Source organism: Natator depressus, chromosome 27 (assembly GCF_965152275.1).
Source record: "Natator depressus isolate rNatDep1 chromosome 27, rNatDep2.hap1, whole genome shotgun sequence".
Taxonomy (NCBI): Eukaryota; Metazoa; Chordata; order Testudines; family Cheloniidae; genus Natator; species Natator depressus.
In genome coordinates, this window is record NC_134260.1 from 695,602 (window position 1) to 749,142 (window position 53,541).

General features: G+C 48.1%; 1 protein-coding gene across 1 annotated transcript; it reads left to right on the plus strand.

The window, feature by feature from the left end:
- The first annotated feature begins 520 nt into the window (after positions 1–520).
- Positions 521–53,259, plus strand: PLEKHM1 (pleckstrin homology and RUN domain containing M1). The gene is made up of 13 exons (XM_074940417.1): positions 521–566; positions 7,618–7,804; positions 21,012–21,104; positions 24,278–24,525; positions 28,602–29,237; positions 31,600–32,047; positions 35,485–35,725; positions 36,367–37,281; positions 39,776–39,921; positions 40,747–40,940; positions 43,075–43,138; positions 46,876–47,033; positions 51,592–53,259. Exons 3-13 carry the CDS (start codon positions 21,051–21,053, stop codon positions 51,719–51,721), a joined length of 3,234 nt encoding a protein of 1,077 aa, XP_074796518.1. The 5' UTR covers positions 521–566; positions 7,618–7,804; positions 21,012–21,050; the 3' UTR covers positions 51,722–53,259.
- The last annotated feature ends 282 nt before the right edge of the window (positions 53,260–53,541 follow it).

Below are 53,541 nucleotides of genomic sequence, written 5' to 3' on the forward strand. Positions count from 1 at the left end.
CCTCCTGCACCCAAACTCCCTCCAGAGCCCGCCCCACCCACTCCTGCACCCCAACCCCTGCCCCAGCCGAGCCCGCCCCCCGCACCCAAACTCCCTCCCAGAGCCCGCCCCCACTCCTGCACCCCAACCCCCTGCCCCAGCCAAGCCCCCTCCTGCACCCAAACTCCCTCCCAGAGCCCGCCCCCACTCCTGCACCCCAACCCCTGCCCCAGCCGAGCCCGCCCCCCGCACCCAAACTCCCTCCCAGAGCCCGCCCCCACTCCTGCACCCCAACCCCCTGCCCCAGCCCCGAGCCTGAGGCGGGAGGGGTGCAGCACCAAATTGCACCAACCCGCCCCCCCCCCGCGGACACTCGCGCCCCCCCGGCGGCCTCCACCCGTTTCCGGGTTGCAGACGCGAGACTCCGACCGACTCCGACTCCGACTCCTCCCCCCGGGGGCGTGTCTCCCCCGCCCCCTGGCCCCGCCCCTCGGGCGACGCGGGTGACGTAGGCGGGGGGGCGGTCGCGCGCTCGGCGGCGCCTGCGCTTCCGGGTTCCCAGTTGGAGCCTCGGGGCCGCGGAGCAGGTGAGCGCACGCCCGCCCCGCCCCAGAGCCCCCGCGCGCCCCCTCCCTCGCCGCCCCCCGCCGCCCCTGGCTGGCCCCGCCCCCACGCCCGCCGCGTGCCCCGCCCCCGCCGCGGCTCGGCCCCCCGCCGGGTCTCCTGGGGCAGGGCTGGACCCCCCCCATACCCCCCCGTGCTGCAGGGTGCGGGGCTCGGACCCCCCCACGCCCCCCCCGTGCTGCGGGGTGCGGGGCTCGGACCCCCCCACGCCCCCCCCCGTGTTGCGGGTGTGAGGCTCGGACCCCCCCACGCCCCCCCCCGTGCTGCGGGGAGCGGGGCTCGGACCCCCCCACACCCCCCCGTGCTGCGGGAGTGGGGCTCAGACCCCCCCCGCGGGGTGCGGGGCTCGGACCCCCCCACGCCCCCCCCGTGCTGCGGGGTGCGGGGCTCGGACCCCCCCACACCCCTCCCCTGCTACGGGTGCTGAGCTCGGACCCCCCCACACCCCCCCGGTGCTGTGGGGAGCGGGGCTCGGAGCCCCCCACGCCTCCCCGTGCTGCGGGGAGCGGGGCTCGGACCCCCCCCCCGTGCTGCGGGGAGCGGGGCTGCCTGGGAACCCCGGGTCTGTCTTTGCTTCCTCATTAACTCCGTCTCAGCTGCTCCGTTTTGGAAGGACACTTTGCGTTGCCTGGGGGGGCAAGAAGCCTCAAGAACTTCCCTGCATGCCCCAGGAGAGGCAGCGCTGCCTGGCTCTCAGTGAGAGGGTGGCAGGTGTGGGGGTCCCGCTGCGGGAAGGGAGAATCGCTGCTTAAGGGCGCACCCGCGAATCCCTCTGAACCCCAACCCCACCAGCCACCTTGTGCACTTGCATCCAGTCCCAGGGCTTTCCGGGCGCAGCTGGCAAAGAGCGCCAGGCAGATTCCTTTGTTGTGTTTGGTTTGCCTGGAGCTGGTATCTCCCTCCTGTAAACTTTGTCAGTTGGGCCCATCTGCTGTTGTGCATTACTTATATTGCAGTAATGCCCCATGGTCCCGCTAAGTATCCGGGTCCCGCTGAGCTAGGTGCGGCGCAGACACAGAGGCATACATCGTCCCTGCCCTGAAAACTAGCAACTTAAGCTTGTTGATGGTCTTGATTAAAGTAAGGTGGCACTGGGTGCCACTGACATCAGCTTTCGAACCTCCCCTAGCTCCTTTCCTTCAACTACTGTTGGCTCTCCGGTCTCTCCTCTCTCCTCTCCTGTCTTGTCCCTGAATTCCGCTCCATGTCCCTTCTCTCCCTGTGTGGTTTGCAGATGCATAATTCAGGTCTTAGAAATTCATCCACTGCATCAAACCTGATTACTAGAGCATATCTTTTAGAAAAGCACCAAACCTTGATTTAGTGACTCCAAGTGATGGAGAATCTGCCTCATATCTCAGTAATCTGTTCAAATGGTTAGTTACCCTCACCGTTAAAAATTATTTTTCTATCTCTTAACTACTGACCACTAGAGCTTGTGACTTTGTTAGAGAACCTACCGGCATCAGAAAGCTCCCCATGTGGTACTTATAGCTGTGATCAAGTCACCTCTTCACCTTCTCTTCAATCAGCTAAATAGACTTAGCCCTTGTCTGCACGACAAACTTATGTCGGTATAGCTACACTCGGGAGTGACGTGGTTATGCCAGTCTAACCCTGGCATAGACAGCGCTGTGTCCACATAGCTACCACCTTGGGGGGCGGGGGGGTGGAGTACCTATGCTGACAGGAGGTGCTGGCAGCGTCTTCACTAAGGCTTTGTCTACACTGCACTTTCATCGGTAAAACTTTTCTCGGTCGGGTATGAAAAAACACACCCCGACCATCAGAAGTTTTGCTGACGAAAAGCATCGGTGTAAACAGTGCGTTGTTGGTAGGAAGACACTCTCCTGCCGACAAAGCTACCGCCCCTTTTTGGGGGTGCTGCTGTAAGGTGTGCAGTGTAGACATAGCCAAAGTGCTGTAAGGCAAGTCTACACTACAAAATGTAGTTGACCTAAGTTACGTCAGTGTACAGCCACTGCAGTAATTAAACTGCTTTTGCAAGTTCGCACTACGGTCCTTGTAGCAGTGGTGCGTGTCCTCACCAGGAGCGCTTGCATCGCTTTAAGTGTCGGTGTTGGGCATTGTGGGAGGGCTTCTGAAAGGCAGTCAATGTAAGCCAGGTTTCAGAGTAGCAGCCGTGTTAGTCTGTATTCGCAAAAAGAAAAGGAGGACTTGTGGCACCTTAGAGACTAACCAATTTATTTGAGCATAAGCTTTCGTGAGCTACAGCTCACTTCATCGGATGCATAAAGTGGAAAATGCAGTGAGGATTTCTTATGCACACAGACCATGAAAAAATGGGTGTTTATCACTTCAAAAGGTTTTCTTTGTAGTAATAAAGCTATTACCAGCAGGAGAGTGGGGTAGGGGGAGAGAAAACGTTTTGAAGTGATAAACACGCATTTTTTCATGGTCTGTGTGTATAAAAAATCCTCACTGCATTTTCCACTTTATGCATCCGATGAAGTGAGCTGTAGCTCACGAAAGCTTATGCTCAAATAAATTGGTTAGTCTCTAAGGTGCCACAAGTCCTCCTGTTCTTAATGTAAGACATGCCGTTTCTACACTGCGGTGACCTAACTACATTGACTTGAGCACTACGCCTCTCGCGGAGGTGGAGTTAAATCGGTGTCGTGGGCAAGTTACGTTGGTGGGAGCTGCAGTTTAGTCATAGAAGTCATAGAATATCAGGGTTGGAAGGGACCTCAGGAGATCATCTAGTCCAACCCCCTGCTCAAAGCAGGGCCAATCCCCAGTTTTTGCCCCAGATCCCTAAATGGGCCCCTCAAGGATTGAACTCACAACCCTGGGTTTAGCAGGCCAATGCTCAAACTACTGAGCTATCCCTCAATGCTTACAGTGGTAGATCAGTGTAAGCTGCCTTATGTGCACCTAACTGTGTAGTGTAGACCAGGCTAAGTGTAGACGAGCTCTGAGCATCCCGAGTCTCTCGTTGTTGTTGTTTTTAAAGTTTTCCAAACTTCAAATCATTCTTGTGGTTCTTAGAATCCTAGAACCATAGGGTTAGAAGGGTCCTCAAGGGCCATCTAACCCCCTGCTAAGATACACGATTTGTTGTGTCTAAAAGCTTCTCTGAAGTGTCTTCATTTTTTCAGCATCCTTTTAAAAATCAGAATAGAGTGCAATATTTCTGTAGTGGTTTCAGCAGTGCTGTATACAGATGTAAAATCACCACCCTCCTCATGCTCAGTAATCCTCTGTTTATACACTGTTCGCCCTTTTTGGCACAGCATTGCATTTGGACCTTGTGTTCTTTGTTAAATACAATGATCTCTAATTCCTTTACAGAGTCACTGCCTTCCAAGATCCAGCCCCCATCCTGTAAGTTACACTTTTTGTTCATAAGTGTATGACCTTGCATTTGGCCATATTAAAACACATGTTGTTTGATTGCATCTGGCTTGCCCAGTGATGCAGATTGCTCTGTCTGTAACTTGTCTGTGTTGTTGTTCACCGCCTGACCAATCCTTTTGTTGTGCGCAAACTTCATTATCAAGGGATTTTATATTTTATTCCAGATCATAGACTCTTGGTATTGGAATCACATCTCCACCTCTTTTATGGAGTACTTTGCAGCATCTCCCAATGGCTGAATGAGAATGCAGTATTTTCTTTTCACAAGTAGCATCTTATTAACAAACTGGAGTTATCAAGTTACAAACCTTGTGCTAACCGTGAACTTTGTCCTCAGGACAAAGCCATGAGATGAAAGTCTGAGTGATAGGGTCAGCTTCTCTTGGTGTTGACTTCTCCTCTAGGTTGCTGATTCCTCTCCCCTTACCCTGCTCCCTCTGCACCACCCCAAGCCATAGTAAGTCCTCTCTTGTCGCTATAACAGGGCTTTGAAATGGTGTTTGATTGAAGATAGTGTTGGGGGTCTTCCATCCCCAGCTGCAGCTGTCCCTTTGGGTTTGAAAGCTGATGCTAAGAGAAGTGCTGAGCAGGTCAGGCAGCATCTCAGGAGAGGAGTAAATTTCCTTTGCAGGGAGGTGACAGATTTCCCTAGGGCTTCAGTGGCGCAGCACCATTCTGAAAATCTGTACAGTGGTGTTTTGCGTGGGGTGCCGTCGCCAGTTGGAGCTGAGGTAGCTAGGGGATGTCAGTAGGCCATGCAGCACCCTGCAGTGTGAGTGGGTGGAGCAGGAGAAGAGTCAGGTTCTCTGCCAGGAGTTGCTTCCTACCCCACTTGGCAGCTACATTAGGTTTGACTCTGCGCTCTCCCAGCAGCTCCCCTCCCCAACCCTCCCAAGAGCAGGAGTCTGGCACAGCTAATTGGACTTTTTCTTCACTCTTTGCTATTGGCACATTCAGTGGAGTGTGGCCTGCCACCTTCATATGGTGTTTCTTGCTGCTGCTCTGACATGAGATCACAGATTGTTTCAAAAGTGACCACACCTTGTGCTGTATTTTCTGCTTCACCCATCTTGCAGCTGGAGCTTCTGCATCACAGTTTAAGGTGCAGGGTGCATGCTCCCCAAAGAACATAGCACATGATTGAGTAGCCCGTGGTTCTCCGTGCCCCTACACAGCTCTGTTCTGACTGCAAATCGTATTGCTCACTGGCTCAGAGATGCTGCCACTCCCAGGGGACAGTCTTGGAGGGGAATCTTTCTAGGGCGGACCTGAAGGGGCACAGAGGTGGGGTTCATGAAATTATCTTCCTGGAGAAGAATTGGATTATAGTGAATTGTGGGCCTCACTGAGACCCCTGCTCACCTGGATAAGTGCTTCAGTGGGGTAGTTGCCTGCATAAGTGCTCATGAATGTGAGGGCCCTTTAGGTGGAGTGTGCCAGTAACTGGAGCCTCCAACCTTTTTGGTGGTCCTGGTCTTTAATCCTGCCCCCTCCCAACCCACTGAGTGCTGCAGGGAGACTCTGAGGTTGCTTCTGCATTCTCCGGGGAACTTGGGTCAGCAGGAGAATCACGGTGGGATTGCTGCTGTTCTGGAAGTCCCCAGGGAGTGAAGATGAGTGCCCCTGGTCTGGGGGAGCAGACTGCACTCTTTACTCTCTGGTTAAGAAGCCGCAGTGGCATTCCTGTCACATACACACTTCACTTCCCCAGGCTGGCAGAGAGATCCGGGCCACCCGTTTTCCATGGGTCAGGCTGCAACATCAGATTTCAGTCATGGCCCTTGCTCCCATTCTTTTGTTGTGGCTGGACAGAGGAAGAGGAGAAGGAGATCATCCCCTTGGAATGCAGGAATGATCACCTGCCAGGCAGGTGACACTGCTGCATTCCAAGGGGATTAGTACCGGGAAGTGATGGGAGCAGGATGCAGTGTCACTGAAATGGATCCCAGCAGATTGGACGAGTCATTCCATTTCTACACAGGTAAAGTTTCACCTTGTCTGAGTTCACTCTGAGGCTGAGTCAGTACTTGGAGCTAGGGGTGTGATTCCCAGCTCTCATGCTAGCTCTTATCGAGCTAGTGTGCTAAAAATAGTGGGGTGGCAGCGTGCTGAGGCCACACCTGCCTGAGCCTCCTGGGCGCTGTCTGTGCAACTCCAGCTACGCTACTGTTTTAGCACGCTAGCTCGAGGAGAGCTGGCACAAGTATGTAGACGGTGCTTGCTGGCAGGCTTCCTGTTTCACTCAGACACGTTGGAATGGGTGTGGTTTATTTGGAGAGGGTGAAGCTGGCTCAGTGATTTAGGCTCTGTGAATTTCTTGTGAAGGCTTAGCTCATACAGTAATGATGTGCAGAGACAGAGAGCAGAGGTGGGATTGAATGTACCTAATGTGGGCTCCATTTTCTGAGTTACGCTTTGTTTCTCCATCTCTCGTAAGTAGTTGCGTAGTCCTTGTCACTGCAGTATGCAGGCTCGGAGAGATTGGATAATGTGCTAGAGGCAGAGGGAACAGACTGCACACACAGGCAAACCTATACATACTCTAGTGACATCTCAGCTAGACCCTCCCTCTGAGTCACGTTACACCAACTTCAGAGGCCAAATCCTAGATATGGACCAGAAGCGGGTGCGTACATGCACTACAGAGCGTCTCAGTCAGACATACTCCATGCACACCACCGTGCCCCAGGCATGGACCCAACATACACATACACTCAATATTTTTGTAACTTCCTTTGTTTATTTGTACTGCTAATTTTTTTAAACGAGAAAATTCCATGCTTATAATAGTGTTTGCCATGGCAAAGCTGAGTAATTTCATATGCACGCCAGGAAATGCAGAGATAGGATTAAACTATCAACCCTAACTGTCTCCTTGTGCTGTGTGCTTTACAGCGCACTCTTAAATTCTGTGATCACTTAGTAGTGTCAGATAATCCAGTTTGAACTTCTCTAGGATGTTAGATAACATGTCACATCATAGAAGAAAATCCCCATCCCAATAGCTGTGGGTTGCACAATGTATTTTTGTCTACAACTCCACCTCACTCTCCAGACAGAGGAAAACTTAATTGAAACACTATGGAATTTTCCAACTTTATCTGATTTCTTCATATCAAATTCTTGTATTGGCTCCACAGTGTCACAGTAAGGGTATGTCTACACTGCAAATTTTTTGTGCAACAAGTTATACCACTTTTATTAAAGCGCTGGAATTAAACCACTGTTGTGCGTGCACACTCTGCTCCTTGTGATGGCGGAGCGCATCCACATTAGCAGCTCTTGCAACGGCCCAGAGAGCAGTGCACTGTGGTAGCTATCCCACTGTGCAGCTGGCCACAGGGTGCTTTGGGAAGGGTTTGCAATGCCTCATGGGGCAGGCACAGCGTCACATGATGCAGGTTTCCCAGTCCCATTGTTCCATGGGCATTCCAGTACCTTGCCAGCCGCTTTTCAACTGAAGTGGAGGGGTGAGAGTGTGTGACAGGGAGTGTGTGTGTGTATGTGGGGGGAGAGACACTGTGTTTTGGGGAACAGAGAGTGTGTCAGCATGCTGTCTTGTAACACACACACACCTGCCGCTGTGTTCACCGGCAGGATCATTCCACAATAATGGTTTGCTTTGTGTCCCAGAGCAGACGAGCACAGCGTGCAAGGGCTGTCAGAAAAGGAGCTTTGAAAGGGGAGAGGCGCATGTCTCCAGGACAGCCGAGTTCAAAACAATGAGCAGAGCGGCCACTTGCGGGATTATGGGACACTTCCGGAGGCCAATTACAGCGCTGAAAGCAATTGATGTGTTTACCCTGGCAATGCAGCGCAGGTGGGTTTTTTGCAGCTGAGGAGTTTCTGCACACCTCAGGAGTTACACCCCCGAAAGCTGCTTTACTGTGCAGAAACTTGCCAGTGTAGACAAGGCCTAAGAACACAGGAGCTCTGAGTTCATAGATGCGTAAGTTCCAAGGTCAGAAGGAACCACCATCATTGTCTAGTCTGAGCTCCTGTATAATACAGGCCACAGAACTTCCCCTTATCTCCAGCACTTGCTAATTACCTGTTACGTGTGTATGCAGGTGAAAACTCTCCTTTTGCTGCATTTGAGAGATATTGTTATGTGATCACATAATTAAAGGCACTGTTGAGCATTCATCGTCAACTCTGCATGTCCTGCCTTTTGTGTGCTTCACTGTGCTGTCCTGAATGAGGAGCGTATGGAGTGCATTGAGCATTTGTGCAAGTAGGTGGGCTCCCTGACTTGGGGTGCAGCTGTGACTGCAGCATTTTAAGCTGAAAATGCTGGTTTCATTAGCAGCTGGAAAAGATTCTTCGTTCACCACCATGCTTGTCGGTCAAGTGCAGTCTGTGTTTTCTGGCCTGTGGTGGTCAAATTGACCTCAGAGGTATGGTGCAAGCATCGGTTACTCAGCTCATGTTCAGTCACTAGCTTCGGAGCTGTTCCAGGGTGTGCTTTCTCATGCTATGGCTTTCCCCCCTGTTCCATTTTTGGTGGGACAGCCTGTGAATCGAAAGGACTGTCCTGTAACCCTCAGTGTTGTACCTCAGGATTGCTCAGGGAGATGGCGGGGGAGGGAGAGAGAGACTTCCCTCACAATACCTTTTAGCCAAGGCTATGCTGGGAGCCAGGAGGCCATGAGTTAGATTTTTGCTTCTTTCTCTGACCAGTGTTGAAATTTCTGTGCACTTCACAACCTCTGCTATTGAGGGAAGTCTTGTACTCCCAGCTATAGGAGGCAGGCAAGTGTCACTTACAAATTCTATAAATAAGTTAGGGCATGTCTACACTATGAAATTAGGTCGATTTTGTAGAAGTCAATCTTTAGCAACCGATTTTATACAGTCAATCGTGCGTGTCCCCATTAAGCGCATTAGGTCGGTAGAGTGCGTCCTCAATACCGTGGCTAGCATCGACTCACGGAGTGGTGCACTGTGGGTAGGTATCCTACAGTCCCCACTGCCCATTGGAATTCTGGGTTAAGCTCTCAATGCCTGATGGGGCAAAAACATTGTCGCGGGTGGTTTTGGGTACATGTTGTCGGTCTCCCCTCCCTCCCCCCTTGAAAGCAACGGCAAACAATCATTTCACGCCTTGTTTCCTGGGTTATCCGTGCGGACGCCATAGCACGGCAAGCATGGAGCCCGCTCAGCTGCGTGCTACTTTTATGAGCTTTGTAAACACCTTGCGCATTATCCTGCAGTATATGCAGAGCCTGGCTAGGAGCTGCCAGCACGAGGAAGATTGTGAGGAGGACAAGGACACAGATGTTCCTGAAAGCACGGGATGTGGCAATTGGGATATCATGGTGGCATTGGAGCATGTTGATACAGTGGAACGCCAATTCTGGGCCCAGCAAACAAGCACAGACTGGTGGGACCGCATAGTGTTGCAGGTATGGGATGATTCCCAGTGGTGGTGAAACTTTCGCATGCGTAAGGCCACTTTCATGGAACTTTGTGAGTTGCTTTCCCCCTGCCCTGAAGCGCAGGAATACCAAGATGAGATCTGCCCTGACAGTTGAGAAGCAAGTGGCGATAGCCCTGTGGAAGCTTTCAACGCCTGACTGCTACTGGTCAGTCGGGAATCAATTCGGAGTGGGCAAATCTACTGTGGGGGCTGCTGTGATCCAAGTAGCAAAGGCAGTTAATAACCTTCTGCTAACAAGGGTAGTGACTCTTGGAAATGTGCATTTCATAGTGGATGGCTTTGCTACAATGGAGTTCCCTAACTGTGGTGGGGAGACAGATGGATTGCACATCCCTATCTTGGCACCGGATCAGCTTGCCAAACAGTACGTAAACCCTAACCCTAAACCGCAAGGATACTTCTCAATGGTGTTGCAAGTATTGGTGTATCACAAAGGCTGTTTCACCGACACCAACGTGGGATGGTCGGGAAAGGTGCGTGACACTCACATCTTTCGGAACTCTGGGCTGTTCGAAAAGCTGCAAGAAGGCACTTTCTTCCCAGACCAGAAAATTACCGTTGGGGATGTTGAAATGCCAATAGTTATCCTTGTGGACCCAGCCTACCCCCTTGCTCCCATGGCTCATAAAGCCATACACAGGCAGCCTGGACAGCAGTAAGGAGCAGTTCAACTATAGGCTGAGCAAGTGCAGAAAGGTGGTAGAATGTGCCTTTGGGCATTTAAAGGGGCGCTGGCGCTATTTGCTGAGTAGGTTAGACCATTGTTATTGCTGCTTGCTGTGTGCTCCAGAATATCTGTGAGAGTAAGGGGGAGACATTTATGGTGGGTTGGGAGGTTGAGGCAAATCACCTGGCAGCCAATTTTGAACAGCCAGACACCAGGGCAATTAAAAGAGCACACCAAGGCGCGCTGCACATCAGAGAGGCTTTGAAAAACAGTTTTATGACTGACCAGGCTACGGTGTGACAGTTGTGTGTTGAGACAAAGCTGCCCCCTTTGGTGAATGTACTTCCCAGTAAGCCAATCCCCCTCCCGCACTTCGACCACAGCTGGCACGGAAAATAAAGTCCCTATTGTTCTGAATCCATTCATTCTTTGTTTATTAAAAAGAACTTCAGATCACTGACAACGCTGACTAGTAAAAGGTAGCCTGGGTGGAGTGGGAGAGGAGGGAAGGACAAGGCCACAGTGCTTATTGTAGCCACACTACAAATCATAGCTGTTTAAATGACAACCTTCTGTTGCTTGGGCCATCCCCTGGAGTGGAGTGGCCGGGTGACTCGAGCCTCCCCCCCGCATTCTGGGCGTCTGGGTGAGGAGGATATGGAACTTGGCGAGGAGGACAGGCGGTTACACAATGGATACAGTGGGGGTCTGAACTCTAGTTGCCTTTCCTGAAGCTCCACCAGATGCCTCATCATGTCCGTTTGCTCCTCCATTAGCCTCAGCATCTCCTCCTGCGTGTTCCAATCACACTCACTGTATGCCTCCCTGGCTTCTGCCACCAAATGCCTCCATGCGTTCAGCTGGGCCCTATCAGTGTGGGAGGACTGCATGAGCTCTGAAAACATGTCATCACGAGTGCTTTTTTTTCTCCTTCTAATATGTGATAACCTCAGGGATGGAGTTGATAGGGGGAGCATAGAAACATTTGCAGCTGCAGGGGGGGGAAAAAGGGAGAGTAGAATTTAAGAAGATACATTTCTGAGAACAAAAGGGAGACTCTTTCACAGTGAATCAAGCAATTCACAGCAGACAGCACATGTGTTTTAGGTACAAGGTCGCATTTTGGCTTTGCATCGCACATGGCTGGGCAACAGAATTCAATTTCCAGGCAGCTGTGGTAAGCCAAAGGGTACACGGGGTTGGCTTCTTCCGCGTTCATAACATGTGGGAATGGTTTCATACTGCAGTGTTTTCCTTTCCCATAGCAACCAATGCCAGCTGGGTTTACCATTTAAAAGGAGGGGCTGCGGTTTTGGAGTGGATGTGCAGGGCACCCCGCCCCCGCTCCCCATATGGCTATTCTCCAGGGTGATCCCTTTTAGCCAAGCGCAAAGAGCCCAGCATGACTGGGGTCTAATAACGCACTGGGGATCACCAAACAGAGGGGATTACTGTTCCCTTACAAAAATTCCCCTATTTCAACCAGGTGACCATGAATGAGATCACTCTCCTGAGGCTGACACAGAAAGATAAAGACCGAATGTTGCATGAATGCGACCATAACCCAGGACCATTCGCTGCCATGCTTTGTGCTGGAATGATTCCAGACTACTTGCTACTGACTTGGGGTGATAAAGTGTCCTACCGTGGAGGATGAAATAAAGCAGCCCTCCCCAGAAATCTTCTGGAAAGGCTTTCAGAGTACCTCCAGGAGAGCTTCATGGAGATGTCCCTGGAGGATTCCTGCTCCATCCCCAGACACGTTAACCGACTTTTCCAGTAGTGGTACTGGCCGCGAATGCATCCCAATTGTTCAGGGCAAATCAAACATTAAACACAATTGCTTTTAACCTCTGTAGTGTAGTTACAAATGTGCACTCACCAGAGGTGCCTTCTCCGCCTTCAGGGTCTGGGAACAATATGCCCTGGGAGGGTATTGGCTCCAGAATGATGAAAAGGTCCTGGCAGCCAGGGAGAACAGATTCTCCACTTGCCTGCTGCGCATTCTCCTCCTCTTCCTCATCCACAAAATCTTCCTCCATGTTGCCTGAGGCTGCCACCTTGCAGGTGTCCACAGACAGTGGTGGGGTAGTGGTAGGGTCCCCCCTAGAATGGCATGCAGCTGATCACAGAAGCGGTATGTCTGGGGCTCTGACCCAGAGCGACTGTTTGCCTCCTTTGTCTTTTGGTAGGCTTGCCTGAGCTCCTTAATTTTCACACGGCACTGCTTTGTGTCCCTAGCCTCTGTCCACCATGCCCTGTGCGATTTTGGCATATATATATATCAGCATTTCTTCTGTGGGATCAGAGATCTGCCTGCAGAGATTCTTCTCCCCATACAGCAATCAGATCCAGTGTCTCCCGTTTGCTCTATGCTGGAGCTTGTGTGCGATTCTGGGACTGCATGGTGTTCTGCTGAGCTCACCACGCTGACCAAACAGGTGAAACACTGGAATGCGTTACCTAGGGAGGTGGTAGAATTTCCTTCCTTGGAAGTTTTTAAGGTCAGCCTTGACAAAGCTCTGGCTGGGATGATTTAATTGGGGATTGGTCCTGCTTTGAGCAGGGGGTTGGACTAGATGACCTCCTGAGGTCCCTTCCAACCCTGATATTCTATGATTCTATGAAATGAAATTCAGAAGTTCCCGGGGCTTTTCCTGTGTACCTGGCTAGTGCATCGGAGTTGAAAGTGCTGTCCTGAGCGGTCACATTGGAGCACTCTGGGATAGCTCTCGGAGACCAACACCATCGAATTGCACAGAGCTGCGTCTACAGTACCCCAAATTCGACCCAGGAAGGTCGATTTTAGTGGTACCCCCCTCATCGGAGAGGAGTACAGCCATCGATTTTAAGAGCCCTTTAGGTTGTTGGAACAGGGTTGGTTGTGTAGACACATTCCTTATAAAATCAACCTAACGCGGCTAAATTCAACCTAACCTCGTAGTGTAGACCAGGCCTTAGAAGTGGGTTTGCACTTCTGGCACAGCTGGGAATAGAGCTCAGGTCTGCCAATTTTGGCAGACCCAAGTCTCAACTGCTTAGCCACAGGTGCTGATAAGGACAAATTTAAACATTTTATTAAAGCTAATGTTAAAAAATATATATAATACATAGGTTGGGGACAGAGTGTACATCTGGGTATAGTGCTTAGATTAGCCACAAAGTTTGTTTTTAAAAGTCATATAATACATCCTTTTCTTTTTGCAGATACAGACTAACACGGCTGCTACTCTGAAACCTGTCATATGATACATAGAGTACATAATCAGCAATAACCCAAATTTAGGTGAATAAATTTAACAATACAGTTTAGATATTAGAATCCGAGTACTCGGATACGTCACTCATGAAAAGTTGTACAGAGATCTGAATGAGAGGAGATTGTCCCTCAGTAATTGAGAATTAGGTAGGTCGTCCATTTAGAAAATACAATCCATGAGGAAAGTATTTCAGTTACTTTCCTGACTGCGCTTCTCATTGGCCTCCAGCTCATCCCTCCTGGTATTGCTGATGTACAGTGATGTGTTCTATGTAGATGTCCCTCGACCACCTGATTGCGTCTGACACCATGAGTTGCTGCATCAGCCAAGTGTAGCATTGACCAATTCCACATTTTCTCAGCACTCACTCGTTACTGGGGTCCCATGTGCCTAAGGCCCCAACGATCAGTGCGTGTGTCTGGACCTGGAACCCTTAGCTCTCAAGGTTTCGGCCAGAGGGGCATATTTCTCAGCCTTTTGAGCTCGGGCATTGTGGAAGGCTGGGGTCCTGTTCTCAAACAGCACTGTGACGTCCACCATGATGATCTTCTTCCGGTCCTCCTTGGGGATGATGTCCAGTCGCAGCTGGCTGTCGGTTCCGGGTACGGCGGAGTTCACGGCAACCTTCCCCATGGGTGGCGGAATGGCTCTGGCCAGGAGATCTTGGATGGTGGTGTGTCGCAGCTGCCTGACTCTCGCATGAGGCTTGCAGCTGCACAGGATGTGGGGTAGCATCTCGTTGGCGTAGCCGCACTTCCTGCATCGCTTGTCCCAGTTCCTGTGGCAGACGGCTCCGTTCAGTGGGACGCAGTTGAGCTGGGCCCTGTGGATGAACCTCCAGTCAGCAAATCGGGTGAAGCTGCCCCCAGGGACAAAGTGGTTGCTGGCGTCACACTTGCACATCACCTTGAATGCCTTGCCCTGGTCCGGCTTCCGTTTCATGTTTTCCACGTATTGGCAGCGGATGGCATCCTTCAGGGTCCTCTCTAGCATGGTTCTAGCTGTTGGAGTGATGATAGTGTGATCTGTATTCTTTACCTGTGGCACCAGGACTCCCAGCTCCTGGCATTCCTTGTACCATGTCCAGTGGCAGCTGATACACTTCTCCAGTTGTCATGTAGCATTGCGGGCACAAGTTCAGAGAGAAGCAGTCTCCTCTGTCTCTTCCAAATTCACCTTCCAGCGAGCTGCTCAGGTAGGTGGTGACATCTTGGTTGGAGAGGGTCCTGGTGATTCACTTCTTGATGGCATCCTGCAGAGCACTCTCCACGATGTTCCTCACCATAGCATCCAGGCATGTCAGAAGGCGGAAGGCATGAATGATCACGGCAACGTCGCACAGATCACCCATTCGAGGGATGTTGGCACCACCCTGCCTGTGCAAGATGTACACCAGTTCATTGCTGGTGTTTGGGGAAGAAACATCCACTTCTTCACCAGCTGCCAGTAGTGTTGTCTGCCTTGTTCAGAGGTACCTTCGCCATGGCAGATCCCCTCAGGACAAATGAGATACAGGGGATCAGGAAGGTGTTCAAGGCGTTGATCTTCTGCCACGGTGTCAGTAGGGAAGAGTCGATCCTGGCCACCTCTCTTGGGATCACCATGATGGTATCCTCAGGTGTCTGTTGGACGCAGAAACCCATCGGCTTGCCGAGATGTTGGTACACTTGCCTGTCCTCGAGGAAGATCATGGGTTCACTCTGGATCTGAAAAGACATAGCCTGGACCAAATCCCTTCTACTGCCATTGATATGCAAGGATGCACACTTCCTGGCACTGAAGCAGAGTCCCATCTAGTTGGCAGCCTGGCTGGTGGTGTCAAGCATTTGTTGGAGACTCTCGGGGTTGTCTGCAATCAGGACCAGATCATCTGCATAGGCCAGGATATTCACACTCGTGTATCTACATGCTTGTCTGTCCTCTCTGTAACTACTGCTGTAACCATTAGTCAGTGCTCCCTCTCCCAGAATGTTGATTCCCAGCACTGTGCTGCTGTTTAGCAGATCGTTGTGTGCCACCACCCATCCTTGTAGTACAGTACCTGAGCACTGAAATAGGTTGGCAATATCAAGTCCCTAGTGGGCTTCATGAATCTCTGACCTTTTGGGGGTACAGAAATCTGTGCTGGAGGTAGGATTTGGAGGTGGATGTCATTCTGGTTTTGATGGAAAAGCTTTTCCTGGTGATGGTACTGACAACTGCTTATTCCTTGTCGTACTGTGGGCAGAGAAGAGGGCTGCATTGACATCTGGAAAGAGCTGTTTGGTCTGGCTGGTGTGCGAGCTCCTTAATTTTCTCTGGGTGGAGGATAACTTCCAAGGTGCTCATGCTTGGAAAATGACTGGCTTTGAGTCACTAGGTAACGCTGTTGTCGTCTGTTATTTCCATCTGAACCGTGTGAGCAGCTACTTGTCATCAGTGAGGTTTAAAACAGGGAAGCCAGTCCGTGTGAGTTCTTCCAGGAACCCGTCTCCAGGAAGGAAATCTGCTGGGAAGAGTCTGGCCTCTTTTTTGATACTATTGTTTTTAACAAGTAATTAATTTCTGAAGGATATACGTGGTCAGATATGCCCATACTTTAGAATTTGGAAACCCATTTGGCTTGGTTAATCAATGTGTACGTGGCTTCTTTGTCTCCCTGAATAGCAATCTCCGCATCCTAAGGTAAGATGACTCCATCAGGTTGATCTTTATTCTACTTTCCTTATGTGTTCCTAGTTGTTGTGCTCTGCCTGAGCAGTGTTTGAGTGTTAACAGGGAAACCACGTGCCAATTTCCTGTACAGATTTGTTAAGTTTGGGTGCCCCTGTAGTTCGTCCATTCATAGAATCTCAGAGTTGGAAGGGAAATCAGGAGGTCATCTCGTCCAACCCCCTGCTCAAAGCAGGACCAATCCCCAATTTTTGCCCCAGATCCCTATACGGCCCCTTCAAGGATTGAACTCACAACTCTGGGTTTAGCAGGCCAATGCTCAAACCACTGAGCTATCCCTCCCCCCTTTTGAATCTTATTCTTATAAATCAGATCCAAAGTCATAGTTGTGGATTTCCAGGGAATGAACTGAATCAATTCTGTATGGTTTTAGTTGTTTTCCACACTGCCTTGCAAAGGGCTGTTGCCTGTGTTGGCAACAGGTTTTTTTAAATGGTTTCTCTGTGTTTGTTTGAGGAGTTCTACAAAATGAACCTGTGCATCTGCATTGCTGATCTGGCACATGTCCCGTTGTTTGTGTCGGGAAGACAAAGGTGTAGCAGCAGCCTAGTTTGGTTTGGAGTATTGAGGTGATCCGATTTGTCTACAGAGCCCATCATTATTCATAGATGATAAGGCCAAAAGGGACCGCTGTGATCATCTTGTCCACCTGTCTGAGTAAGACAGATCATAGGACTTCCCTGAATTCATTATGAGAACGTAGAGCCCCTCTGAACTACTTACCTTGAACAGCAAATGAACCTGGCAGAATTTCCATAGATGTGTCCCTTATTCAGTGTTTCGCCGTGTGGGAAGATGGTGAGGGGAGGGTTTGTATTTTTGAAGAATGACTCAGTTTTGTAACCAGATGCCCTCTGAATGGGCAGGGGGGCCCTGCTGTTTCTTACCAAGAGCTGACATACAGCATTAGCCTGGCACTCGTGAGACTGACGGAGCTGCTGTCTGTCAGAAATTGCAGCCCTTTGCCAATCTGAGTGTTTCGAAAAGTCCATTCAAATGACAGGTTTCAGAGTAACAGCCGTGTTAGTCTGTATTCGCAAAAAGAACAGGAGGACTTGTGGCACCTTAGAGACTAACCAATTTATTTGAGCATGAGCTTTCGTGAGCTACAGCTCACTTCATCGGATGCATACTGTGGAAAGTTTAGAAGATCTTATTATATACACACAAAGCATGAAAAAATACCTCCTCCCACCCCACTTTCCTGCTGGTAATAGCTTATCTAAAGTGATCACTCTCCTTACAATAAAAAGAAAAGGAGTACTTGTGGCACCTTAGAGACTAACCAATTTATTTGAGCATGAGCTTTCGTGAGCTACAGCTTCATCGGATGAAGTGAGCTGTAGCTCACGAAAGCTCATGCTCAAATAAATTGGTTAGTCTCTAAGGTGCCACAAGTACTCCTTTTCTTTTTGCGAATACAGACTAACACGGCTGTTACTCTGAAACCTCTCCTTACAATGTGTATGATAATCAAGTTGGGCCATTTCCAGCACAAATCCAGGTTTTCTCACCCCCCCTCCCCCACACAAACTCACTCTCCTGCTGGTAATAGCTTATCTAAAGTGACCACTCTCCTTACAGTGTGTATGATAATAAAGGTGGGCCATTTCCAGCAGGAGAGTGAGTTTGTGTGGGGGGGGGGGTGAGAAAACCTGGATTTGTGCTGGAAATGGCCCAACTTGATTATCATACACATTGTAAGGAGAGTGATCACTTTAGATAAGCTATTACCAGCAGGAGAGTGGGGTGGGAGGAGGTATTTTTTCATGCTTTGTGTGTATATAATAAGATCTTCTAAACTCTCCACAGTATGCATCCAATGAAGTGAGCTGTAGCTCACGAAAGCTTATGCTCAGATAAATTGGTTAGTCTCTAAGGTGCCACAGGTACTCCTTTTCTTTATTCAAATGACAGTTATTAAAACAGAAGAAGGTGGGAGGCCCCGGGTAACTCTCAACTGAATGGGATGGAGAAGCTCCTCGGTTGGGGGGAGGGGAGAGATAAGCCCTGAGGCTCAGATCCATAAAAGACATTTACTGTAGGTAACTAACTCTCAATTGATTTCAATGGGCGTTAGGTGGCTGAATACTTCTGAGGATGTGGGTATCAGTGTCCCATACTGGGGAATGGGGTAGGGGCTGCTCTGGGAGGCTGAAAGGCCTTTGTGAGCAGATTTTCCCAGTGCTCAGCATCCAACAGCTCCCACTGAGAGCAATGGGAGCTGCTCCATACTGGGCTCAGTTCAGAATCTGGCCTCTGGTGTTTCACACTGCAGTGGAGTTGCTCTAAGCTTTTTTAAAGCCTCACAAATGGGACTACGTGAATTTTCTCCCTCTCTTCTTGGATGGCGCTGACCTGCATGGGATGGACCCTGCTAATCGTTCTTCAAAAATACTTTCATTAATATTAACTTCCCCTTACTTCCATTTTATAGATGTGGGTTTTTTCATTTTTTATAGCTGCCTTCACTTCCATACACTCTCCGTGGTTTAATCATGGGCAAGGCCATGTATTTGCCTGTGTAATGGAGACCTGGCTGGCTTGGTCTGTATTAGCAGAGCTTTCTCAAGATAGATACCAGGTTTAGCATGACCCGAGGGAAGTTTGGCAAGTGGCTTAGTCGGGCTGTTTGCATGTAGGAGGTGCTCTATTCCAACAGTTGATTCGCTTGAGTTTGTCCAGGAGAAGCAATGCCAAGCACAAGCATTCAGAAATCCTGAGTCTGGCCCTTCCAATCAATGAGATTCAAAAATAATACATTTTGAGTTCTTTTTACTTGCCTTCTGTTTTTGTGCCTTTAGTGTACGTCTCCAACTTTTCTCTGCTACTTTAAGAACGAGAAGTGTTGTTGTTTTTTAAGTTGATTCTCGTGTGATTCCAGGAGCCAGACCTTAAGAAAAACAGCAGTGTGAATCATGATACTGTCATGGGAAGTAGCAACCTTGAGATGGGGTTAAACTGGAAATAATTCTGCTGTATAAGCCACTTGACTGTATCTCTGATTTCCATCAGTGTTGGCAGAAATGCCATCTGGCTTGTGTGGAAATAGCCCAGGCTTATTGTAATGGGTGACTTCAAGGTCCATGCAGTTGATATAGGTCTTCTGGGTTAACCCAGGAGTTTATGGGTGCCATGAAAGCCTAGGATTACTCCAGATTGCCTTCAGTCTGCACTCACATAGTGGCCATACACTGGATTTTGGGGTTGACGATTGTAAGGTAGGGTTACATCACCTCTCTCGCTTTGAATTTGTGGCTGGTGGCATTAGTCCCTGCAAGGGAGGAGACCGTTGTGCAGCTGGTAGCCCAGTGGCATGTCCACATGTTGGGACAGGGAAAGTGTCAGCATGCAGGGCCTAGCACAGCGGGGCTCAGATCTTGATTGAATCTTCTCAGCACTAGTGCAGTGTGTATAACAGTGACCGGGATCTCCAGGCCTCTGCTATTGTTACTGTCCTCTAGGCATTGTCTCCATGTGCTTCTCCTCACAGGTCAGAAATAATCAACAAATTAACTGTATGGGGCAGAGGTTAAAGCACCACTTGTGGTCACCGCACTCAGCATTTTTTATTGCAGTGCAAAGAGTTTAAGAAACCTTGTGACAAGGCTTCAGTGGAGACCACGAGTTTTCTTTTCTGAAGTTCTGACCAGCTGGGAATCAGGCTAGAGTTTCCTGGTGCAGAGTTTTCTGTTGGCTTATTCAGATCCAAACTGAAGTGGCTGCCTCCGTAGTGGCAGGTTGTCATGGTGCATGTGTGCGTATTCTCTGTTTGAACTTTGGTCAGTTTCACTCAAAGCGTACCCATCTACACTGCAGCTGCAGTGTGATTTGCAGCATGTATAGACAGGCGCACGCTAGCTGTAACCTAGTCAGATCACTGAAAGTAGAAATGAGGCAGTGGTCTTCAGCGTGGGCTGCACAAGCGAGTACATCCGCAGGGGGACAGGGGTGCTTACGCAGTCTGCACTGACGTTGGCGCTGCCACGTCCTCACCTCCGCAGTGGCTGAGATTGTCATCTTTATATGTTGGCAGGATCACCAGCTATTGCTTGTGTTTGCTGCTGTTTATACCCGAGGCCCTGTGCACTCTGCAACAAGTTGGACCGCCAGTCTCCTGGTTTGCGTGGCACTCAGGTGCAGCAAGTTGAAATTTCAGTAGCAGACCTGGGTGTGAAGTGTTCTTCGATGTGAACCCAGGGTACTCTTGGAGAGCCGCCTTTTCCCTGGAGCTGCTTTTACCAGGATCCAAGTGTGTGTTCAGGCTTTGGGTCCATCAGGGCCAATGATTTCAAAGCAGAAGTCTATGTCTCCCCGAGGGTATCTTTCTGTACTTGGGGCTCCTTTTACATAGAATATAAAACTTCTCCTACTTCCTTCTGCCTGCACCCTCAGAGCAGAATAGACTAGTTGGGGCTCTTTTATTAACATTGCTATTAATGATTTGTGTTGCGGTAATGCCTAGAGTCCTTGTCCATGGCTGTGGCTCTCGTTGTGCAAGGCACTACAAGAAAAGAACACAAAGGAGCAGGAGACTGTAAAGTAAATTCCTAGATTTGCCCCTTTGAGACATGGCAGGTCCTTAGCTCTACAGCCTCCTTCCCTGTTCTGATAGAACCTGAGCCCGACCGTCGGCCCATCTACTACTTCAGGTTTGTGCCTGGGTGATAAGTGCATGGGGAATATTTACATCATCCCAGGGGAGAGTATTGGGACTCTCATCAGTCAGCATGTTCCGAATTTTGTTTGAAATTGCGTGAATGCGTGCAGAGCGCATTTGGTAAATCTAACAATGTCAGGGTCATTCCTGACCTGATTGGGAGCAGTGATCTGGCTGTGAAGACTTTCAAACAGACTATGAATGTGATCTGCACATCCTGCTGAATCCGTGTTGCATGGCAGCTTGTTCACTTATAAGTTAAAATCTTCCCCCTTTGTCGTCCTACAGGTGTCATGTGATCAGAGTTAGGTGGCAGCAGGAGTTGAAATGCATTCCAGTCACACAACTGAAAATGGACCTGACCCAAAGGTAGTTATACAGGTGAGTGAGTCCAGCTGATTCTCTCAGGGCCCGTCTGATGAGAGTTTTTGATTATGATGTAACTCACGTTGTCTGACTGACAGGTAACTGGAGATTACTAACACGGCTGTAAGTGCTAGGCCAGCTCCACGCTAGAACCTTTTGCCAGTACAACAATGCAGATTAGTGGTGAGAGTCTTTTTTTTTAATGACGTTTCAGTACAGGCAAAAGCCCTGCTCTAGACACAGACAAAAAGCTTATGTTGCTCAGCAAATCAGTATAAACTGTACCAGCGACATTTTTGGGTTTTTTTTTTGGTTTTTTTTTGCCGATATGAACGGTCTCCACTAGGAGGGGATCCTGGCATTGCTATGTATAGCTGCCCTAGTCTAGCCTCTCAGCAGTGTACAAACATTGTTCCCAATGGCAGAGATTTGTGTCATGGAGCATCTAAACTAGCATGCCCAAGGATGTCAGTTAACACTAGTGAATTGGCAATTGGTTAACTTGAGCTGTGTCACAACCAAAAGCTCTAATGTAGTCAGGCTCTCAGATTGAAAGGCTCTATACAGTGCGGAGAAGATGTAAAGTGTTAAGATTGGTCCCAAGGAACTTTATTACAGAAATGTTAGTAGCTGGTGTATTTTTCTTTACACAACTTTTTGGAATCTATACATGTTTAGAAAGAACATTTCAGTAAATTAGCTACAAACATAAGGATTACAGTTTTGTGCTTAATTTAGTCCTAGAACAGAATTAGACATATAGAATGTGTGTATAAAATGTGTATTATTTTATTACAGTAACGCCCAAGGTGCCAATCAAGGACTAGGGTTCCTTGTTCTGGGGGTTGTGCAGGCAGTGAAATGACAGTCCGTACCCCAAAGAGCTCACGAGATAGGTACTTACAAGATGTGACAGAAGGATGAGACAGGCAAATGCAGGGAGGGGCATGTGGGGCAAGAGGTTGGACAAGGTAACAGTACAAGAAGCAAGTACAATAAGCAGAGGTCTCAGCTCCCCACCTGCCTGGCCATTGTCCCCCAAATCACCCCACACTAAATGCCTCAGGAAATACTGTCTTTAGCTAGGCTGAATTCTTGTAGTAAACTTTGACTGCCAAATAAATACATCTGGGATCTTGACCCTGTAAGTGGAGTAAAATGGGCTGTGGAAGTCTTCGAAAAATAATTCACCCGAAAATAAAGACTAAGGTCAAGACTTTCAAAAATGACTAGTGATTTTAGGATGCCTCAATTTTCAGGTGCACAACTTGAGACCCCAGGAAGAGGTCAGATTTGCAGAGGCTGGATATTCTGCCCTTTTTAGAAATCAGGCACCCGAATCACTAATCACTGCTGAAGATCCTGGCTAAAGACCTTGAGGAGCAAAACACCACAAACCAGATGAACAAATAAAGAAAATTAGGAACTGCTTCTCCCAACCATCACCAAATCTCAGGCAGCCTGCTCTAAACAATTGGAGCCATTTTAAGCCTTATTTGAACCCCATGTATTTTCCTAAAATAAACCTTCCACCTGAAATTTGGTCTGAAATCTGTCTGTAATCATGGACAGAGGGACCTAGACAAATTGGAGGATTGGACCAAAAGAAATCTGATGAGGTTCAACAAGGACAAGTGCAGGGTCCTGCACTTAGGACAAAAGAATTCCATGCACCGCTACAGGCTGGGGACCGAGCGGCTAGGCAGCAGTTCTGCAGAAAAGGACCTAGGGGTTACAGTGGATGAGAAGCTGGATATGAGTCCACAGTGTGTCCTTGTTGCCAAGAAGGCTAACGGCATATTGGGCTGCATTAGTAGGAGCATTACCAGCAGATCGAGGGAAGTAATTATTCCCCTCTATTTGGCACTGATGAGGCTGTCAAGGGTTCCCTCCCAACTCTGAACTCTAGGGTACAGATGTAGGGACCCGCATGAAAACCCCCTAAACTTATTTTTACCAGCTTAGATTAAAAACTTCCCCGAGGCACAAATCCTTCCTTGTCCTTGGATAGGTACTGCTGTCACCACCAAGTGAGTTAGACAAAGATTCAGGAGAAGGACCACTTGGAGTTCCTGTTTCCCTAAAATATCCCCCCAAGCCCTTCACCCCCTTTCCTGGGGAGGCTTGAGAATAATCTACCAACCAGATAGGTAAACAAGGTGAGCGCAAACCAGACCCCTGGTTTTTTTAGGACCCTAAAAACCAATCAGGTTCTTAACAACAGAGTTTTATTGTAAAAACAAAATAAAAGAAGCACCTCTGTAAAATCAGGATGGAAGGTAACTTTACAGGGTAATCAGATTCAAAACACAGAGGATTCCCCTCTAGGCAAAACTTTAAAGTTACAAAAAACAGGGATAAACCTCCCTTTTAGCACAGGGAAAATTCATAAGCTAAAACAAAAGATACTCTAACGCATTTCCTTGCTATTACTTACTATTTCTGTAAATTTAGATGTATCATTCAGTAGGAGCTAGATTACTTGCTTGGTCTCTCTCTTTGTCTCCTGAGAGAACACACACAAAGAGCCAAAGCAAAACCCTTCCCCCCACATATTTGAAAGTATCTTCTCCCCTTATTGGTCCTTTTGGTCAAGTGCCCCCCAGGTTATCTGAGCTTGTTAACCCTTTACAGATAAAGGAGGGATTTTATGCTACCCTTAGCTGTATGTTTATGGCAGAGGCCATGGTGGATCTGGAGTATTGTTCCAGTTTTGGGCCCCCCACTACAGAAAGGAAGGATGTGGACAAATTGGAAAGAGACCAGCGGAGGGTGACAAAAGTGATTAGGGGGCTGGGGCACATGACTTATGAGGCGAGGCTGAGGGAACTGGGCTTATTTAGTCTGCAGAAGAGAAGAGTGAGGGGGGATTTGACAGCAGCCTTCAGCTACCTGAAGGGGGTCCCAAACAGGATGGAGCTCGGCTGTTCTCAGTGGTGACAGATGACAGAACAAGGATCAATGGTCTCAAGTTGCAATTGGGGAGGTCTAGGTTGGATATTAGGAAACACTATTTCACTAGGAGGGTGGTGAAGCACTGGAATGGGTTATCTAGGGAGGTGGTGGAATCTCCTTCCTTAGAGGTTTTTAAGGCCCGGCTTGACAAAGCCCTGGCTGGAATGATTTAGTTGGATCCTTTTCGAAGCGAGCTGTTCTTATAACACAAATCTGCATGCTTTGTCCTTTAGTTGATCAAGAAGCAGTTGGTGAGTTCCATCAAGGGACTGCAGAAACAGTATGTGACCTCTGATGCCATTGTAACCAGTGACACTGACGATGCTAATGCCCTGTGCTGTGCACTAGAGGCTGTGTTTGTGCATGGACTGAAGGCGAAGTACATAAAAACAGACGCTGGAGGAAAAGTGAAAAAACCATGTGGCCGTGCACCTCTTCCCCAGCCTGTCTTCTGGGGCTTGCTGAAAACCATCACGCACAGGTGAGGAGCTTCCATCTTACAGTCACTTACAGCCTGTTGCATTCCTTGGTACATTTACATAGGTTAAAAGCCACACAGTTCATGGAGCAGTCAATAGAAACATGGCCAACTCAGAAGAACTAACTCCCCCTCATCCCACCTTCTCTCAGAATACTTAGCCCCTTCTGCCAGAAGCTTGAGGGAACACAGACCATGGAAGGGGTCTGGAAGATCAGCAGATTTGGGCTGTGTGGGACCAATGAGGGAAGCAAGTGCCAGAGTAAAGGGACCCCTTGTGACCATACCCTTTCCTCAGCTCCCAGATCTTAATCACTTAGCGCATCGCAGTTGTTGGGATGGGTCATAGGGAAGCAAGTGGCCCCTAAGGGTACCACCTCTACACTGCGATAAAAAACCATGAGACTCAAAGCCCAGGTCAGTTGACTGGGGCTGCAGAGCTAAAAATTGCAGTGTAGACGTTCAGGCAGGAGCCCTGGCTCTGAGAAACTCACTCGCGTGGGTTCTCAAAGTCCTGGCTCCAGCCTGAGCCCGAACATCTGCACTGCAATTTAATAGCCCTGAAATCTGAGCCCAAGTCAGCACAGAGGAGCGTGCTGCTGGTGGAGAGTCAGAAACTGCTCCTGGCTGGCGGGGGAGCGCTGCGTGGGGGAGGAGGGGGTGGTCCAGATCTCTCCCTGCTTCCTCCTGGCAGAGGAACTTGGTCGGGGGGGGTGCGGGGGGGGGGGGGGGGTGGCGACCTCCTGCCAAGCGCTCCGTGCATCCAGGTCACTTTCCCCAGCTGGGCTCTGCTCTCCTGTCCTCCCCTTACGCAGTCCAGGTGGGGAAAGTGACCTGGATGCAGTGAGCCCTGACACCGCTTCTTGCTCCCCCCCCTCACAGCCCCTTAGGGGGTAGGGAGGAGCAGCGTTTGGGGGTGGGGAGTGAGCAGCAATGCCAGCTGCTCTGTGCGTCCAGGTCAGTTTCCCCACATGGGCACAGGAGGGAGGTGCAGGGGCCAGGAGCAATGGGGGGGCACCACACCCACGTGGGCCAGGCACCAAGATACAAGTTTGCCTAGGGCGGCATTTTCCCTCAGGCTAGCCCTGGTTAAGGTTTCATCTACAGTACTACAAGTTGGAAGTGTGTTGTAACCAGGTCAAGGGACATCCTATGGTAAGCAGGCTCCTTGACCCCATTGTTGTTGTAGAGTAGATGGGCCAGCAGATAACCAGAAGCCAGCATGTTTATTGGTTTCAGAGTAACAGCCGTGTTAGTCTGTATTCGTAAAAAGAAAGAAGAAAAGGAGTACTTGTGGCACCTTAGAGACTAACCAGTTTATTTGAGCATGAGCTTTCGTGAGCTACAGCTCACTTCATCGGATGCATAGTCCCATGTTTATTGGGACTTTATAGATCAAAATCAGTATCTCAAATTGCACCCAAATGAGGATCCACTGTCCTCTGTTGCTCTATTCAAGAAGCACCGCTAAATAAGGAAAGCGCCAGGGTGTGCTACTTGCAGTTTCCGAGCACATGTGGGAAGCATATAAGACAGTCTACTGAGAAAGTCGGCCACTGTATTTCTAGGGAGTTTATTGCAATGTAGTGAACCCTGTAGTTAAGGTTGTAAAATTGTTGTGGCCTGGGAAGGGACTCAGGAGGCCTGGATTCCATTCCCTGCTTGGTAACCTTGGTCAGGTCGCATCCCCCTTTCTGTGCCTCAGTTTTCCCATCTGTAAAATGGGTATAATGGTACTGCTTTTCCTCCATAAAGTGCTTTGAGATCTCCTGATGAAAAGCACTAGATAAGAGCTAGCTGTTCTTATTTGCTATTTTCGTATGCTAATGAGTTTTTTTGAAACATTTACCTTCTGGACAGAATCTTTCAATACTGTGTCTTAGCCCAAAAGCATATGTTTTTGGAAGGTTTCATCCAGATTCCCTTAGCTGTTTGTGAGTTATGAAAGAGCCAAAGACATCCACTTTTCACACACTCTGGGAGACATTTTTATGCCTTTGAGCATTTCTGCCTTTGTTTTTAAAAATGAACAAAAAGACCCACACTCTTCTGCCATGACTTTTAATATGGCTTCAGTGCCACCAACTGAAATGTGAGCTGGGACCAAGGACTAGTGTCAACATTAGATTTTGGGGGGAAATATTTGAAATCTGTTGGTTTTGATTAACCAGTGAGGGGAAGAAAGCAGCTCTGCCACTTTGCAGCTTCCCTGTATCTTTCCCTGCCCAGAGAAGGTGCTGGGCATGCATAGGAGCTGCTGGTGGAACAATGTGCATGAAGGAGCTTGTCATTGAAACACCACTTCCCTCCTTGTACCTAGTCCAAGAAATGCCTTTACCTTTGGAAAAGAACCAGTCGTGGAGCCAGCTAGTTTTGTATCTCAGCAAGTTTTGCTGCATTTCACAGTATTCTGCAAATTTTACTTTTTAATTCCTGTCAGATAATTAAGTTTGCCTGTTGCCATTGTGAATATCCAGTCGGGACAACAGAAAATGCTCTCCAGACAAAAGAGCAGCAAGGATGGGAGCTCCTTCCCCATTCTTGGAGAGGAGTGGCAGTGCCTCGTGGGAGATGTAGTCCAGCCAGGGAACCCATCCCATAGAGCAGGGGTTCTCAATCGTTTTCTTTATGAGGGCTCTCCCCCCCCCACCCCCCAAACCCGCTATAAAAACTCCACGGCCCAGCTGTCCCACAGCAGCTGTTTTTCTGCATATAAAAGCCAGGGCTGGTGTTAGGGGTTAGCAAGGAGGGCAATTGCCCGGGACCCCATACCGTAGGAGGCCCCTCAAAGCTAAGTTGATCAGGCTTTGTCTTCAGCCCCGGGTGGTAGGACTTGGGGACCCGGGCTGCAGTCCTGCGCAGCAGGATTTTGGCTATCTGCCTGGGCAGTAAGGAGTCTAATGCCAGCTGTGCTTGGCGGACCCGCTGAAATCTGCTCGCAGTCCCCCAGGGGGCCCTGGATGCAGGGCCCTCCTTAGGCATATGCAGCATATGCGGCTGCATAGGGCAGCCGAAAATTTGGGGCACCCCTGGGTCTTAGTGTCCACCCGTCCGCCTCTTCCTATCCCTGTTCTGCAGCCTGGTGAATCTTCCGCAGGAGGGGATCTAGTACTTAAAAGTGAAAAAGGCTTCAAGCTTGCCAGACCTATTAGCATAACACTGAAACTGTTAAAGAGCCATTCAAGTGGTAATGAAGCCATTTAACTGGCATTTGCCAACCCCCAGGTATATACTGCAGTTTCTGAATTTCCTAACAGAAACAGTTGTGAATTACTGTAATATTTACTCAGAACATGTTAGTCTACAGGACCTTAGTTTAAAATTTGCTTTAAAAATATGTCATTAGTGTGTTGCTGAAGATTATAAAATCACATCTCTAAAAAATCCTTGCACAGATTTCTAGATGCACAGTCTGAGTATTCAACCTTAGCCTTAAATCCTTGGATTTTCAGACATATAGTTTTTTAAATAAATCCTTCAAAAGACCACCTTTATCTAAAATACACATGCGAGCCCGGGCTGCCATCAGGCATAGGGGCACCAGTTTAATAATACTGCATAGGGCCCCATAAATCCTGATGGCGGCCCTACCCGGACCCCTGGTTGAGAACCACTGCCATAGAGGTACTGTGACAGCATTTCCAAATCAAAATATTTTGGTTTTCAAGAGTTTGGGCTTTTGATGCAAATCAGTTTTTCCCACAGAAAACAGATGCTTTTTGTGCAAAACCAGAAATCATTGCAACCCCTGTTTTCCGTAGAAAAACAGTTTTGACTGAAAACTTCCAACAAGCCCTATTTTTTATCATTTAGAAAGAGACATGAGATGCAGTCAATGGCTAGGAATGCGATGTCTCACTGTGCAGGTCAAATGACGGAATACTGGGAAATGCAAGAGTTAAGGTTCTCTTCCGTGCATGCCTATCTCAGCTTCTGCCCCATCCTGAGGCTGCCTCCCTCCTCCCTGCTGTGCTGCATCTCCTGACCCCCTGTGCTTTGGGAAATGCATCTGCCCCACCCCGCCCCCCCAATGCTCTCACAGTGCAGTTGTTAACATGTTTTGTTCTTTCCCCCCCTAGAAACATCATTTTAGAGCTGGAACAGTTAAGTTTTATCAGCACTGACGTGGGGCGCTGCCGTGCCTGGTTAAGGCTTGCCTTGAACGATGGCCTCATGGAGTGTTATTTGAAGTTACTGCTTCAAGAGAAGTCCAGGCTGCCTGAGTATTATCAGACATCAGCCCTGCTTCTGGATGCAGAGGAATGTGAATTTCTGCTTAGCTTCTTGCAGGGGTTAACTTCTCTGACCTTCGAATTGTCCTATAAATCAGCGGTTTTAAATGAATGGACTGTAACTCCCTTGTCCCTGTCTGGTCTTTGTCCTGTTTCGGAGCTTCTGGAGCATCTAACATCCTCCAGTTCTGAATCCCAGAGAAAGGAGTCCCTGGGTTTGGTCTCTCGTTCTTCGGGATCTGATGATATTGAAGTTCAACCCAGCACATTGGCCCTCAGCAAAAATGAGGACAAAAGTAAACGTACGTGCTCCACGCTAAGCCTTAACACTATGAGTTCATCCCAGCTGTCCTCCAGCCTTGGCTCTGATGGCCTCCTGCAGGCCAGCTGTACTAGAAGTCCTGATAGGTGTGAGGAACCCCTGTCGTGTGACTCTGATTTAGGGACAGCAAACGCAGAGGATTTAGACAGATCTCTGCAAGAGTAAGTATCTGAGAATGCTCTTTGCTAAGGGTTTCTTAACCCTCCTCTTTACCCCTGCATTTCATCCTCTCTCTCAAAAGCAGAAAACCTATCATTCTCCCTTTCACATGCCTCTCCCCAAACCATCTTTTCCCTCATGGATTGTGGAAAGGCAAAAGGAAAGCATGGTTACAAGGCTTGGCTGGAGTCTTCCCGCCAAGTAAAGTGACTGCAGCCCAGATCAACTGAAATCTATGGAAGGTAAAAAGAAAAGGAGTACTTGTGGCACCTTAGAGACTAACCAGTTTATTTGAGCATGAGCTTTCGTGAGCTACAGCTCAGCTCATGCTCAAATAAATTGGTTAGTCTCTAAGGTGCCACAAGTACTCCTTTTCTTTTTGCAAATACAGACTAACACGGCTGTTACTCTGAAACCTATGGAAGGTAGTTGCCTAAATACTTTTGAGGATGTAGGCCAGCCTGGTTAGGCATGAGGTCTAGTTAACTGTCTTTCAGAACACTCCTGCTGGGTGATTGACTCCTGGCTGGTACCCTTGTCTCCTCCAGTAGGAGTCCAGAGATGTAACATCTCCCAAATGTTCATGCAGCTATTTTGACGCTTTATGAGGAAAACATATTTCTGATTTCTCCGATAACGTGGAGGAGCTGCAGTGTTTGCAGCCTGTAAACTGTTTGTTTGTTTGAATCCTTCTTTTGATTTAGCTATGTAGAACCCCTTGCATGTCAGGACAGAGACAAAATAAGAAACAGTTGGACCGCAAATGTTTTCACTATCACCATAAAAAATTTAAAGGGAATTCTCACCTAGAACTAAACAGTCTAAGCTTTGAGATGTTGTTTTTGTCTTGGCAAACACACTCTTGTTGAGTTTGGTTTTAAAATGGGGCTGTGGTCAGAAAAGTCACGCTGTGGCTATTGTCTTGTCAGCTATGTTTAGATTACTGAGGAAAAGCAACCTTTAACTGCTATCAGCCCTGGAAAGCCAGCATAACTACAGCAGACCATAGTTTGATTCAATTCTGCCTCATGTATCGCCCTCATTAACAACATTGTCACCCAGTTTTAGATTCCAAAAAATTTTTTCGTTTCTTGAGATTATGAGAACCCATTTTGATTTGATTAGGTTAATGATGGAAAGATAGTTGGTTTGAGGTTATGTTGAGATCAAAATTGAGAACAAAGGAGCATGAAACAGTCTCTTGACTGACCAGAGTGCTGCTGCTAATTGCTTATTACAGCTATGAATACTTACTTTTGTTGGAAATTTGACACACAAACCATAGCTAGGCACATGCTTAATGAGCAAAGCAGTCATGCAAAATTGCAATATGTAATCCTAATACATGTGCAAAGCTCTCTTCTGGGGGACCTACAATAAATAGCATGACTCGGGGTGGTTTAAATGCAAACTCCCAAGTATATTCAGGATATGAATAGTTCAAAGGAAGCACCCCAGCTCTTTAGCTGGGCTGGCTTTGAACACTGTGTTCTAGAAAGCAGATTATTTTTACCTGAGCATTTATTTTTCTTATAAATGTGGTGACGCCCGTGAGTGCATGAGGAGCTCTCTCACTTTGACTTGGAGGGGCCATTACATGATTGTGCAGAAAACCCCTTTTTTCCAGTCCTCAGGCTTGACACAGAAGCGGTACATCATGCCTCATCTCCAGTAAATTCTAACATTTACGTGCAGGGCTAATACACAAGCAGTTTATCGTAATTGGCAACCATAGACAGCCAAGACGCTGGGATGTGTCACCATTGGGTTGCACAGAGCCTTCTAAAGAGGAAAATCAAGTAATGTTATGGGGGAAACGTAGTTTAATTGGTGCAATGGCAGCATTCTGCTGCTGCTTGGGACTCCAGGTTTCTGAGGTCGTGGAGGATGGACAGCTTGAAGAGTTGATGTCCTGGCTCCACCACTTCATCCACCCCAGTGGTCTGGTAGCTGGTATCTGTCCCCAGCTTTGTGATTTAGTAGCTCTGCTTCAGCCTTCCAGGAGCTCTGGTCATCCATCACTAGCAACTTTTAAATCCGGATTGGTTGCTTTTCTAAAATACATGCTCTAGTTCAAACAGAAAGTAAGGGAAGTCCTGGGGCCTGTGCTGAGCAGGAGATCCAAGTAGATGATCACGATGGTCCCTTCTGGCCTTAGAATCTATGAAACAAGTATAGTGGATTTATTAGAACCTAGACAAATGGCATGGGATAGATCATTTCAGGCTTACAGTACTTCAGGGGCTGAAACCCTGAGGGGACTTATTTTTATAATCACATGACCTCTGGGAACCAATGATGTCTTGTAGCAGACTTTGTTCTGTCTATTCACTTATTTTTTATTTGCCTAAACTTTGTTTTAAGGGTATTGTCTGAATTCAGACAAGCACAGCAAGTCTCTGAACCTACCGAAGAACCGCTCCTTCCTAATCTATTGGCACCTGCCCCATTGCAGCCCGCACTTCCTCCTGCCATCTCCAGAGCCTCTCACCTGCATTTAAACGTAACAGCAGAGAGCACTCTTTGTTCTGCACCGCTTCCTGACACCGATAACCCACAGTCCATCCGTGCGGAAGATCTAGCTAAGGCCAGCAAGATACCAGATCCTCCTTCACATGTTACGGGAATCCAGTTGTTGTCTCAGCCAATCATAACACACAATGGTGCAGCAGACAAAGATTCATCCCAACAGCTTTACATTATTAACCCAGAGGATAAAGATGGAACCAGTGAGATAAATGGTGATAAGAAAAGCCAAGAGGATCTCAGCCCAGTGACAGAATTCTTTCTTTCACCAGCAACAGCTTGTCCAGTAGGTGTTAACAATTGTTTTTCCATGTTCATAGATCTTCGCCGCTAATCAAGTGGGGGAAGTGGTTAGGAAGCATAAAAAGAATGTTGTGTAGAAGGCAATAGAGACTTCTAGGTTGCTGTTCGTTTTAAGTTAAGCCCGATACGCAGTGTGTTTTGGTCTCTTTGTCACTCTGGTACTAATCAAGAATACTGCCACACATGGTGCATATGCACAGGTTCACTACAGAGTTGTAGTGAAAAATATTCCTTGCTCCGTACGTACTTTGCTGTAGCTGAAAGGCACACTGCTGCACTGGGCTTTGGAGAAATCAGAACGAATTAAATTACCTGGCAGATGCATCACCAAAAGCTGTCAGAGCTAGGCAGCCAGGTAAGAGCCCAGCACGCATTAAGCACCTACATGAAAGGGCGGCTGGATTTTCCAAAAGGCTCCTCAAACAGTAGCTTCTATTCTTCTCAATGGAAGCTGCTGAGTCCTGCTGAAAATCTAGCCCTAGACTCTTTGCAATTTGAAAGAACAGTCTGAGAATTGGCATTCCACAATGGTAAGTGAAAGAGAGTTTCTCTTGATTTTTGGTCCTAAGGGAGAAAGCCAAGGAACGATTGGCTGCAGAAATAGATCCCCGCTTTCCAGTGGAAAAGATCTGCTTGGTGTTGCTACATGCAACATCAAACATCTGGTCACCGAGGCCAGTGCAGGATAGTTCTCTCCCATGCTCAGTCTAGTTTAAATGTCTCGAGTGAAGGGGTCCCACTACTTCTGTTGGCTGACTGGAATAATCAGCTAGATTTCACTGCTTGGAAATGTTACCTGATATTCAGGCTAAATTGTGCTTTGCTTAATTCCATCTTATGACTCATCATTATATCTTAATGCTATTACCATATATCCTTAAACCATCCTAAACAATTTCTCTTGTTGATATCTACTCCTTAAAATGCTCAGTGACCATATTACCTATCCCGCCTATTGGCTGTAGTTTGGTTGATCTATTCGTAACCTCTGGATATCAACAGGAAAGTCCATCATGCTTAAATGCCTGTTACTGTCCTGCATGAGTCATTCCTGATTCTAGAGTAAACATAATCTTCCTGTTCATTGTGTATCTTGGGGCTGGCTGCCTTGTGTTTGGGGTTTGTCCCTTTACCAAACAGAAGGGACAGTGGTTTTTCCCAAAGAAATAAGTGAGTAAGATTTCGCTCATGGTCAAATTATAAGAATACTTGAAAATTAGATGGAACAATTTAGCAGTTGTCATTACATTAGAACAGCTGTTAAAGTGTGACTAAGGAATTGGTGGAAGATATCACCCAGTTGAACAACTCAGAGATAATCAGTATTTCTTATCATGAACTGAAGAGTCTATGTATGAAATGGAGAAGTGCCTAATCTAAGGGAATAGGCTTAAACTAGTCTGGATCAGGTGTCTGGGGTTATTGTTCTAGGGTGCCTGTACCTGCTTGCAGAACTCCAAGAGAGGTAGGTGTCACTTCACAATACTGATAGAAATTTGCTTCAGGATGGGTTCAGAGTTAATGAGAAAACAATATGTATATCTTTTTCCCCAAAAAATATTGTTTTATTACTTCATATAAAGATTCAGAAGACCAGACATCAGACTAGCAGTGCATGCTCTTTCATTTCCTTTTTGGCTGAGTCCTTTTCCTTCTCATGCACTTTTAACAGTAACAAAAGTCCTCTTTGCCAGAGGCATTACAATAGGAGGTGCTGGAACAAATTAGTCAATTAAAGAGCAGCACATTACTAGGACCACATAGTAGAGTCCTGAGTTCTGAAGGAACTTGAGAGCAGAGCTGCTGACCAAAATGTGCATCTCAGATTTACCTACAATACTGGAAGGCAGCAAATAAACTACCTGCCTCTTTAAAAAACATGCTAACAGTGATCCCGGGCTTTTCAGTGATTACAAATAGAATTTTCAAATGCCTAGATTAACATGATAGGACAGGGACAAACAAACATGGCTTCTGTTAATGAAAATTGTCCTTCTCTAATCTACTACAGTTTGAGGGCATCCACAAAATAGAAGATAAAGGAGAACTGGACAAATTCAGACTGGAAATAAGATGTAAATGTTGAACAGGGTGGGTTAATCATTGGAAGAATTTACCAAAGGTTATGGTGGATTCTCCCTCACTGGGAATTTTTATATCAGGATTGCATGTAGGAATTATTTTTTCAAACAACGCATAGTCAACCTGTGGAACTCCTTCCCAGAGGATGTTCTGAAGGCCAAGACTATAACAGGGTTCAAAAAAGAACTAGATAAGTTCATGGAGGATAGGTCCATCAATGGCTGTTAGCCAGGATGGGCAGGGATGGTGTCCCTAGCCTCTCTTTGTCGGGAGCTGGGAATGGGCGACAGGGGATAAATCACTTGATGATTCCCTGTTCTGTTCGTTCCCTCTGGAGCACCTGGCATTGGCCATTGTCAGAAGACAGGACACTGGGCTAGATGGACTATTGGTCTGACTCGGTGGGGCCGTTCTTCTGTTCTTCTTATGTTCTTATCTCTTTTTTTTAAAGATCTGGTCTAGTTCAAACAGAAATTATGTTGGGGAATCCTACAGCCTGTGTTATGCAGGAGGTCAGATTAGAGGATCCAGTGGTCCCTTTTGACCTTGGAATCTAGGAAACTGTGTAATTTTTTTGTACTTCAAAAAGCCACTTGTGCTGCATGGGTTTAACTGAGGGCAGTATTTCGTCTTGCAGTTGTAGTGAGAAGACACGGTCAACTAGAAATGGTCAACATGATTAAGCTAAAGTACAAGACGAGAAAAGTAACTCAACTGAGGAGCAAGTATGTAGAAGCAGCTCAGCTTGGATGCAAACTTAATGCAAACACCTCTTCTAAGAGCTCTGCGGCGCAGCACTCAGGCAATGGGGTGGGGGGAATTGTTGCCTAGTGTTGCTCATTTAGAAGCAGCAATGGCCAGCTGTAGATGGTGTCTCATTCAGTGCTTTGTGATGGTGGAAATGGCAGCTACAAAATTAGGTCTCTTTGATCATGGTGGGCTAAATGGTGGATCCCTTGGAGTGTTTCGGAGGGTGCTGAAAACTTCCTACTCTGACCTCCTGGTGAAGAATCTTGTTCAGTTAACTGTATTGACCAAGGAGAGAGAGAGAACTTGTCATGGCCGTGCACTGGGTAGGACTGACTAACTGACCAGTAATTAGATACAGAGAGCTGTTAGTGCAGCTTACAAACATTTGTAACTCATTAAAAGGTAAATATTCTTGATTTTGTAGGCAGTTAAACCCTGACCTTTATGCATTTATGTACCTGCTTCATTTTATAGATGTGAGCAGACCCACTGCAGTTAGTGGTTCCGCTCCTGTGTCAAGTTAAGCGTGGATATGTTTACAGGATCCTGGCCTAAGTTCAATAATATTTCAGTTCTTTTTTTAAATAGAAAAGAAGGAGCTGGATATCAGAAGACGATTTCTACAGGCCTTCTCCAGAAGGGAGCAGTAAAGGCCTAACTGATTCTTATGGGTCCTCTCTTGAGGGGGCCAGAGAAGGCCAGTCCGCAGAACTGATCAGTGCACTCGGTTTGGAGCGACCCCTCTTATCCTCTTCAAAGACTGGGAAGCCCAAGCCATCCCCTGACCAGGATCAAAAGGGCTTCCATGTTGTTCATCGCAGGCAGATCGGTATGTGCATTCCAACCAAGAATGGATCAGTTGGGAAATGGGATGAAAAGTCATCCCAATGAAGAGTTGATGCCCTTTTTTTAGCCTCCCTTTCTGCTGTAGGTGCCTATACACTGGGGAGAGCTGGAAGTCAGTTTGTTCTTTCTAGAAACTACCTGGCAAATCCTCATTGTGAAAGAAGTGGTTTACACAACGTTATTCTGATCAGACCAATTATGAGCAGGTTTAGGTGACACTGTTAATAACAACAGGGCCAGTAGTGGCAGCTATGTTTGGGCTCCCAGTGTTGCTGAGCCCACATTAACAGTGATGGGAAATATTTAGAAAATTTCTCTAGTGTAGAAAAGCCCTAAGGATGCCTTTCTCCTCCATGGCTCAGGTGTGTATTCACTGACACCAATGCAAAGTGCAGACAGAGTTACAATTCTCATTGGGGAGTTTTTACACATTCATTTTGCACTGGTGTCAATGCAAGGCGCATGGCAATGGAAAATCAGGCCATTATCTAACCGATTCAGCTGTGTCTATTAAATATTTTTATGCGGTTTATTTGCATGCTACTGTGAATTGTTTATTGGCTTTTCTCTGCTTTGTCTGTCATATTCTTCCGGGTTTCATGGAAATGCCTTGTCCTCCCAAAGGTCTTTCCAATCCATTCCGAGGCCTCCTGAAGCTGGGCAATCTGGAGAGGAGGGGAGCAATGGGCCTCTGGAAAGAGTTCTTCTGTGAGTTATCCCCGCTGGAGTTCCGCCTCTTCCTGGACCACGAAGAGCGGATTTACAGTGAGAATTACTCTCTGCTGCGATGCGAGTCACAGGGGCTGGTTCACAGTGACGGCCGGTTTGAGCTGGTGTTCTCTGGTAAGAAACTGTGCTTACGAGCGCCTTCCCGAGATGAAGCTGAGGACTGGCTAGACAGGATACACGAGGCTCGATGCAAGTGTCGGCCTCAGCAAGAGGAGGAATGGGAGACACTTGACTGTCCAGAAGACGACCTTGAAGGACACACAATTGGAGTGTTGCTCGGTGACTCAGCTGCTTTGCTCCAGTACAGCAATGGAGCTGGAAATGCCTGTGATTGGACGTCTTCTCTTGCACCAGAATTAGATGCCATTAAAGAATCGGTTCTTTATATGGATGTAGATAAAGCTTGGACTCCTTTTATTTTTTCCTTGTCATTAGAAGCTTTAAAATGCTTTAAAGTAAAAAACGATGAAAAAACATTAAGCAACAGCTATGGAATAGAGACAATCCAAGACATTCTTCCCGACACGAGTCTTGGTGGGCCTGCGTTTTTCAAGGTGATAACCTCTAAAGCCATCTTGAAGCTGCAAGCTGAGAGTGCTGATGCCGCCGCAGCATGGAGGGGGCTTGTTCGTGGAGTATTAACCTCATATCTTGAAACTGCAGAGGAAGCCCTGACACTTGGTGGCAATTTGGATGGGAATTCTCAGGCAATCTTGAAAAACACTGTAAAGGAAAATGGCTTTTTCTTACAATATCTGGTGGCCATCCCCATGGAGAAAGGACTGGACTCCCAGAGCTTCATATGTGCAGGTAGGTACATGTTGGCTTTGATTTGCTCACTTACTTCAGCCTCTGCCGGAAAGGCCAGGACTGTGTTAATGGGGCATCACAGCTGAAAGTCATGGCTACAACCTGTGGGATAAACATGGGCAAATCATGAGGAATAAGTGCATGTTCTAAAAGATCAATATTCCAGTGACAAATAATTTCACTTTAACAGTTTTAAATTACAAGTGTGACAACCTTCTTATGTAAAATATTCATTTAACCACAAACAACAAATACCTTCTAATATACAAGGTCATTTTGATTTAATAGGATAACAATCATTGATTTCTACATAAAGCTGCATTTGCTCTTTCTTTAATATGGTAAGTTGATTAAACTTGAAAAATCCCCTTCAGACTTCTCTGTCACTCCTATAATGTTTCCTGTGCCCTACATGTTTTTCAGAACTTTCTTTTAACTCCTGTTTTATATCTTTCCCACTCAGTCTCTAACTGTCTCGGGTGTGTCTATTCATTTCTGAAACTTCGGTTCCTTCTGTCCTAATAATGGGTATTCTGCTCCTGAGAGATGGAAGCCGCAGACTGTGTCTTTTGCAATGCCAGCCCAACTTCCTGTCTCTGGCAGGTGGAACAGCCTCTGTCTGAGCTTTGCTTTCTTCTGTCTTCAGTCATTTTATAACCCTTTAAACTGGCCTGATTTGGAATCTAGATTTTCCATCGGGGCTTCTCTTTTCTGTCCGCCACTTTCTCTCTGTCAGGAGCAGCTTGTAGCCCGTTTGTACTACCACAGGTGGGAAGAGAAGGATAGAAGTTTAGAGAGAGACCCTGGCTCCCAGCCAACTGTAGCATGAGACTCTGCACATACAGTCCATGGCTCTTGCTCTTCTTGCAATACACTCTTCTCTCCACCTGCTGAGAGCTGTACACAGCAGCCTGCTCAGTCAGGTTCTGTTCCCATGTTCACTGACCCTAGTGAGAGTGAGCTGTTCCCCATTTGACACACAAGCCACTTACAGTGGAATGTGACTAGCAAGAAGAAATCATTACCCAGGGTCTCACCAGAATGAACCCACAAGGGAAAGCGAGGTCCAAGAATCCAGTTTATTTGGTTTCCATCTGCTCCTTCTAAGTGTTTCTACATCCCTGGCTGAGCCTGGACATTTTTTTTTATCTAGCCACAGAGGAGACTGTGTGTCCGCTTTACTAGCTGGTCACGTCCATGGAAATAAGTCACATTTTTAACAGTAAAAAGAAAAGGAGGACTTGTGGCACCTTAGAGACTAACCAATTTATTTGAGCATAAGCTTTCGTGAGCTACAGCTCACTTCAGCGGATGCAAGACCCTTAATACTGTTTCACCCTCACCTGATCTGGTTCATTCTCCATCAGAATGCTCAAGCCCAGCGGCAGGCAGCAACTTGGTTGGATACAAATTAAATGGATTCTGTTTAATATGTCAGCCTCCATTGATTCCTGCGAAGATAATGCCAGGGCACTCCTGTTAGATTGCTTCTTAGGCCTGTATCGAGAAGGTGTTGGAGGGGGGAGAGGTGACACTGGAGACACCTGACTGGTGGGCCTCTCTCTCCCACACCATCCCCTGCTGGCTGAGGAGCTGGCTGCAAAGGCAGACAGTACGAACTGGGGCCCACACCTCAAGTAGAGAGGCCCTTGGGAGCCCATGGCCTGTCTGCTTTCCCCCAGAGCTTCCCAGAGAACAGTTTTCTCTCTAAGCAGATTTTTCTTTGTCCCTAGCTGGTCATGCCAGACTAAAGCTATGTGTATACTGCACTTTCATCAGTAAAACTTTTGTTGGTCAAGGGTGTGAAAAAAGACAGCCCTGACTGACAAAAGTTTTACTGACAAAAGTGCTGGTGTGGAGAGTGCTTTGTCGGAAGGAGATGCTCTCTGTAGACATAGCCTGAGACTCTGCCCCTATCTTTCTCTTTCCAGGAAGTAGTCTCACTCCAGTAGTGTGCATGCCTCGGTAGTTGGAGTCAGCCATTTTCCCTGTGGTCTTGCTTCTCACTGTTTGTTTGTATTTATTTTAGTTTTCCACATTTTTGTTTTTTCTGTAACTGCTTTGGTCAGCTGGAAAACTTTGGGGAAAACATCACAGAACTTTGATTTCCTCTCTCCATCTTCTGGACAGGATATACATTACCCACTGTGTGAACTGCCCCACTATAGAGCAGAAAAAAATCGCATCCACTGGGAAGTGCACTCTTCCTTTCGCAGATCAATTGTCACTATTTCTGGATGCTCCCTCTTTAAATCTACCTCTGCGGGATTTTCCTTTGTTACTTTTTCTGGTTTCATCTTCTCATTTTCTCCTGATCTTTCTTTAGCCCTGAACCACTGTGCTGCCCTGTAATAATTAGAGATGTGCTCTGCAACGTGTGGTTCCATACACAGCCAAACTTCCCAGGGTCTGTGCTGTTTGGACCCATCTTCAGAAGTGAATGGGGGAATGAGTGTTTGTTACTCTCTCACTGTTCAATCTCTCTTCTTTTCAGGTTGCTCCAGACAGATCGGACTCAGTTTTGTGAAACCCAAACTTTGTGCATTCTCTGGCCTCTATTACTGTGACAGCTGCCATCAGGACGACGAGTCTGTGATTCCATCGCGCCTTATCCACAACTGGGACTTGACTAAAAGAGCAGTAAGTCTATGGATGGTCCAGGCAGGGGATACCCAATTCTTTAAACATCCCCCCTGCTCCGCAGAAAGGCTGATATAATCCTGGGAGGTAAAAACGGGGCAGTAGTGAGTAGAAGCAAAAGGTGGCATTGGTGAGACCAGTACTGGAATATTGTGTGCAGTTTTGGCATCCATGCTTGAAAAAGGATGTTGAAAAATTGACGAGGGTGCAGAAAAGAACTGCAAAAATAATTTGAGGGCTGGACAAAATGCCTCACAGTACAGTACTTGGGGAGCTCCGTCTGTTTAATTGTCAAAAAGATCAGGAGGTGAATTTATTACACTGTGTAAAGTATCTTCACAGGGAGAAAATACCAAGCACTGAAAGGCTCTTCAGTGTAGCATGGAAAGGCAGAACAAGAACCAATGGCAGGAAATTCAAGACAGACAAATTCAAATTAGAAATAAGACACATTTTTTAACAGGGAGTATGATTAACCTTTGGAACAAGCTGCTACAGGAGTGGTGGATTCTCCATCTTTTGGAGTCTTCAGATCAAGACTGGATGACTTTCTGGAAGATGTACTTGAGTCATGATGAAATTCTCTGGCCTGTGTTATGTGGAAGGTGCAACAATCTTATGGTCCCTTCTGGCCTTAAAATCTATGAATCAGCACTTTTGGTGCCCAGTCACTGACTGTTTCTTCCTCCTCTATGTTTTCCTTTTAAACCTCCTTTGCAGATAGGCAGTAATCTAACACCCATTGGAGTAACTGGGAACCCTTTCATAGATTTCAGTGTGCTTTGAATTGAGCCCCTATCAATGCTTGTTTTTTCTATATTTTAGGTTTCTCGACAAGCTTTAAAATTTCTGAATCAAATCCGCATTCAACCTTTAATCAATCTGAAATTGGTGAATGAAAGCCTGTATGCTCACGTGGAGAGGATGAGTCGAATCTGTAGAAGCAGAGAACAGCTGAAACTGCTTGGTGATTACCTTATAATGTGTCGCAGTGGGGCCCTGAAGGAGCTGAGCAAACGGTGAGGCCCCTCTCTAAGAATTCCCAGGCATCCTAACCTTATGGCAAGGCAGCGATCAATCCTGAACCCCAAATTGCCAGCACCTTCAGTGCAGATCTTCGGGTTGATCTGCAAAGGACATGAGGTGTTAGATAGTCCATAGCACCTAACGATCCAGCCCTGGGTCCAAGGAGAGGGTCTTTCTAGTTCTGGAGCTCAGTAACTCTCTGGAGGAGACTGAACTAAAGGAACTCATGGGAGCTAGAACCTGCTGGGTTTTAATCCTGACTCTACCACCTGCCTGACTGTGTGATTTGAGCAAGTCGCTTATCCTCTCCCTTATTCCCTTATAAAATGGAGATGATACTTACCCACATCATGGGAGTTCGGGAGGATTTTCTAATGCCTTTATAGTCCTTGAAAAGCATGAAGTGCTGGGTAAATGCTAGCCATTGTCCTGCTAGCCACTCTCCGCCTCCCAGCCAGGCCCATTTCATCAAAACAGTGTGTCAGAAATCACCTCCGTTCTTGAACTGAATGAGACAGAAAGCTGTGGGTCCATACATACCTTTAACACCTTGGCTTACCCTGTGCTCCTGCCTTCATTAGATAGGGTCCTGTGCATTGTTCTCTACCAGCTTTTGCTTCTTAGTACTCCCCCTGTGGCTGTCCTGGAGATGGGTCCTGCTGTTGCAGGTGCTACTGGGGCCTGCCATATAGGGTTTGTGTCATATGCAAACTCAGCCCCCATCCAAAGCTCTGGGCACCCTTGACCATACATTTAAAAAATGCCTGAATCAAATCCGCAATCAACCTTTACTCAGTCTGAAATGGGTGAACAAAAACCTTTATGCTCACGTGGAGAGGATGAGTTGAATCTGTAGAAGCAGAGAACAGCTGAAACTACTTGGCAGGAGATGCAAAGTAAAAATGAAACAGAGCAGCACCTTCCCTCCCCTCCCCTCCGCACACCCCATCTGTTCCCCAGTCCTGAGACCAGTGCAGCTTAGAAGCCCTCTGTGCACTTTCCCGCTAGACAGCAGGCCCACCCTTGGTGTTTGTCACCTCTGGCAATCTGATCACATCTCATCAGAGTTGGCATTTTCCTTAAAGCCCCAGCCCTTGGAATCCTGAGATTACATGAGTATCTCAGCTTTATTGTTTAAAGTTTCTAGCCCACCTGGTGGAGGAGAAAAGCTGGAAAATGTGACCCTGAAACACTTGAACTAGAAGGCAAATTAAAAAGATCCCAAATTATTTTTTTTTAATCTCCTGATTTTTAAACCAAGCTGATGATTTTAAGCAGCCTGAACCATGACTTTGGGATTGTTGTGACTGGCAACACTCCCTCAAGCCTTTGCCAATGCCCACCCAAAGCGATGGGCTTTCCAGTGATCCCAAAGGACAATAGACGGGAGCCATGCTGATTCACTGGGAGCAGACTACTCCAAAGGAAAGGGACCCTCACTGAGTGCTATGCCAATAACCCTCCTCCCAGTTCTGCCTAGGGGCGTCAAGAGCAAGGCCGCTCCTGATCACAGCTATGGCAGGTCGGGAGGTCCCAGGCTGTTGGATATCAGAGAATGGTCATTTCTCACCGGTTAACTGAGTTTCTCCAATTCCCACTCACCCAGAAATCCCCCTGGTTTGTGCTGGGGTCCTTGGGACTGTTGTCCTCTGACTTCTCCTTTTGGAATTTAATGGGAAGTTCTTGTAGCTTTTGTTCTTGTACTCAGCAAGTTTTGAGCAGAGCTCTCTGAGCCAGCTTGCTCTGTGGTAGAGTGGTGCTGGAAGGGCTTTGTGGTTTTTCCCTGTTTCCATCTGCTGTTAGGAGTTGTTATACATCAGTTTCTGGGCCCATGTGTTAAGAGATGTGGGGAAAGAAATCATGATAAGAAAATACCATCCTGAACCAAAGCAATCTCCTGAGAGGAAATAGCTAGGTAAAATTATATAATAAAAGTACTCTCTGACCATCTCTCAAACCGTTTTTAATGTAGAAGTAATGGGAACAAAATCTGTGATCAATAATAGTGAAGGCAGATTTGCAGTAGTTTTCTTCAGAGTCAACATCATCTGTTTCATGTCCGTCTCGAAGTCTGTTACGGCCCTGGTGAAACATGTCTGACACTTCTTGTTTTGTGTTTGTTTGAAGACTGGGTTATCGGGACTATCTCTTGGAATCACCCCATAAATACAGTGTCGCTGATCTGAGACAGGTAGGAGCTTTGACTTATTTTTTTACTGTGTCACTGGTGAAAATGTATTGGTTTCTCTGCATGGAAAGGAAGCTGAAACTGACAGTTTTTCCTACTTATAAAGGATCAAACAACTCACATTGTACCTGTATTTCCTTTGCTCAGCTTCTCTCTCTCTCACTATGTGACTCTGTGCCTGTAGATAGGGTACAGGCGTATGGTGGTCAATTCTGTATATAATATGTAAGGCTAGGATTTAGTCATGCCAATTTTTAGTAAAAGTCATGGACAGGTCACAGGCAATTTTGTACTATAGAAATACCCCTGACTAAAACTTAGTGCTCTGTGGGGGGGTGGGATCCTGCAGCTGCTGCGGGGTAGGGGGGCAGCACGGGGCCCCGCTGCTGGGGGTGTGGGGGTGCAGCTTGGGGCCCCACTACTGCTGCTCTGGGGCCGCCCAAGCAGTGGCTGGCCCCAGGGCCACCACAGCTGCTCAGACGGCCCTGGGGTCCGCCGCGCCGGCCGCTGCAGAAGTCAGGGAGGTCCTGGAAAGTCACAGAATCTGTGACTTCTGTGACAGACTCACAGCGTTATTAATATGCACCTAACCCAGAGGTGGACAAACTACGGCCCACAGGCCACATGCGGCCCACGGGACCGTCATGCCTGAGCTCCTGGCCCGGGAGGCTAGCCCCTGGCCCCTTCCCCTGCTGTCCCCCCTCCCCCGTAGTCACGCCGGCGTGCGGGCAGCACTCTGGGTGGTGGGGCTGTGCGCTCATGCAGGGCAGAGTGTCTGGCTCCGGCCGGGCGGTGCGGTGGCCAGACATGCTGCTCTGAGCGGCATGGTAAGGGGGCCAGGGCCGGGGGGTTGGATAAGGGGCAGGGAGTCCTGGGGGGCAGTCAGGGGATGGGGCGGACGCGGTCAGGGGATGGGGAGCAGCGGGCTGTTGGATAGGGCAGAGGCTCGGGGGGGGCAGTCAGGGGACGGGGAACAGGGGGGTTAGATGGGGGTGGGGTCCCAGGGGGTTGTTAGGGGCAGGGGTCCTGGGAGGGGGCGGTCAGGGGACAAGGAGCAGGGGGGTTGGATGGTCGGGGGCTTTTAGGGGGGTGGGAAGTGGAAGGGGGCGGATTGGGGGCAGGGGCCAGGCTGTTTGGGGAGGCACAGCCTTCCCTACCCGGCCCCTCCATACAGTTTGGCACCCCGATGTGGCCCTCGGGCCAAAAAGTTTTCCCACCCCTGACCTAACCTGAGCTCTAGTTGCATGTAATGTTGATCCAGGGTTAACCTATAAATTACACAGTCACAGGGTTCACTCGCTGCTTGCGGTGCCTCCTGCTGGCCATCCTGGGGATTAGCTGCACCAGCATGCGCACTCCCTCCGGTAGCGTCTTCCCCTGTCTTGTCTTGTCCTGCTACCCCAGTCACTGCTGGACCAACAGCTTCCTCTTTGTGGCTTGGCCTTCCAGCCTGGTCCCAAAAATCCTTCCCTTCCAAGGAATCCAAAGGCCTTCCAGACCCTGCTGTCAGGGTGGCATCTCCAACGCCTGTGCCACTATCCAGGGGCTGGTAGGGGAAGCCAGGCCCACCCTCTACACTGGGCTCCAGCCTAGGCACCCTAGAACACGCAGCCATGGCCTATATCTCCTTAGTCCTCACGGCTGTTTCCCTGGGCTTCTTCCTACTCTACTGGCTTCCCCCTCTCTAGAGCTACCAGCTTCTTGACTCCCTCCACTCAGGGAGTGACTGGAGCCCGCTGCCTGCAGCCAGCTACATGGCGATATGCTGGCCCTGCCTGTTCTGCATAGCTGAGCCTGCTCCTAATGAGTGGCCAACTCACTGGCTCCTCCTCCAGGTGCACCCAGGGGAGTTAATTGGCCTGCCTAGCCACCTTAACCCCTTCCAAGCCATGTGGGCAGATACCCCACCACATACACCCAACCTCAAACCAAACCCTGCACTTCTCCCACCTCTCCCATACAAATAAAGGATGGATAGGCTTCAGAGCATGCCCTGACGGGCAACAGACACTGGGTCTGTCAGCCCAAAAAGTGAGGAGAAAGTTCCAGAGTTTGGGACCCTCCATTTGGAATGCCCTGGCTGCAGCCCTGACTTGACCATATCTGGGGAATTCATGGGCAAAACGCAAGGAGGGCTGGGGATTCTCTAAGGTGCAAAGGACTCAAACCATAACACGTTTCTTCCACCACAACTGCAATCAGTGATGGTAGGTGTCTGTGTGAATGTGAGAGGCCCTGCTACAGCCTCTGGGGCTAAGTCACCAGCTGGACCTTCTCATTTCAAAACTGGCCCTTCGCTGTGCCCTGCATCCCAACAGATGCTGGGATTCAACCTCCATTATTTCTATGGTCAGATCTTGGGACTGTAGCAAAAGCACCTAAAAGATGATGCATGCCATGGGATAGACGGCGAGAGAGGGAGTCTGCTTGGTAGCCAGGAACCAAACTAGATAAATCTGTATCGATCTGAGTCAGCAGCTGGAATTGCATCCAGAGCCAAATAAGAGGCAGTACAGCTCTTGGGGTAGTGATGCCTGTGACTCGCACAGCTGCATCTTGCACTAAAAGACAAGCTCCTCAGAGAGCACAGCCGGAATGTCCTCTGGCGACCTGCCTCTTGTCAGAGAAATGGATAGTCACCTTCCCAGGCTCCAATGCTCTGGACCGCTGATGGCACCGGAGGCCAGAGAACCAATCAGGGACCCAAAACTACCCTTAAATGTAACTTCTTGGGCAGAGGGCAAGTGCCTTGTTCTCTGGGCCAAACGCCATCCCTGCCCATACCCTCCAGATGTCTCTCTGCCCACCAGCACCACCTCTGTCTTGTCTCCATTGAGGTTCCCCACATCCAAATCCTTATCCCAGCAAGGTGCTAGGGGTGCAGTTCAGCCAGCGCACTGCTCTGCAGCAGTTAAATCCCACTTCTGCCTCGACTCACAGCTGAAGTGGGACTCCCTCTGCACAGGAGTGCGTTTCTCACGGAGAGAGTAAAGACACTGCACCGTGGGAGTACAATGAAAAGGTGTTTTGGAACCCACATATCAGTTGTATGAAGCCCGCGTCACAATCTCCCCCAGCAGCCTCACATACGTATAGAACAGGAGAGGTGATAGAACGGATCTCTGCACATCCCCAGACCAGAGCAGTCTTGGGAAAAGGAGAGACGCATACCAGAGAAAACTCAGACTACGTCTACACTACGGATCTTACAGTGGCACAGCTGGACTGCTACAGCTGTAAGATCTCCTGTGTAGACGCTTTGCCAGCAGGAGAGAGAATTAAACCCCGCCCAACAAGCAACGTTAGCTATATTGGCAGGAGAGCCTCTCCTGCCGACACTATGCTGTCCACACCAGCACTTTTGTCAGTGAAATTTGTGTCAGTTGGGGGGGGGGGTGTTTTCACACCCCTGGCCAGCACCAGTTTTGCCGACAAAAGTACTAGTGTAGACAAAGCCTTCGTTTGACTCTGCTCCTAGCTGAATTTGCAGGCCTGGCAGTTAGTAAAACACCTTTTTGCTTGCAAATTGAGCAGATGTGCTCTGGACTCCACCAGACCTGGTATGGCTGGAAGCAGTCACAGTATTAGTCACTTTCCGAGCGTGGCCATATTTTCAGACAGCACTAACCACCACCAGTGTGTGTGCAGCAGTAGCTCGAGGTTGCACAAAGAAGCTGCACAGCAAGAACCCACACAGACAGACTTCCCCAATGTTGTTTTAAGTTTTCTCTGTTCTGCAGATAGCCGATGGCATATTTGAAGTGTACCTGCAATCTCTGATCCAGTTTGCTTCCCACCATGTCTATAACTGTGACCTCTGTACCCAGCGGGGTTTCATCTGTCAGATGTGTAACCACAGCAGCATCATTTTCCCCTTTGAGTTCGACACAACCACCCGGTGAGTGAAGCTTTCCATTGTAACTTCCTGTCATGGGACATTTAGCGTGGAAGGCCCAGGAAACTCCTGACTGGCTTTGTCAACTCTTCCTCCTGCAAGGGAATGCTGCAGAATCGATCTGTTCAGAGATTTGTTGAGAAGCAGGTTTTGATGTAGCCTGTCTGTCTATCTTAGGTACTTTTCTGGTCCCCAAAACTGTAGTATCCGAGGGCTTCATAATCTTTAATTGATGTACCCTCACATACCCTTGGGAGGCAGGGCAGGGCTATTATCTCTATTTTACAGGCGGGGAACTGAGACTGAGGCTAAAAAGTTAGGTCAACTGAGCTACGTCACTCATGGGTGTGAAAAATTCATACCCCAGTGGCATAGTTAAGTCGACCTAACCCCAGGTGTAGACAGCATTAGGCTGATGGAAGAATTCTTTCATTGACCTAGTTACTGCCTCTCAGGGACGTGGAGTAACTATGGCAGTGGGAAAACCCTTTCTGTTGGCACAGGTCATGTTTACACTGTAGCCTTTCAAGTGTAGACAAGCCCAAAAGGACTCACCCAAGGAGGCTGTGGTGGAGCAGGGACGTGAACCCAGGTCACCTAAGTCCTAGGCTAGTCCCTGAAGTACTGGGCCATCCTGTCCTCTCCTGGGTGTGCTGGGAAAGCAGATGGTGACTAGACAGCTGCCTGTTGCCTGTGCTGAGCACACAGGCCTAGTGTTGGGCTCCTGAGGCAACACCTAGGCTCCTAAGCAAGTGGTGTGGCTCTCAAAAGTGCTAAGCACTCAGCAGCTCCCATTGGCTTCAGTGAGTCCAGAGGTTATTTGACTCAAACAGGTGTCCTTCAGAAAAGGGCAGTGCAGCCCTAGGGAAGCTAATAGAAATGGTGGGAGGGAGAATCAGGATGGTTGAGAGAGAATTTCCAGAGCGAGTTGCAAAATAAATGTGCTAACTCTGTCAGCAGCATTGAAACCTGCAAGAGACTCCGTGAACGGAGCTCCAGGGTGCACAGGGAGCTATAAAGGAGTCAGTGCCCTAAATTCCCAGACGGGGGGTTCAATCCTGCAAGGTGCTGTGCAGGGCTCTGGCCCTGATCCACTTAAGCACATGCTTAAATTTAAGCATGAGTTATTCCATTGATGCACTTTTGAGGGTTACAAATGGGCTCAAAAATAATACTGCAAAGATTGGAATGTCTTTGTATAAATTGGTGGGACACCCTCGCCAGGGACACTGTGTTCAGTTCCGGTCACCCAATTCTATAGTTAGAACCAGTGATAGCAGGAATAGGAGCTCAGAGACAGGGGATTCAAGGCCCAGAGAGATTTCCAAATGGTGAGTGTGAAAAGACTGGTGGTCTAGTAAACGGACAAAGAAAATAGTTAGTGGTCTGGAAATCATAGACTATCAGATTGGAAGGGACCTCAGGAGGTCATCTAGTCCAGCCCTCCACTCAAAGCAGGACCAATCCCCAATTTTTTTTTTGCCCCAGATCCCTAAATGGCCTCCTCAAGGATTGAACTCACAACCCTGGGTTTAGCAGGCCAATGCTCAAACCACTGAGCTATCCCTCCGTGTGAAGAGAGAGCAAAATTGTTGAGAGCAGAGATGGCTGAGGGGACAAAATCCTGATTGGAGCCGAGACGGGAGACAGCATACTCCTATTTACTCTTTCCTACAACAAAGGAAGCATTTGTTTACACTGTGTGTAACTAACCCGTGGGACTCAGTGCCACTGGATATCACCTGAGCAGGTTTTGGAAAAGGATACACTTACATTAACAGTGCATGTATGCAGCTCTGTTAGCTAGCATTTCATGTTTATTAAAGTATACCTACCCTCCTTTGAGGCCTGATCCAACCACTAACTATCCAGGACCAGGGGGAGAGGTTTTCCCCCATGGGCAGGTTATTCTGTAATTGTCCAGTGCAGGGTTTCTTGTGCCTTCCTCCTAAGCAGCTGGGGCAGGTGGCTTTTGGAGATGGGACACTAGTCCGGCCGTTGATACGCTCTGGCAATTCATGTACTACTATACCAAGCCTAGTAGCCAGTCCAGAAGCTCTACAAGAGATTTGTGGGACCATGTGGGCCTAACACATCAGGACTAAGGAGTATTTCCGGTCTGGATGTGCTTAGCAGAATGGCTTGTGATTTCTGCGCCTTCGGCCTAGGGCAGGGATTGCTCCACATTCAGTATCTAACATGAGAGCCCCAGCTGACGTCCCCCCCCCCCCCCATATCTTCTGACTAAGCCAGACCCACAATCAGAACATGTTGGCCCCAGGCGTCCAGGAGGAGGTGCGCCACCCTGCCAGCCCTGGGGTGAGAGCGGCACATCCTGTTGACTGTGATCTAAGACTGTTAACCTCATCCCATTGAAGCAGGCTGCTGTTGCTCTTTGCCACGTGTAACAGCTGGCTGCCGGGGTCATGTTGTGTATGATTCACTGCAGGATATGTCCGAAATGCCTCCTAACAATGTGTGAGCAACATTGTCATTTTCACATGAGCGGCAGACATTTCCTGAAACCATTCTCCTGGCAGGTGGAGGGTGCAGTCATTTCCTTTTGGCAACAACTCATTCACAAACACTCTGGATGAAATTCCAGCCCCACTGGGTATTTCTACACTGCAATTAAACACCCACGGCTAGCCCACACCAGCTGACTTGGGCTTGTGGGGCTCGGGCTGTAGGGCTGTAAGATTGCTGTGTGGATGTTCGGGCTCGGTCTGGAGCCTGGGCTCTGGGACCCCATGGGGTGGGGGTGGTTGAAAAGTGGCATATTGGCCACGCAAACAATGTAAATCTGCACTGCGGGCAATGGGCTGTGGGGCTACAAAATTGCACAGCACTCGTGCAGCTTCTCAGCAGGTGCCTGCTGTATCGGGGAGCTTTCATCCTTTAGTAATGGGACTCCACAATCCACTGTACTATATTTAAAGGTCCAATTCTTGTGAATTACGCAGGTGTGAATCCATAGAAGCCAGTGGAATTACTCTGGATGTACACCAGCATGACCCAGAGCAGAATTTTGCCCTAGCTCTTTCAGACAAGAACAGTGCTATGTGTTTTTGTGGCTTCCCCACTTTGTTAACATCAGTGCAAACGCTGTTTTTCTCCACTTCCTTTGGATTTACCCTCTGCTCTCAACACCTGGGCCGCCTGTTGTTTCTTTGGTGTGTGGAACTTGCGTCATGTGTCTATTGTGTACCGAGCAGCCCCAGATTTACAGCATCAGAGTGCTCGTCTCAAGTATATCTGTTGTGTGTGAGACGTTTGCATTTCACCAGAATTGGTGTCATTTAAATCTAGCTTGGGTTGCCTGAGTTTGCCCTTTCAGCAAGCAAGATTTGGACATGTAAGTGGATTAGATGAGGGAAAACAAGCAATGCAGCACTTTCTGTAGCACCTGCAGTTCCTGAACTTTCCCTCACTCTGCCCAGCATAACCAGTTAACCAGACTTTACTACAGAGCCTGTTCTGAATAGCTTGATGCAATGTGTAATTTGCTGCTCTTTACATTTCATGCTCATTGCAGGCTCTGCCTCAGAAGAGGGATGCCTCCCAGGAGTATTCGTGCCTATGCAATGAGCCTTCCACGATCACTGCCTAGCTAATCTGGCTTCCGCCATCTCCTCAGCTTAACGAAATCAAAACCGAGTTTGTGTTTTCTGCTCAGTCACAGAAATCAGAAGGCTTTTCCTTCCCAAGGCATCCCCTTCTGCCCATCTCGAGGGTGCCTGCAGACGCTTCTAGTGTCTCCTCCCTAGCAATGTCTGCCTCTAGCTGTCTGGCAGCACTTCCTGCTCTGTCAGATATGAGCACGGTCTGGTCCCACAATGGGGCAAGGAGGATGTTGGGGGAGGTCGTGGCTGGGCCCTTGATGCAGGGAGTAGAGGCAGAGTCTTTGTTCTTATAGTCGTTCTGAAATTGCTGGGTGCCCTGGCTTGTGCTGACTTGCATTTTAAAATGAACCTTTTCTCGTCGCACAGCAACATCATTAGCTAGTTACAATCGCCCCCCCCCTCCTCCCCCCCACCAAGATTTTAGCAATTCAACCTTCAATATTTTCATTTTATATTCCACTTCTTAAGAGCTTTTTCTGCTGTGACACTTAGGGGCATGCAAAACCCTCTTCTTTCGTAGTGTTTCCCCTAATGCTCTTTTATCTGGAAACAGTAAATAATGTTCCAACAGCTGACTGCAGTCAGCTGACCCTGAACTGACATGGGGGCACAAGGCTCTCCTCTGGCTTTTCCAGCTGTGCTTGGTGGTTGATGGAGGTAAATTGTCTCCATTTCTTTGACTGATTTTTGCTGCTGGCTGGCTGAGTTAGTTTATTTGTATGTTAATATTTATGCTGCTGGCTGGTGATGGATAGATCGAATCATTGTCAGAGCATTTGTATGGATAGGGGTGGGAGTTATGTTGAATCTGAAGAAATAGAAATAAACTCTCAAGTTACACTCTCGCGATGTGGGGAATCTGTATTCTCAGCCCTAGTCCCAGTGATCGAGGTGATGATGATGATGATGAGATGATTTTGCTTTTGCTTTTCTTGTAGATGCAGAGATTGTAAAACTGTCTTCCACAGGTGCTGCCAAGACAGCATGAAATCTTGCCCCCGCTGTGAACGCCGGCAGAAATACCAGCAACAATTGCAAGCGGATGTCCTCATGGAACCAAATATGTAGTGAGCAGCTTCTCACAGGTGGACTCTACACAGGCCTTTGCTCATCTGCAAACTTGTGACCTGGACACTGTGCACAGGAAGGGAAAAGGGAGTGCATGCCAAGTGCCATTCAGTCCTAGAAAATACATTCCTACCACTGGTTGGAGCAGCTCCTGCGTGCAGATGTTCACCAGGGTAGGAATAGCCTAAACTGTACAGTGCTGTGAGGATGCCTAGGACAGGTGCATCTCCTCATGTACAAGCAGAGGATACTGCTCCTGTGGGTGCTGAGAAGAGAGCCAGTGAAGTAAAAGCCTGCTGGAAAAGATCAGTGACTCGCAAAGTAATGGTGCTTTTATTCACACTACCTGGTGCTGCTTATTTTTTGCTGAATGTCCCTCCCTGCGAAAGAAGTGTGTTCCATTTACTGAGCTCCACTGGTTCCCATCTTAGAGGAGATACTACTTGGGATGGAAATCTGATAGATTTCCTGTGTGTAAATCTACAAGGTTTGCAGTGGAGTGCCTGTAACAGAAGTATGTTAAAGGTATAGTTTTTTAGGATATTCGCAATACTGGAAACCAGAATTTTTCATATGTGACTTTGCACAGGAACTGCATCTCACCTGCTTGGGAAATAAACATAGCAGCTACCTGCAGCCGAACTGCAGGGGAACTTTTCAAGAAAAACAAAAACAAAACCTGAAGCTGACATGAAGCTCTTGTGCCTTTTACACTTTGTCCACAGTGGCTGCTTGGTCCTGCTGTTTTCGTGCCATGTGCCAAATGGCTGGGGTATACTGTGTAAGACGAGATGTCCAGAAGTCCCCCTGTGAGAGGAGAGACCATTCTTCTCTTCTGCAGAGAAACCTTGGGCTCTTCCACATCTAGCATCCACCAAGAAAAGAGGCCTTTTAAATAGCAAAACAAAAAACCCAGATCCTCCTGGGCTGCTACTTTTTATTTCTTGGCCAATAATGAGGCTGCTACTAGATTTTATTTTCCTTTCCCTCTGATATGGAGATTATTAAAGTCTATCTAATAGGGAATATGTCCTTTGTGAAGGTTGCTCCTCTTGCTAGTGGATTATGGAAAAAGCTTTAGACTGGTCTGGAATCCAGTTTCTACATTCTCAGTGGAAACACCTGCACAGTGAAGAAATAAATTGGCCTACAGCATGGTATTATGTTAATCAGGGTAGAGCCTTACCTTTGTTTTAATTACAAAACAGGCCACACTTTTCTTAAGGGCTTCCTTGGTGGTTAGCTGACTTTGTCGAGACAGGCAAGTGGAAATGAAATTGTGTGTTGGAGTTTGTGCCAGAAGAGCTTTGCATTTGTCACCCATTTTTCTCTTAATGGCTGAGCAGTGATCCTGGATCCAGCTTGTCTCTTTCCCACCCCCCACTCCCCTGTGCATCCAGTACTGTAACTGCAGCTGGTCAAAGGGGGTGCAGACCTGGAAACACGTGTTCTACAACTCCCACTGGGTTTCTTACAGCCCTGCTGGGAGAGGGAGGGGGAGGCTCTGATTGATTGGCTATTTTTCCCACCGCCCCGCCTTCTGCAGTAGAGCAGCCAATCAGAACTGCTGCGGGAAGCAGACCGCGCTCCTTCCTCCTCTCCTCTCAAGGACTGAAGCCATTCTCACATGAGGGGAGCAGGGAGCCGGGCAGCTCTGCTTCCCCCTCCCATCCATTGAGCAGCAGGATGGCTCCTACCCCCACCCCCCAGAACACCAGGCCTGGGAAGGGGGGAGGGGAACCGCTGCAGCCCCCCAGGCCTGGGACAAGCAGCAGATGTGACATTGCCGTCACTCAGAGAGCAGCCCCTGCTCAGATTCG

What these genes read in the sequence shown, in the direction of transcription:
- PLEKHM1 (XM_074940417.1), top strand. Translation starts at nt 21,051, where the DNA reads ATGCATTCCAGTCACACAACTGAAAATGGACCTGACCCAAAGGTAGTT. An exon ending in TGTTCATCGCAGGCAGATCG is followed by an intron (nt 35,726 to 36,366) that starts GTATGTGCATTC and finishes GTCCTCCCAAAG; the next exon opens with GTCTTTCCAATCCATTCCGA. An exon ending in GGGACTTGACTAAAAGAGCA is followed by an intron (nt 39,922 to 40,746) that starts GTAAGTCTATGG and finishes TCTATATTTTAG; the next exon opens with GTTTCTCGACAAGCTTTAAA.